Source organism: Rutidosis leptorrhynchoides, chromosome 11 (genome assembly GCF_046630445.1).
Source record: "Rutidosis leptorrhynchoides isolate AG116_Rl617_1_P2 chromosome 11, CSIRO_AGI_Rlap_v1, whole genome shotgun sequence".
In the NCBI taxonomy this organism is placed as follows: Eukaryota; Viridiplantae; Streptophyta; class Magnoliopsida; order Asterales; family Asteraceae; genus Rutidosis; species Rutidosis leptorrhynchoides.
Genome location: NC_092343.1, coordinates 313,557,770 through 313,629,858, shown reverse-complemented (window position 1 = coordinate 313,629,858; position 72,089 = coordinate 313,557,770). Strand labels below are relative to the sequence as shown.

Genomic DNA, 72,089 nt, shown 5'->3' with positions numbered 1-72,089 from the left:
CTATCTATATCGTATATATTTATATTTATATTTTAATTTTAATTTTAATTTTAATCCTAATAATAAGGGTATGTTAGCGAATGTTATAAGGGTGTAAGTCGAAATTCTGTCCGTGTAACGCTACGCTATTTTTAATCATTGTAAGTTATGTTCAACCTTTTTATATTAATGTCTCGTAGCTAAGTTATTATTATGCTTATTTAATCCGAAGTAATCATGATGTTGGGCTAATTACTAAAATTGGGTAATTGGGCTTTGTACCATAATTGGGGTTTGGACAAAAGAACGACACTTGTGGAAATTAGACTATGGGCTATTAATGGGTTTTATATTAACTAAACAATACCTTGTTAATTTAATATACAAACTTATAATTTGATGTATTTATATATAACCACATACGCTTGACTGGGTACGGTGGGCGGGATATCTATAAATACCAATAATTATTCATTTTACCGGATACGGAACTGGATTAATAGTTAATAAACTTGTTGAAACAGGGGTGAATTACATTCAAGGGTAATTGGTGTAATTATTAACAAAGTAGTAAAACCTTGGTTTACACGCAGTCGATAACCTGGTGTATTCATTAAACAAAGTATTAAAACCTTGTTACAATTCGAATCCCCAATTAGTTGGAATATTTGACTTCGGGAATAAGAATAATTTGACGAAGGCTTTCGCTCTTTATATTTATGACTGATGGACTATTATGGACAAATCCGTATGGACATATTAAATAATCCAGGACAAAGGACAATTAACCCATGGGCATAAAACTAAAATCAACACGTCAAACATCATGATTACGGAAGTTTAAATAAGCATAATTCTTTTATTTCATATTTAATTTCCTTTATTTTATATTTAATTGCACTTCTAATTATCGCATTTTTATTGTTATTGTATTTAATTGCACTTTTAATTATCGTACTTTTTAATTATCGCAAGTTTATTTTATCGCATTTTATTATTCGCAATTTCATTATCATTATTTACTTTATGCTTTAATTTAAGTCTTGTATTTATTTTTAATATTTTACATTTGGTTTTAACTGCGACTAAAGTTTTAAAATCGACAAACCGGTCATTAAACGGTAAAAACTCCCCTTTATAATAATAATATTACTTATATATATATATTTGTATTTTTATAAAAGTAAACTAATATAGCGTTAAGCTTTGTTTAAAAAGATTTCCTGTGGAACGAACCGGACTTACTAAAAACTACACTACTGTACGATTAGGTACACTGCCTATAAGTGTTGTAGCAAGGTTTAAGTATATCCATTCTATAAATAAATAAATATCTTGTGTAAAATTGTATCGTATTTAATAGTATTTTCTGTAAAAATATAAGCTATTTTATATACTACTCTGCTAAGACATCATATATACATATGTAAATTATGTATTGAAGAATACCAAATCTAAATTCTACAATTTATTTCATACCAAAAATTCTTTCCCTGATCATACAAGATGGATCCCTCAACCAGTTCGAGTTCCTCGGATTCCGACAGCTATGCCGATATGGATTTCCACATGAGCTCCGAAAGCAGCGTGACCGGAATGGATCAACCAATTAGCCATCATCTATTTTGGATGAATTGGGGATGAGTTCGTAATCTACTTAACCATTGGAGACAAGAAGAAGGTGATCCCTTTCATCCACCACATTGCCCTCTTGGCAATGAACCTGAAGCACTTACCGGCGAACCTGTCCGAAACACCATTTTCTCTCTCATTTCCAGAGTATCTCATCATGATTATATACTACACCAAATTCTAGATCTTATCTATCCGCTCGTCCGAACCGACAATCACCCCGGTGTAATAGAAGAAGTCAACGAGCTTCACGCTCGGGTAGTGGCTTTGGAGAATATGGTGCAAAGGTTACAAACACCAACAGCAGTACCAGCAGCATAACCAGTACCACCATCAACAACATCAACAGTACCATTACCACCACCAACAACAACCGCATCGCAAACCTCAACTTCACAATCTGTTCCACGAGCATCGACGTCATACGCCATGTAGATACCAAGGAATACCACAACGATGAAGTATTGATTCATAACTTCATTGGGGAAACATTCTACGACGATTATGTAATTTCTAAAGTTTAGAAATTATCTATCCTAGCCTTAACCATAAATCAAATGAGTTTAATTTAATATTAACTCATTAAATCTATATTACATCTGAAGAAATATACACATATATATTTCCATAAAGACTGTAATAAAATTCTTTTGTACAAAATATTAATTGTGAAATTTTTTTTTAACGGGTAGGTAATACCCGAGAGATATATAAATTCACAATTAATATGTTACATTCTTCGAATCTGATTCAGCAAATCATCCATTATACTCCCTACTTTCACAACAATATACATTCTTTTATAGAAATCAAAACAACCATACTCATTCAAAATCTAATTACATATTTTGATTTTGAAATCTCAGAATTCGATTCAAGATATAACCGAAATCATCACTTTTAGATTTCTACATCTTTCAAAACTATACTTTGACTTCAAAACTGTCCTAGAACCTCATTTCTATTCATGGAACTCACAAAAATATTTGTATCATTCAAAATCTTAGAACATCATATGTATATTAACAATTACAATATGTGTTCAAACACTTCGAAATTCTTAAAGACATGCGAGATGATGATCCAACCACACATTACCCACTGTCATGCACCTGAAAAGCTCTCGAAACCAAAGTTATAGTTTAATACGTATCCGTGTCAGATCCTTTGATATTTATTACCAAATATAATTTTTCAATCTCTTTTCAAAATAGACAGTTTTGTCATAGCTTCAACAAATCACCTTCATTTGTTTATACGAATAAACCTTATTATAACAATTACCCCTTCATCATTGTTAACGGGCAACCTTTCATATCTCGCCACATTAGCAGTAAACTTATCAACAACTTCATTAACCTTCGACTTAAGCCTCTCCGAAAAGCCACTATACTTATTCATTAAAACCCCATCATGTACTCACCTACATCCTGTAACAATAATTGTCACACCAACTACTGGGAATTAGCAATCAGTATTTTGAATTTCGCGACAGTTTTACGTCTAAAGTTATATGTATACATATAACGTCTATCTCCTAGACTTACATACTTCGAATGTGAATTTTCTGAAAAACATCCCAAACTATAAACTAGTTCTCCTAAATTGGAAAAATGCTGATGAAGCAGCAAAAACTATAAACGATTTTAACAGTCAAAAGTTTGATGATAAAGAATAGTATGGTGGTAAAGCTGAGAAAAAGAAAAGGTTTGAAACTGGAAAATGGATTGAGCAGACCATGAAGGAGGCTGTGGACAAATCACAAAGACTAAACCTGCCTTTAAAGGATCCAAATGATTCAGTATCTACTGAAATCGTTAGCAAACACCTTACTTCTTATTCTAAACCTTCACAGACAAATCTTCTTCATCATCCATCTATGTTAAGAATTCTAAGATATCATCGTATATTTTATTATAAATATCTTCGATATTCCTGAAGATATTTTCAAAACTATTCTTATCCGAAATCTTCTATCTATTCGCAATATCTGCGTTACAGCATAAAAAGAAACTGTGTTAGTTTCTAAATTCTGAAGAAAAAAAAAATTCGAATTTAAAATAAGAATGTTTTTGAAGTAGTGTTGGGAACTGAAGCATGAGTTAGTATAATATAATGACACTTGATCAATGTGATTATATTACAGTATGTCATACTGAGTTTCTAATGGAACGTGATGATTCACAAAACATACCGTCATCATGTACTATTTACACGACTCTTACATTCTACCCAATTTCCAAACATATTAAGAACATATCATCTTGATAGCTCTATATTTTCGGATATTCTGGTAATTTGCCAAATCAAGATCGTGCCATTACGATTTTCTTCTTGGAACATTAAATATGTTCATCCAAAAATTCATATCTACAAATTCTGGACCATTATCCGCTTGACTTAAGGTCGGGAAGAGAAAACGAAAACATGAAGCTCCAAAATATAATGGAGAATATAAAGCCCGATAACAACCCCGAAATTACAAACCTTGTATATCAATGCGTATAGCAATATAAAGACACGGGAGAATGAAAAACACAATAACCCCAAGGTAATGGTAGAAGAAAATAACTTCCTCCGGTGGTAGATGAAAAAGAAGAATGACAGATATGAAAGTTAAGAGTATATCAAGAATCAATACTGGATGAAGCATATTAACGAATGCTTTAAAGTATGAATTGGGGAGAAAGACTAGAAGGTGTGAGCTATGGAAATAAAGAAACGAAGGGGGTGGATTTATAGTAAAATATCAGACAGAGAAATCGAGACAGATTATTGCATTTAATCAAATAAGATCCTGATTTCCTTAATCGCCGAAGAACCAAATCTTATTGCAAAGATTTACTTTAAATTCCATGAATTCTGGAAATCAATCATAACTACGTCATCGGTTAAAATGAATATACGTTTACTCATTTCACTCTCTTGCGATAGCTTCACTTATACTCTTCGCGTAATCAAATTGTTTTATCTATATTACTCAATGATGATAAAACTCTATTTATCAACTCATATTCGTCATGAAAACATTTTTAAAGTTAGCCATGACGACCTCGATCAAATTTCGGGATGAAATTTCTTTAACGGGTAGGTACTGTGACGACACGGAAATTTTTGACCAAATTTAAACCTAACCTTTATATGTTTCCGACACGATAAGCAGAATTTGTAATGTTGAATCTCAAAAAGTTTGGAACTACATTCATATAATCAATTACCCTTTGACCGTGTTCGACGATTCACGAACAATTATGTGTATATAGATATGTATATATAATATATAATAACTGAAAACATTAACAAAGTATTTGATATATATGATACTTTACATGAACGTATTTGTTTCGATATATTTATCGACAGAATTAAGAGATAATATCAAATGATTGAATTATCAGATACATTATGATATGATTACGGGCCAATGTTATGAGGTCCACTGTGATTTAAGAAATCTATTCTTTTTGACAATATTCGGAAAATGGTAAAGTGATCTATAAGTAAGAACGTGGAGTGTAAATAACTTAGATGTTGGATATCGACAAGTTAAGTAACTCGACATTTTTCATTAAGATGATTTCATACGTTTATTAAACCTTTGGACTTTATCCCATGCTTCACCAACAGACTGTAATTTAAAAACTTGAAACCTATTATGAATATATATAATTCTACTTTTCTAAAATGTTTTATGATATAACGATTTAAATTAATATTAAATATATTTATACGCGTATTATACGTACATAGTTTTATACTTTCACTATACTTTAACTTTACATTTACTTTACTTTTACTTTACTTTAACTTTAATAATTCACTTTAATAATTCACTTTAATAATTCACTTTAATAATTCATACTTTAATAATTCACTTTAATAATTCATACTTTAATAATTCACTTTAATAATTCATACTTTAATAATTCACTTTAATAATTCATACTTTAATAATTCACTTTAATAATTTAAAAATCTATTATAAATAGAATTCAATAGGTTTCATTATTTCATAGAAACTTGAAAATATATTTCTCTAAACTCTCTCAATCGAATTACATATATATATTTACTTAGTATTATTTCAAGATATTATTAGTATACATAAAATACTACGACGTAGTTATATTTAGACGATTTCAAAATAAGTTTTCAAACGGGATAGAGCTAAGGAAATTATGGGTTATAGCTATGGAGGTTATGGGTATTGTTCGAGGGTATTGCTCTTGAGGTCAACCTAACGTTTATCATTTTCGTTGCGTCTACGTACTTTCCTGCAATATTGAATCACAATATTGATACGTGAGCATTCATATCTTATCTTTTATATATTAATAGTGTATCCCTGACTAGTGCTCGAGTATATATGATTATGCATGTTTGTATGCTTAGTTTCGTCGTTAAATAGTTTATGATAAATCACGAATTTGATACATATGCTACTGAGATAAGGTATATGATATGCATGTCGTTGAAAAGCTAAAGAAAAATTAATAACTTTTCATTTAGAAATCGTGTGGGCTCGATGAACGGATTAAAAGATATGATCAACTGAATTATTATTAATTTTAATATTATTATTAAAACGATTAATATAATTGTTATCAGTTGATGTTATTACTAAAATTATCTTTATTACTAAAAATTAATATTTTTATTGAAACTATCATTTTATTATTTTTATCATTATTATTATTATCAATATTATTTAATCAAATAAATATGCGTACAAAGATATTTTTACCACACGTAATATAATTACATTAATAATACATACCACTATATTTTTATGATATTAAGTGAATTTTATAAATTTTACTACTTGAGATATATAAAAGTATATTTTTATCATATATGAATTTAAATATAAATTTTTATTTATTAATAAATGACTTGTATTATTTAGTATAATAAGATCTGATAAATATATTTAAATATATAAAACGACTATATTTAAGTTATATAATAAACATGTATAGATTTTGGAAGTCATTTTGGGTCAAGTTGACTTTTGTTGACTTTTGCATATCTGTCTCGAGCATTAGGATTGTGATACACTACGACTTGACCTAAATTGTTAGACAGATATTGACCAACATATAAATATATATACTTAATATAGGTTCGTGAATTCGAGACAAACCCTGCACTTGTTCAGTGCCGTCATAAACATAATTGCTACGAAATACAGTATTGTGAGTTTCATTTGCTCCCTTTTTAATTGCTTTTGCAATATATATTTTTGGGCTGAGAATACATGCGTTGTTTTATAAATGTTTTACGAAATAGACACAAGTACTAAAACTAATTCTACGTGGGTTTAAACCAGAAATATACCCTTACTTTGTAACATTAAACTACTTGTCTATGTACGGTAGGCACGAATCCTAAAGATAGATCTATTGGGCCTGAGAAACCCCATCCTGACTATGGGATGCTTTAGTACTTCGAGGTTATATTAAACACACCTGATCTGGTGTACTTTAGAGGGTAAAACATGAAGGTTAAGGCTTGTTACCGGGTGCCTACAACTTATAGAATACTTTTATACACTTGCGAGTGTACATATATTTATAAACAGAAATCTTGTGGTCTATTACTATTACAGAAATGATTGATTATGATAAACTAATGAACTCACCAACCTTTTGGTTGACACTTTAAAGCATGTTTATTCTCAGGTATTAAAGAAATCTTCCGCTGTGCATTAGCTCATTTTAAGGATATTACTTGGAGTCATTCATGACATACTTTGAAAGACGTTGCATTCGAGTCATTGAGTTCATCAAGATTAATATTAAGTCAATTATAGTTGGATGTAATATGAAATGGTATGCATGCCGTCAATTTTAGATGTAAAGAAAGTTTGTCTTTTAAAAATGAATGCAATGTTTGTAAAATATATCATATAGAGGTCAAATACCTCGAGATGTAATTAACTATTGTGAATCGTTTATAATGTATATGAACGGGTCCTTTCAACCGTGATGAGCATCAAGCACCGAGAACCCACCAAAACACTTTTCTCACTGTTTTCTGGAACTGATCAGACCACCTGGGCTACTGGAAAGTAGATTTTCAGTTAGTTCGGTTCGATTAGATTATTTTCCATTTAGACCTCGTCTTAATCCGAGTTACGGTTTAGGATCTATGGCCTCCCGAAAGTCACTACACCCTATTAACTTTGTGCGGAAATTTCTGACCTACTCGCACTTAAACTGTCACTACGGTCAAAGAAGACGAGTTTGGTTCTGGAAATTGGTCAGTACCTTGGGGACTCATATACGGAGCCATGGCCACTGGTCTCACCTCATTTCAGTTTGTATAGAGGTCGTGGCGACTGAACGAAGTCAGCCCTTGTTTCAAACCCTAGTCTTGACTTGAAACTTACTTTACACTTTTTGTTTAATGATGAATGATGATGGTACTTAAGACCTAATTTACATACTTATAAACCTTTGGAAATTATTTACTGACTTAGTAACTTTTGACTTAGGTTGAGGACCTTCCGGACCAAACTACTTGCTTACTATTCCCGCGTATCGACTTTTACTACTTTCCACTGTGAGTTATAGCATCCCTTTTTACTTTAACTATTTTGGGAACTGAGAATACATGCTCATTTTACATTTTACATACTAGGAACGAGTACTTAAACTTTATATATGTGTGGGTTATACAATGGCATAAACTTTCCCCTTAGCTCGGTAACGTTTAGTCATTGGTCTTTGAACCGGTGAACGCGAATCTTTGATATGGATCCATAGGGTTTGACATCCCCACTCGGGCTAGTAGCGCTAGCATTTAATGGGTGTTTAATACTTCGTAAACTTACGCACTCGCCAAGTGTACTTTTAGGGGGTGTTATAAACGTTAAGTTAGTTACCAAGTGCCCACGGTTATACATATACCTTTCATACTGTTTTGAAATACTGAAATCTCGTTGCCTACCTTACATTACTGTTATACTTAAACTATAGCTCACCAACCTTTGTGTTGACGTTTTTAAGCATGTTTTTCTCAGGTGCTTAAGGTTTGATTGCTTCCGCTGTAGTTGCCATGCTTTATAGACTCCCGCTGCGCTTATTAGAGATATCTTCGCATGAAACGTTTAATTTGCATTCAAAGTTTATTACTTTTGAACAATGAATTTGTAATGACCTATGGGTCACGTACTATTATTATCGCCTTCTATTCGTAGAGGCACATTAACGTATGTTAAACATTTGACATTGGTTAAGACGTCACCTATATTCATGAATGCAAACTTATTTTGAAACCGCATATAGTATTTGACCTTGTAATGATCCTGTTGTTGATGATTCGTACACGATGGTTTTATACGGGGCATCACATTTGGTATCAGAGTATTGGTTGTAGGGAATTAGGTTGCATTAGTGAGTCTAGACCAAATCGAATAGGATTCACTAATTGGACTAATCTACAACTTGCTAGTTTACTTGTATCTGCGGAACTTGCTGCATGCTGCTGTTTACTTTTACTGCTATATGCCGTATGCTACTACATGATTTCACTACTGCATGATATTATCTGCTTTCGATTGCATGATACTTGTCGTTATTACCATGCTACTTACTGCTATAGATGATCTAGACTGTCGTAGTTACTTTGCCTAATACGTGCTTGCTTTATGAGTTACTGACATGGAAAAAGTTATTTTTCCTTGTTCAGATGTCGGATGTCCCGCCCGTTATCGTTTTGGAGAGCGACTCAGACTCATCTGCCACATCGCCTGCCATTGTTGCCGATTCATAGATCCCATCCTCTCTATCCTCCAGCGACTCTGGCGCTTCGTCCTCTGGAGCCAGTAGCCATGCACCCGACCCAGTGATCATCTCAGACGGACATGAGGATCCACCGGAGATTCCAGCTCCACTCATCCCAGGACCCTCGGAGCCACAGCACCATTCCGGTGGTGCTGTGATTCCTGGGGAATATGGGGACGTTCCGTTCCGTAATGAGCATAATCATTGGGCTAGATGCCTTCCTGATGGACGTGTTATGCCGATTCCACCCGGCCGATACCGAGTGGGGACTCACTGAACGAGTAGCCGCAGCTTTAGTGGAAATGAACCCCCAAGCCCCACCAGTTAACCAGCCCATTCGTAATGGGTGTACTTATAAGGAATTCCAAAGCTGTAAGCCCCACAACTTTAGTGGTACTGAGGGGCCAGTTGGTCTCACTAGGTGGTTTGAGAAATTAGAAATCTGTGTTCCGTGTAAGCAACTCCTCAGAGATGAACAAAACAACGTATGCCTCATGTACGCTGTCGGACTGCACACTAACCTGGTGGAACACACTTGCTCAAGCCAAGGGTATTGATGAGGCGTATGCTACCCCGTGGGAGGAATTTAAGGGGGCCATGATTAAAGAGTATTACCCCAGGATAGAGATACAGAAGATGGAAACTGAGTTTTGGGGACTGAAAGTGGTAGGAAATGATCTTGATGGTTACAACCGTAGGTATCTGGAATTAGCTCTAATGTGTCCCACAATGGTTACCTTGGAGTTTAAGCGAATGGAAAGGTACTTGTGGGGACTTCCTAAGACCATTAAGGGAAATGTACCTCTTCAAAGCCAGCTGATGTCCCGGAAGCAATGCGCATAGCGCACACCTTAATGAACCAAATTATCAACGATGAACCGAAAAAGGCAAAATCCGAATCGGGGGTTAGCAGTGAGAAGCGTAAGTGGGACAACAACAAGGGGAGAGTCTATGATCAAAACCCGACTAAGCGACATGAAGGTTTCAAGGGAAACAACCCCAACCCGAACACTAGCTCGAACTCTAACTACAAGGGTAGTCTGCCACAGTGCAAGAGATGCTACAAGCATCACACCGGGTACTGCAACGTGGTCTGCGAAAAACGTAAAAGGACTGGGCATATTGGCAAAGACTGCAAGATCACCACCCTGAATGTGAAGACAAACCCTACTGGACCGAGAAAGTGCTATGAATGCGGACAGACGGGCCACTTCAGAAATGAGTGTCCCAACAAGCGAAAGGACGGCGGACCACCACGTGGCAGAGCTTTCAACGTAAATGCAAGGGATGCCCGTGAGAACCCCGACTTGGTCACATGTATATTCACTATCAACAATCTATTAGCTTCTGTCCTATTTGATACTGGTGCCGATAGGAGTTATGTATGTAGACACTTTTGCTCTAAGATAAATTGGTCGTTAGTTCCTTTAAAGGAGAGTATGCTTGTAGAGGTAGCCAATGGAAAACTTGAGAAAGTTGACCAAATTAGCTGAGGAGCTATTATCAACATAGCTGGTGTGGATTTCGAGATTGACTTGATACCCATTAAGTTGGGAAGCTTTGATGTTATTGTTGGTATGGAATGGTTGACCAAGATAAGGGCTGACATTATCTGTGGAGATAAAGCTCTTCGTATACCACACGGAGACGGTGAGCCACTGATTATTTACGGAGAGAGATGTAGCTCGAGACTAAATCTCATTAGTTGCATGAAAGCGCAAAAGATCATGAAGAAATGACGTCTTGCTGTTTTAGCACATGTGAGAACATTAGAAACCGAGGTGAAGAGCGTGGATGACGTACGAATCGTGAACGAATTTTCCGATATCTTTCTGGAAGAATTGCCTGGATTACTGCCACTGAGAGCAGTAGAGTTTCAGATCGATTTAGTGCCAGGAGCTGCACCTGTAGCTCGCGCACCTTATCAACTCGCACCTTCCGAAATGCAAGAGTTGCAGAGCCAATTACAAGAACTGCTAGACCGTAGATTTATTTAACCAAGTTTCTCACCATGGGACGCACCTGTTTTATTTGTGAAGAAGAAGGACATATCATTTCGCATGTGTATCGACTACCGCGAACTCAACAAATTGACGATCAAGAATCGGTATCCTCTTCCCCGAATTGACGATCTTTTTGATCAACTACAAGGATCGAGCGTTTACTCTAAGATCGATTTGTGATCCGGTTATCACCAGTTGAGGGTGAAAGAGAGCGATGTGATGAAGACTGCATTCAGGACTCGTTATGGTCATTATGAGTTTCTCGTGATGCCATTCGGTTTAACCAATGCACCTGCCGTGTTTATGGATCTCATGAATCGTGTATGCAAGCCATACCTGGATAAGTTCGTTATCGTCTTCATAGATGATATCCTCATCTACTCCAAAAGTAAAGAAGAACATGAGCAACATCTTCGTCTAGTGTTGGAACTCTTGAGACAAGAGCAACTTTATGCAAAATTCTCCAAGTGTGAGTTTTGGTTGAAGGAAGTCCAATTTCTGGGTCATGTTGTGAGTGACCAGGGTATCAAGGTAGATCTCGCAAAGATCGAAGCTATCAGCAAGTGGGAAACCCCCACTACTCCAACTCATATCAGCCAATTTTTAGGCCTCGCCGGTTACTACCGAAGATTTATTGAAGGTTTCTCTCTGATTGCGCGTCCTTTGACCGCGCTGACTCACAAAGGGAAGAAGTTCATTTGGGAACCCGAACAGGAATCAGCATTTCAAACCTTAAAAAAGAAGTTAACCACCACACATATCTTATCACTTTCTGAAGGCAGTGACGATTTTGTCGTTTATTGTGATGCTTCGAAAAGTGGTTTTGGTTGTGTACTGATGCAACGAACAAAGGTTATCGCTTACGCCTCCCGACAACTGAAGATTCACGAGCGAAATTACACAACGCACGATCTCGAGCTTGGAGCCGTTGTCTTTGCATTAAAACTGTGGAGACACTATCTTTATGGAACAAAGAGCACTATTTTCACCGATCATAAAAGCCTCCAACACATCTTCGATCAGAAGCAACTAAATATGAGACAACGTCGATGGATCGAGACGCTGAACGACTATGATTGTGAACTTCGTTATCACCCTGGCAAGGCAAATGTTGTAGCGCTGACGCTTTGAGCCGAAAGGAGAGGATGGCACCTCTTCGTGTTCGGGCTCTGAACGTCACCATTCATTCGAACCTCAATAGCCAGATCCGAGTAGCCCAAGATGAGACTCTCAAGGAAGAGAATATATCTCACGAATACTTGAACATTCTCGTCTCTCGATTCGAAGTTAAGGAGACTGGACTCCGATGCTATGACGGAAGGATTTGGGTACCTCGTTATGGAGATCTGTGGAATCTTATATTAGATGAAGCCCACAAGTCGAGATATTCGATTCATCTAGGAGCCGGTAAAATGTACCACGATCTTAAGAAGGACGTTGCAACTTATGTTGGGAAGTGTTTGACTTGCTCGAAAGTCAATGCAACATCAGAGGCCTTCTGGGTTACTTCCACAACCGGAAATATCGCAATGGAAGTGGGAAAGGATAACAATGGATTTCATTACGAAGTTACCAAAGATGGTGGGCGGATACGATACCATCTGGGTTATTGTTGACCGTCTTACCAAATATGCACACTTTTTAGCCATGAAGGAAACGGATACGATGGAGAGACTCGCTCAACTATACATAAAATAGGTTGTATATCATCATGGTGTGCCTCTACATGCGTGACACCAACAAAGCCGCTACTGTTGCAGAACGCATCACATGTCAAAACAACACATCTTGCGGGAGCTGGAATTGGTCCCGACCACTTAGGGGTCGAGTACTTAATGAACTATCCGAACTAACCCACTTAATTTCTTCTTATGTATTTTTAGATAGGTTAGATTCTTGGCAATGGACACGTGACGCTTCCGGAATATTCACTACAAAAGCTCTTGCAACAATCATCGACAACTTAAAACTTGCTCAACCCACATCTAATGGAAAGACAAGTCTAAATAAAAGCCTACCTAAAAAAGTTAACATATTCATATGGAGGACAAATATTGTAACGACCCTGGATTTTTCCAACGTTTAATTATTAATAATTTATTATTAATGCTTGTGTTTTAATAAACGTGTTCTTTTACGTGTTACTTGTTACCGTATTTAACTTTTCATGGCCCGACTTGTCTTTGTGACACACGTACTTTTCATGAATAATATTTTAAATATTATTTACGTTCATGATTAATTATTATTAGTCATTTTTAATTAACTAATGCAAGTAGTTAATTACTTGGGCTTTGTTTATTTATTTGTTACTTACTTACACATGGGCTTTTGTTAATGTTTATAGACTTGGAAGCCCACTCTACACACTTAATGGACTAGTAAGCCCATCTTTTAAGCTAATGACTCATTAAGGTTAAGAACAAGATTAATTAAGTTAAGTATGAAGAGACTTGTGCAAGCATGCTAGAAACTCTTCCCCATACATCTAACTTTATCTATTCTAAGCTTTCACCTTTCTCCCACATTGGAAAGTTGAGTTTTGGCTTGCCCCTTTTGTCCTCTAAACCGTCGGCCAAGATTGAGGAGGGAGGGATTCAAAAAAAAAAAATTTATTACTTATTCACTAGTATTCATCATTCCACACACACACTTCTCTTTACACTTCTCTTTCTCTCACATTTTCTCTCATTTTTCTCTCAAATATTGTAAGTAACAAAACTTTTTCTTCTTCTTTTTCTTGTTCCAAAACCGCCATGTACATCATCATCATTTGCTTGTTTTGATTACTTGTTGTTGTTGTTGTTTGTTGTTGTTAAAGATCAAACTTTCTAGTTTGCATCTCCATGAATCTTGTTTTCTTCACTCTTTTGTTTGATGAAGAACCAAGAACAAGAACCTAAACTTGTTAGTTTATGGTTCTACATTTAAATGTTTTCAAGATTTAAAGTTCATAAGTTTCATAATCATACTTGTGTTCATGTTTTGTAGACTTAAATCCTAAGATCCAAACTTTAATTTGAATCTTCCTAAGTATGAAACAAACATGAACATAATAATTGTACTTTAGTTTAATTCTTTCTTTTGTAAGTACTTTAAAGTTGTGATGTAGTTAATTTGGTCAAGTATTACTAGTTAATCTTGATCTCATATTTCTTGAAACTAAAAGTTAACTTTGTAAGTTCAAGAACATAGAAGTATAACTTTCTAGTTATAACTTCATACACTTTTATTGGATCTAAGTTTCTATAGCTTATGGTCTTATAAATTTGTTGTAAACAAGAGCTTATAAGCTTATATACATGTTACAAGTTGAAAATCTAAGTTTCATAACTTATGGTTTCATTAAAGTGTAGATCCAAGTTTTGTAACTTAGGATCTAACTTAAGAACACTAGATCTAGACTTTCTAGTCTAGGATCATTAAGATCTAGCTAAGATCTAAGTTCTACAACTTAAGATCTTGATTATTTAGTTTACTTTCAAGTTTATAGCTTAACGTTACTTTTATAACTCATGTATGTATCGGATCTAAGATCTTGATGTAACTTTGGTTCATCAACCTACTTGCAACACTTAAATGATTTGTGCTACTTATCTTAGACTTACACTAGTGTTATCATGGTCAAAACTTGGTTAAGATGATGCAAACACATCAATGAGTTGTACACTTGAAGCTATACGCATCAAGGATGAGAACCGTGATGAGCATCAAGCACCGAGAACCCACCGGAACACATTTCTCACTATTTTCTGGAACTGATCAGACCACCTGGGCTACTAGAAAGTTGATTTTCAGTTATTTAGGTTCGAGTAGATGATTTTCCGTTTAGACCTCGTCTTAATCCAAGTTACGGTTTAGGATCTATGCCCTCCCGAAAGTCACTACACCCTATTAACGTTGTGCTGAAATTTCTGACCTACTCGCACTTAAACCGTCACTACGGTCAAACGAAGATGAGTTTGGTTCTGGAAATTGGTGAGTACCTAGGGGACTTATATACGGAGCCATGGCCACTGGTCTCACCTCATTTCAGTTTGTATAGAGGTCGTGGCGACTGAACGAAGTCAGCCCTTGTTTCAAACCCTAGTCTTGACTTGAAACTTACTTTACACTTTTTGTTTAATGATGAATGATGATGGTACTTAAGACCTAATTTACATACTTATAAACCTTTGAGAACGATTTACTGACTTAGTAATTTTTGACTTAGGTTGATGTGACAACCCGGAAATTTCCAACCAAATTTAAACTTTAATCTTTATATGTTTCCGACACGATAAGCAATATTTGTTAAGTTAAATTTCAAGAATTTTAAACTATGTTCATACATTCATTCAACCTCGACCAAGTTCCAACGATTCACGAACCATTAAACGAATATGATTATATATGTATATGTGTGTATATATATTATAACTTGAAACGTAAACAAAATATTAGATTAAATACTTTATATGATTGTATCTGTTTCAAAATGTTTATCAATGGAATTAGAAGATAAGATCAAATGATTGAATTATCAGATATATTGAATTATGATTACAAGTCTCTGTTGAAAGGCCCACGTTGATTTGAGAAATCTTTCCATTTTAACAATATTCGGAAAATGGTAAAGTGGTTTATAAATAAGAACAAATTGTCAATCATTGAGAACTAGACAAAGGATAGTGGAAGATTGAATCTCATAAAGACTCGATTGATCTATTTAGTTTCAAACGTACAAAAACGTTTTCAGTTTAAAAAGAACTTTATTATTAAAACGTATATAACTTTTATAAATATCTAGAACCACTTTTGACAACTCATTACTTAACTAGTATGATAAAGATAACGATATTTATATTTTATTTTATTAAATATATATAACGATTTAAATTAATATTATATATATTCATACGCGTATTATACGTACATAGTTTTATACTTTTACTATACTTAAACTTTACCTTTACTTTATTTTTACTTTACTTTAACTTTAATAATTTATACTTTAATAATTCATACTTTAATAATTCACTTTAATAATTCATACTTTAATAATTCACTTTAATAATTCATACTTTAATAATTCACTTTAATAATTCATACTTTAATAATTCACTTTAATAATTCATACTTTAATAATTCACTTTAATAATTCGTACTTTAATAATTCACTTTAATAATTCAAAAATCTATTATAAATAGAATTCAATAGGTTTCATTATTTCATAAAAACTTGAAAATATTTTTTTCTAAACTCTCTCAATCGATTTACATATATATATATTTACTCCGTATTATTTCAAGATATTATTAGTATACATAAAATATTACGACAGAGTGCTGTCCGAGTGATTTCGAAATTGTTTTTCGAGTGGGATAGGATTAAGGAAATTATGGGTTATAGCTATGGAGGTGATTGAGTATGGTTCATGGGTATGCTCGTGAGGTCAATATAGTGTTTATCATTTCCGTTGCATCTACGTACCTTTCCTGCAATATTGAATCTCAATATTGATACGTGAGTACTCATAATTTAACTTTTACATGCTAATAGTGTATCCCTGACTAGTGCTCGAGTATTTAGGATTATGCATGCTTGTACTTTTGATATTGCCCTTAAACAGGTTAGGTTGAATCTTGAATTAGTTACACTTGCGGTTGAGATAAGGTATAAGATATGCATGTCCTTGAAAAGCTAGCGAAAAATTAAGAACTTTTCCTTTAGATATCGAATGGTTTCGATGAACGGATTAGAAGTTATAATCAATTAAATTTTTGATATTTTTATTAAAAATGATTATTATTATCGTCGTTTTTATCGTCGTTCTAGTTTTATCTTATTATTATCATTATTATTATCTTTATCAATAAAAGGAATTTGTCATTAAAAATTGTTATTTTTTATTATTATTACTATCGTTATTATCGTTAAAGTTATAATTAGTATTATTATTATTATCCAATTATTATTATTATTATTATTATTATTATTATTATTATTATTATTATTATTATTATTATTATTGGTATTATTATTATTATTATCATTATTAATATATATATCATTATTTAAAAATGGTTATTGTTATTGTTATTATTATTATTACTATATTATCATTAAGATAATTATTAGTATTATCATTAATAATGTTATAGTAACTATCATTATTAATATTAGTGTAATTAAAACAAATATTTGTAACACCTAATTATTTTGATTACTATTATTATCATTATTATGAACACGATATAAAAGACAATTAAAAGCTATTAAACGAAACGATTAGGAAATAATGGGTAAGAGTATCATGATGAAATTAAAATATTATAACATATTGATTTAGATAAAATTATCGTTCTTATTATTTTTATCATTACTATTATTATTAAAAGTATCGTTAGTATTAAAACTATCATTTTAACAAAAATTATCATTTTAATAAAAATGTCATTGTTACTATAAAATATCATTATTATTATTATTATTTTAAATAGAATTATTATTTTAAAGATAATATTAAAAATTATCGTAAATATTAAAGTTATCATAATTAGAATTATCGTTTTATCATAATGTCATCTTAGTAATTATAAATATTGATATTTTTATAATAATAATTATTATTACAAAATAATACAACTTTTACTTATTATCATTATAGATATTATTTTATCAAATAAATATGTGATACAAACATATTTTATTACGTGTAATAACTTACTTTAATAATACCTATCATATTATCTTTATGATATTAAATGAACCCTATAAATTTTATTACTTAATATATATAAGTATATTTTATTATATAAATTTAATATAAAATTTTATTTATTAATAAATAAATTATATTATTTACTCTAATAAATCTTTTAAAAATATTTAAAAATATAAAACGACGATATTTAAACTATATATTAATCATGTATAGATTTTTGAAAATTATTTTGAGTCAAATTTACTTTTGTTGACTTTTGCATATTAGTCTCGAGCATTAGGATTGTGGTATACTATGACTTGACCTAATTTGTTAGACAAATATTGACCAACACATAAATATATATAATTAATTTAGGTTCGTGAATCCGAGGTCAACCTTGCACTTGTTCAATGACGTTATATATATTTTTACTACGAAATACAGTATGGTGAGTTTCATTTGCCTTTTTACCCTTTATATTTTTGGGACTGAGAATACATGCGCTTTTATAAATGTTTGACGAAATAGACACAAGTAATTGAAACTACATTCTATGGTTGAATTATCGAAATCGAATATGCCCCTTTTATTAAAGTCTGGTAATCTAAGAATTAGGGAACAGACACCCTAATTGACGCGAATCCTAAAGATAGATCTATTAGGCCTAACAAACCCCATCCAAAGTACAGGATGCTTTAGTACTTCGAAATTTATATCATGTCCGAAGGAGGATCCCGGAATGATTGGGGATATTCTTATATGTATCTAGTTAATGTCGGTTACCAGGTGTTCACCATATGAATGATTATTTTTGTCTCTATGCATGGGACGTATATTTATGAGAACTGGAAATGAAATTCTTGTGGTCTATTAAAATGATGGAAATAAATGATTATGATAAACTAATGAACTCACCAACCTTTTGGTTGACACTTTAAAGCATGTTTATTCTCAGGTGTTAAAGAAATCTTCCGCTGTGCATTTGCTCATTTTAAAGATATTACTTGGAGTCTTTCATAGCATATTTCGAAGAACGTTGCATTCGAGTCATTGAGTTCATCAAAGATTATTATTAAATCAATTTATAGTTGGATAGTGGATATTATGAAATGGTATGCATGCTTGACAATTTTCGATGTAAAGAAAGTTTGTCTTTTAAAAACGAATGCAGTGTTTGTAAAATGTATCATATAGAGGTCAAATACCTCGCAATGTAATCAACTATTGTGAATCGTTTATAATGTATATGAACGGGTCCTTTCAGTTGGTATCAGAGCGGTGGTCTTAGCGAACCAGGTCTGCATTAGTGTGTCTAACTAATAAGTCGATAGGATGCATTAGTGAGTCTGGACTTCGACCGTGTCTGCATGTCAAAAGTTTTGCTTATCATTTGGTGTCGAAAATTAACTACTTATCATCCTCAGGAAATTACCTGCTTATCATTTTTAGTCTAAGAAACGTTTTGCTGCATTGATTGCATGAATAGTGTATAGACAAAAATTCATATCTTAGCATATCTGCTAAATCATATCTTATCGTATCTGTTACTTTAAACTTTGCCTGACATATCCTGCAAAGTCCTCCGTAATCTGCAAAATCTTTTGATCTATATATATATATATATATATATATATATATATATATATATATATATATATATATATATATTCTATGTAATTAGAATACCATCCGTTAGCCAAAATCATTTCATATCGAAAAAAAAATCCTTTATTCAATCTTACGAAATGGAATTCGTCATCAGTTCAAGTCACTCAGATTTCGAAATGGAATCCCATTCAAGCTCCGAAAGCAGTGTGGCCGGAATAGATCAACCAATCAGTCATCACCTATTCTGGATGAATTGGGGATGGGTTCGTAGCCTCCTCAATCATTGGAGACAAGAAGAAGGTGATCCCTTCCATCCACCACATTGCCCTCTGGACGAAGAACCTGAAGCACTTACCGGCGAACCTGTTCGAAACACCATTTTCTCGCTCATTGCCAGAGTATCTCGTCACGATTATATATTACATCAAATTTTAGATTTTATTTATCCGCTCGTCCGAACCGACAATCACCCCGGTGTAATAGAAGAAGTCAACGAGCTTCGCGCTCGGGTAGTGGCTTTGGAGAATATGGTGCAGAGATTACAAACACCAGCAGCAGCATCAGCAGCATAACCAGTACCACCATCATCAACGCCAACAGTACCATTACCACCTCCAACCACAAACTCGTCGTAAACCTCAACTTCACAATCTGTCCCACGAGCATCAACGTCATACGCACCATAGATACCAAGGAGTACCAACAACAATAACTGACGAAGTATTAATTCATAACTTCATTGGAGAAACATTCCGCGGCGATTATGTAATCTCTAAAGTCTTAGAGATTATCTAATCTAGCCCTAACCATAAATCAGTTAAGCGAACCAAAATTATAGAAGGAAGAGTAGAAACCCTGACAAAAATGGTGTGTGATTAACAAGCTAAACTTGCTTTACCAACAGCATCAACAGTACCGTCAGCGTTACCAGCATCGTCAGTACAGTCAACATCCGAATCAACAACAACGATAACATCACAAACTCCGTCAGTTCAAGAATCACTGTGGATATCATTACAAATCAATAACGTGTATATTGTATCAACGAGTTATGAAGAATTAACTCATTCCCTCTGAAGAAATTATATATATATATATATATATATATATATATATATATATATATATATATATATATATATATATATATATATTATGAAATAAATCTTTCCGTGCTAAGCTATTGTGTGTGAATCTTAACTACTCTATTAATTCATATTACAAATATGCAATAATGTACGTCCTTCAGCCGCAACTTAACCAGCATTAACTACAATCTCTCTCGCAATTCAACAAATTCCAATTCATAATAAATCAAGTATATATTTGATTTTACACTTTCATCATCGATGTACCCGAAACTTTTCAGATAACATCATTCGTACTTTGCAAAATTCACAAGAATTCCACGAACCGAACATCATACATCAATAAATAACGAAGTATTGATTCATAATTTCAATGTCATTAAAGAAATACTACGTAAAAGTTATGTACTTTTTAAAGCCTTTAATAATTTATACTTTAATAATTCATACTTTAATAATTCACTTTAATAATTCATAATTTAATAATTCACTTTAATAATTCATACTTTAATAATTCACTTTAATAATTCATACTTTAATAATTCACTTTAATAATTCAAAAATCTATTATAAATAGAATTCAATAGGTTTCATTATTTCATAAAAACTTGAAAATATTTTTTTCTAAACTCTCTCAATCGATTTACATATATATATATTTACTCCGTATTATTTCAAGATATTATTAGTATACATAAAATATTACGACGGAGTGCTGTCCGAGTGATTTCGAAATTGTTTTTCGAGTGGGATAGGATTAAGGAAATTATGGGTTATAGCTATGGAGGTGATTGAGTATGGTTCATGGGTATGCTCATGAGGTCAATATAGTGTTTATCATTTTCGTTGCATCTACGTATCTTTCCTGCAATATTGAATCTCAATATTGATACGTGAGTACTCATAATTTAACTTTTACAAGCTAATAGTGTATCCCTGACTAGTGCTCGAGTATTTAGGATTATGCATGCTTGTACTTTTGATATTGCCCTTAAACAGGTTAAGTTGAATCTTGAATTAGTTACACTTGCAGTTGAGATAAGGTATAAGATATGCATGTCCTTGAAAAGCTAGCGAAAAATTAAGAACTTTTCCTTTAGATATCGAATGGTTTCGATGAACGTATTAGAAGTTATAATCAATTAAATTTTTGATATTTTTATTAAAAATGATTATTATTATCGTCGTTTTTATCGTCGTTCTAGTTTTATCTTATTATTATCATTATTATTATCTTTATCAATAAAAGGAATTTGTCATTAAAAATTGTTATTTTTTTTTATTATTACTATCGTTATTATCGTTAAAGTTATAATTAGTATTATTATTATTATTATTATTATTATTATTATTATTATTATTATTATTATTATTATTATTATCATTATTAATATATATATCATTATTTAAAAATGGTTATTGTTATTGTTATTATTATTATTACTATATTATCATTAAGATAATTATTAGTATTATCGTTAATAATGTTATAGTAACTATCATTATTAATATTAGTGTAATTAAAACAAATATTTGTAACACCTAATTATTTTGATTACTATTATTATAATTATTATGAACACGATATAAAAGACAATTAAAAGCTATTAAACGAAACGATTAGGAAATAATGGGTAAGAGTATCATGATGAAATTAAAATATTATAACATATTGATTTAGATAAAATTATCATTCTTATTATTTTTATCATTACTATTATTATTAAAAGTATCGTTAGTATTAAAACTATCATTTTAACAAAAATTATCATTTTAATAGAAATGTCATTGTTACTATAAAATATCATTATTATTATTATTTTAAATAGAATTATTATTTTAAAGATAATATTAAAAATTATCGTAAATATTAAAATTATCATAATTAGAATTATCGTTTTATCATAATGTCGTCTTAGTAATTATAAATATTGATATTTTTATAATAATTATTATTATTACAAAATAATACAACTTTTACTTATTATCATTATAGATATTATTTTATCAAATAAATATGTGATACAAACATATTTTATTACGTGTAATAACTTACTTTAATAATACCTATCATATTATCTTTATGATATTAAATGAACCCTATAAAATTTATTACTTAATATGTATAAAAGTATATTTTATTATATAAATTTAATATAAAATTTTATTTATTAATAAATAAATTATATTATTTACTCTAATAAATCTTTTAAAAATATTTAAAAATATAAAACGACGATATTTAAACTATATATTAATCATGTATAGATTTTTGGAAATTATTTTGAGTCAAATTTACTTTTGTTGACTTTTGCATATTAGTCTCGAGCATTAGGATTGTGGTACACTATGACTTGACCTAATTTGTTAGACAAATATTGACCAACACATAAATATATATAATTAATTTAGGTTCATGAATCCGAGGTCAACCTTGCACTTGTTCAATGACGTTATATATATTTTTACTACGAAATACAGTATGGTGAGTTTCATTTACCTTTTTACCCTTTATATTTTTGGGACTGAGAATACATGCGCTTTTATAAATGTTTGACGAAATAGACACAAGTAATTGAAACTACATTCTATGGTTGAATTATCGAAATCGAATATGCCCCTTTTATTAAAGTCTGGTAATCTAAGAATTAGGGAACAGACACCCTAATTGACGCGAATCCTAAAGATAGATCTATTGGGCCTAACAAACCCCATCCAAAGTACCGGATGCTTTAGTACCTCGAAATTTATATCATGTCCGAAGGAGGATCTCGGATTGATAGGGGATATTCTTATATGTATCTAGTTAATGTCGGTTACCAGGTGTTCACCATATGAATGATTATTTTTGTCTCTATGCATGGGACGTATATTTATGAGAACTGGAAATGAAATTCTTGTGGTCTATTAAAATGATGGAAATAAATAATTATGATAAACTAATGAACTCACCAACCTTTTGGTTGACACTTTAAAGCATGTTTATTCTCAGGTGTTAAAGAAATCTTCCGCTGTGCATTTGCCCATTTTAAAGATATTACTTGGAGTCTTTCATAGCATATTTCGAAGAACGTTGCATTCGAGTGATTGAGTTCATCAAAGATTATTATTAAATCAATTTATAGTTGGATAGTGGATATTATGAAATGGTATGCATGCCTGACAATTTTCGATGTAAAGAAAGTTTGTCTTTTAAAAACGAATGCAATGTTTGTAAAATGTATCATATAGAGGTCAAATACCTCGCAATGTAATCAACTATTGTGAATCGTTTATAATGTATATGAACGGGTCCTTTCAGTTGAGGACCTTCCGGACCAAACTACTTGCTTACTATTCCCGCGTATCGACTTTTACAACTTTCCACTGTGAGTTATAGCATCCCTTTTTACTTTAACTATTTTGGGAACTGAGAATACATGCGCATTTTACGTTTTACATACTAGGCACGAGTACTTAAACTTTATACATGTGTGGGTTATACAACGGCATAAACTTTCGCCTTAGCTTAGTAACGTTTAGTCATTGGTCTTTGAACCGGTGAACGCAAATCTTAGATATGGATCCATAGGGTTTGACATCCCCACTCGGGCTAGTAGCGCTAGCATTTAACGGGTGTTTAATACTTCGTAAACTTACGCACTCGCCAAGTGTACTTTTAGGGGGTGTTATAAACGTTAAGTTAGTTACCAAGTGCCCACGGTTATACATATACTTTTCATACTATTTTGAAATACTGAAATCTCGTGCCCTACCTTACATTACTGTTATACTTAAACTATAGCTCACCAACCTTTGTGTTGACATTTTTAAGCATGTTTTTCTCAGGTGCTTAAGGTTTGATTGCTTCCGCTGTAGTTGCCATGCTTTATCGACTCCCGCTACGCTTATTAGAGATGTCTACATGAAACCTTTAATTTGCATTCAAACTTTATTACTTTTGAACAATGAATTTGCAACAACCTATGGGTCACATACTATTATTATCGCCTTCTATTCGTAGAGGCACATTATCGTATGTTAAACATTTGACGTTAGTTAAGACGTCACCTATATTCATGAATGCAAACTTATTTTGAAACCGCATATAGTATTTGACCTTGTAATGATCCTGTTGTTGATGATTCGTATACGATGGTTTTGTACGGGGCATCACAAATATAGGTCGCATTCCAACAATATCCGAACTCGACAAACGTGGTGTTGATCTAGAGTCGATATTATGCCCCCTATGCAATGCACACATCGAAACAGTCGATCACATACTATTTCAATGTCCATTGACCTCAAACATTTAGACACTAGTTTTAAAATGGTGGAAACAACAACAACTTACCATCGCTAACAAGGAAGAAGCTCTCACTTCCATGCAACCTTTTACAAATAATTCACTTGGTTCCAATATTTAGCAAGCAACCAACTGGACTTGCACTTATCTAATATGGAAACATCAAAATCTAAAGGTTTTTAGTAAATAGGAATGGATCCCCGCCACTATCCTATATGAAATTCAAACCCAAAGTTTCGGATGGATATCCAAACGTTGCAAAAAATCATCTCTAGAATGGCACCAATGGTTGATCAATCCATCTTCATATGCTTGGTTATCTCATCTTAGAACGGGGGTCGGCTAAGTTGCTCCACTTTGAAATCGACACTCCTTTGTTGTGCCTTTATGTTTTGATGGTCTATTTTTGGTAATTCCGAGCTCGGGATTAATTAGGTAGTCATGGTCTAGTTTTGTTGACGCTTGACTGGCACTACTTTGCCAATACTTCCTAGCTTGTCTTCAAGTTCCAACGGGCACGTAATTCCAAAAGTAGTATATCCTCACATCCTTGTATTTTATTCATATTATGTTCTACATGTATAGTCGAGATAGGTACAACTTGTAATTAATTGTTATATTAATAAAAATTTTCTTGCTTTTCAAAAAAAAAAAAAAAAACAATACTAGACTTATGTAAATGGATAGTGACATAAATTTATATCACTTGTACATAAAGTATAAATTTGAAGGAAGAATAGTTAATACACCATTATGATAATTTTATTGTATTTGGTGAAAATAAGATGAATAGTGAGTCACACTTCGCAACGCGAAAAATTTACAACGAAAGTATCACCGTAGCTCAAAGAATACCGACGATAATAACTACAGTGAAACTTTGGTATGCAACAAAGAATCAAAATAAATTTGCCAAAAGTAAACTTATAAATAAACAACAAAACGCCATAACAATGATGATAACGGCATAAAGGGGGCGAGTCTACATAGTGTTCCGTGAGGTCACGAGTCACCGCTAGTTTGAAAATTATCAGTAGAAAATACCATGTAAATTGTTTAGAATACCACTAAATTTAACTGGAGGACCCCATATTTGTTTTCGAATTTATAGTTTTTCCTTTAAAATGTATTGGACATCACTATATTAAACTACTCAGACCCAATATATTTCCGAACATGTAGTTTTTTTTAAAAGTAAACAATAACTAAATAACATTAAAATATAATTAGTACTGAAAAAAATTTCAGAACCCCATTGAATTTGCATCGTAGAATCGCCACTGCATGAAGGAAATATGGATAAGAGTTAAGACAATAAAATAAGTAGAAGACGACTCTCCATTACGCCATTAGAAACATGGCCGACTACCTTTAGGTTCAATGGGAATCGATGGTTCACCGAATGGCAAACATTTATCAACTGCACCAAAAATAAACGGCGTTGACGATGACAGCAAAAATTAATTCAATATTTCAAAAGGAAACAATGGACTCCTATCATTTACACCAATAAATGTTTGGATACCTATCATCCATGGTTTGCCTAATTTTATTAGTACTAAGTTGTACGTAACCGCACAAGTTAGGAATTTATCCCTTTTAATCTACCACTAACAGGTAAAGACAGACAGAATATATATATAACACAGCACGTGATATGACATAAAGGTATAACACACATACCATGCTTGGTCCAACATACCATGCTTGGTCCAAATGCAGACATTCGACTGGTATGATTAGCCATCAGTTGCAAGTAGGCCACACCATTAGAATGAGATTGCAGCATTATCTGTAAATTAAAAAAAGTTTGTTGGTTTTGTTTTTGATAGAAAAATTGATATGGTTATTTTGTGAAGGATGTTATCCCACATCGGTGGAAGGAAGAAGTTGGAGGTGAGTGACTTGGTTATAAAAGGAGGTCATGGGCATCATTCCAACTTGCACCAATCAATACACTTTAAGTATTTGATTATTTATTTATTTCTTACCCTTGTTTGAGAGTTGTATTAGTTAAATACTTTGGAGAGTGTAGTTGGCTTAAGAGAGTTGTCTATGTCATTGTAACAATTTTTGATATAGTGTATTTCTCTCTTTGGGGGCCCGTGGCTTTTCTCCTGTTTTGGAGTTTCCACGTTAAATTTTTGTGTTGTGGATTGTTCTAATTTCTTTACTGTTTTTCATTAGGCGTTTGTTGGAAATTAGTGAGGCCGTAATTTCCCAACAACTGGTATCAGAGCGTCAGGTTTGGCGGGGGGTCTCGGTTATAGGAGTCGGAGTATGCTCTATGGTTGCCACGGGAGTAGATCGCCCACATCAGAAACAAGTTCTATTGATCGTATTGGTATCTGGTTTATATATTTTCTGATTCGGAGTAAGTGGTGTTAAGAATTTGTAGTGGACCGGGTGTTGGATTTTCCAATTTAACGGATCCTGTGCGCCACTCCACTACATCTGTCGGCCAGTCGAAACGTGGGCAAAATCAGAGAAAGTGTTGTTCTTAGGATACGGATATGATGTCGAAGTTCAGTCCAATGAGGTTTGATGTAGAGAAATTTGATGGGAGAATCAATTTTGGCTTGTAGCAGGTTCAAGTCAAGGACGTGTTGATTCAGTCCGGTTTACACAAGGCATTGAAAGGTAAACTCACCTTTGTTTCCGGCAGTGATTCTAGCTGTAAGTTATATGAAGAAGAATGGAATGATATGGATTTGAGGGCGGCAAGTGCAATTCGTGTTTGTCTTGCAAAGAACGTGCTTGCAAATGTGCACGGGTTATCAACGACTAAGGAACTTTGGGATAAGTTGGAGCAGTTGTACCAGGGCAAGGGCATCTCAAACCGGTTGTGTCTTAAGAAACAGTTTCATACTTTGCGTATGGATGGGGGTTCAAAGATTTCAGATCATCTGAGCATTCTGAATAGTATTGTATCAGAACTGGAGGCTATTGGAGTTAAAGTGGAAGATGAAGATAAAGCTTTGAGGCTGATATTATTTTTGTCATCGTCCTATGAGCACATGAAACCTATTTTGATGTATGGGAAGGAAACTTTAAAGTTTGAAGACGTTACTGGCAAGATCCTATCCGGGGAGAAAAGACTGGAAGGTAACGTGGTCTCGTCATCAGAAAGTACGGTACTGTTGTGTTTGGATAAGCGGAAAATAAACTCCGGGAAGAATCTGGTATGCTGGAAGTGCGAAAAGACTGGACATGTAAGGGTTAATTGTCCGGGTGGAGCTAATTCGGCAAATGGCTCCAAAGGCGCTAATGATGTCTCCGTTGTTACGGAGAGTGACGAATTTCTCTGAAGTCACGTCATCCTTATGGTGTGTCCGCGCCACCATAGAAAGGGATGTTCGTTAGCGGTTCCACAATTGCACATGAGCATTGGTTTGGCGTTGATGCAAGGTGTGTGGTGGAAACTGATGTTGTAGCTGATGAAACTTCCAGGGAAAGCCAAACGGGGAAGTTGCACCATAAAAGTTCAGCTGGTTATACAACATGTGCCGAGGTAAAATGCTTGAAATGTGATATTCTAAGTGCTATACTCTTTATGGTGGAGTATGATAACTCATTTTTAGAGTTATGATTGTCTGTGAAGACAATGATTGTCGGGTCTTGACAATATTCGATGAGGATGCAAGTTTTGTCTCTTGGGAGATAATGTCAATGGCATGAAGATGAGGATCTTGAAGTTGTCGTCGAGGAAGCGTCTGTGTCGGTTATTCTTAAGTATGATTATCTTTTTCTATCAAAAAGGTGGAGATTTGTTGGTTTTGTTTTTGATAGAAAAATTGATATGCTTACTTTGTGAAGGATGTTATCCCACATCGGTGGGACGAAGAAGTTGGAGGTGGGTGACTTGGTTATAAAAGGAGGTCATGAGCATCATTCCAACTTGCATCAATCGATACACTTTAAGTATTTGATTATTTCTTTCTTTCTTACCCTTGTTTGAGAGTTTTATTAGTTAAATACTTTGGAGTGTGTAGTTGGCTTAAGAGAGTTGTCTATTGTAACAATTTGTGATATAGTGTATTTCTCTCTTTGGGGGCCCGTGGTTTTTCTCCTGTTTTGGAGTTTCCACGTTAAATTCTTGTGTTGTGGATTGTTCTAATTTCTTTACTGTTTTTCATTGGGCGTTTGTTGGGAATTAGTGAGGCCGTAATTTTCCAACAAGTTGGCTTCAAACATCAAAGTAATTGCAATTAAACTTTATTACTCGTTATTTTTTTCATGAAGTTGCAATTAAAAGTTAGCGATTTTTTTTTGGCGAAAAATACATATTGTGACAACCCGGAAATTTCCGACCAAATTTAAACTTTATCTTTATATTATTCCAACACGATAAGCAAAGTTTGTTAAGTTGAATCTCAAAAATTTTAAACTGTGTTCATACATTCATTTAACCCCGACCAAATTCCGACGATTCACGAACATTTACGTGTATATAGATATGTATATATAATGTATAGTTATATTAATTGAAAACGTTAGCAAAGTATTAGATGTATGATACTTTACAGGAACGTATTTGTTTCAATATATTTATCAACGGAAGTATAAGATAATATCAAAAAATTGAACTATCAGATTCATTATGATGTGATTACGGGTCTCAGTAGTGAGGTCCACTTTGATTTAGGAAACCTTTCCTTTTTAACGGTATTCGTCAATAATGGTAAAGTGATCTTCGGGTAAGGACAAAGTGTCAAGTAGCGAGAGCTAGACAGATGGGTGGAAATTCCTGTTGATTTCCAATACATGTCTTACAATAATTGTCTCGTGACTTTTGATAAGATAAACTATTTAACTTTCATATTATTTAATATAATAGTAAAATTGGGGAATATAGATAACTTAGAAAATGAATATCGATAAGTTAAGTAAATTGACGTTTTACTTTAAAATGATTTTATACGTTTATCTAATCTTCGGACTTTATCTTACGCTTCACCAGCAAACGGTAATTAAAAAACTTGAAAACCTGTTATGAATTATATACGATCTTACTTTTCTAAAACATTTTATGATATAACGATTTCCATTATTTTAACCTTTTAACAAAATGATTTTTAAATATATATTAGTTTTGAAAAACAAAAGTTATCATATTTATTAGATTTTATACTAAAACGTTTTCAGACTAGAAAGAACCTTACTATCAAAACGTTTTATAAGATACTTTGTTAAATGAATTTTTAAGAACTTAATTAAAGCTTTATATTATAAATTACAAATATATATATATATATATATATATATATATATATATATATATATATATATATATATATATATATATATATATATATATATATATATATATATATTTATATATATATATATATATATTTATATATATATATATATATATATATATATATATATATATATATATATATATATATATATATATATATATATATGTATATATATATATATATTTATATATATATATAGTGTTTCAAAAATGTAAACGTAATATGATATAATATTTTCTATCATTTAAATGATTATAAATGAACTTTGAAATATAATTACTTTTGAAAAACTAAAATATAATATTACTAAATAAATATTTCGATCCTATATAATATGTACAAATTATAATGAGAATATATATATATATATATATATATATATATATATATATATATATATATATATATATTACAAAGTGATTAAATATAATACAAAACATTTTGATTAATATTATCATATGTATTTATATAACGAAACATCGATTTATAGAAGCAAACGACCAAAACACTCGAGCGAACAAGTTATATTTCAGGTGATATAGTTTATTAATAATTTAAGTCTATATTTTGACAAGGGTACGAGTCACGAAACGTAAAGTACTATTTTTCTAAGCGTACAAAAATGCATTCGAGAAACCGGAATAGGGACGTAAGTCGAGCGTAAATGTATAAGTCATCGGAATTAAAATTACAATTCAACTCGGTACATGAATTTAATATAATATTTATATATATAATTATTTAGATTAAATATATATATAATTATAATTAAACTATCGGCAGAATGAAAACAAAATGTATTGGGTGCGTACCAGCTGGCCATGCGATCGCATGGCAAATGGGCATGGTACCCATGCGAACGCATGGGGATCACTCAGCAACCATCTATAAAATGCTCGACTTCTGGCTCGGATTACTTGCACTCTTAATCTCTATCTCTCTCACGATATATATATATATATATATATATATATATATATATATATATATATATATATATATATATATATATATATATATATATATATATATATATTATTAATATTATTATTATTACTTTTATTATAGTATTATTATTAACTAGTAGTATAGTATTATTATTATTAACTAGTAGTATACATAAAATACTACGACAAGGTCATGAGCGAGCTATTTCAATATGGTTTTTCGAGTGGAATAGAGCTAAGGAAATTATGGGTTATAGCTATGGAGGTTATGGGTATGGTTCGGGGGTATTGCTCGTGAGGTCAAACTAGTGTTTAGCATCTCCGATGCGTCTACGTACTTTCCTGCAATATTGAATCACAATATTGATACGTGAGCATTCATATCTTATCTTTTATATATTAATAGCGTATCCCTGACTAGTGCTCGAGTATATATGATTATGCATGCTTGAATGTTTATTTTCGTCGTTAAATAGTTTATGATAAATATCGAGTTCGATACATATGCAACTAATATAAGTATATGATATACATGTCGTTGAAAAGCTGACGAAAAATTAATAACTTTTCATTTAGAAAGCGTATGATTTCGATGAATGGCTTAAAAGATATAGTCAACTGAATTATCATTAATTTTGGTATTATTATTAAAAATGATTATTATTATTACGATCGTCGTTATCGTTATCGTTATCGTTATCGTCGTTATTATCGTCACTATTATTATTATCTAATAATTAATATTAATATTATTATCATTATCGTTATTAATATAAGTATTATCATTAAAAATTGTTATTGTTATTATTATTACTATCGTTATTATCATTAAGGTTATTATTATTATTATTATTATTATTATTATTATTATTATTATTATTATTAAAATTATTAATATTTATATCAAAACTATCATTTTATTATTTTTATTGTTATTATTATTAGTAAAAGTATCATTAATATTAAAACTATCATTTTTATTAAAATTATCATTTTAATAGAAATATCATTGCTATTATAAAATATCATTATTATTATCATTTTAGTATTATTATTATTAAAAATTATCATTTTGAATAGAATTATTATTTTTATAAAATATTATTGTTATTACAGTTAATAATAAAAAGTATCTTTATTATTAAAATTATCATGATTAGAATAATCATTTTATTATAATTAATATCATCATTAGTAAATAATATTGTTATTATTATTATTAGTAGAATAATAATAATAATTATTATTATTACAAAATAATACAACTTTTACTCAGTATTATTATTATCAATATTATTTTATCAAATAAATATGTGATACAAAGATATTTTTACCACACGTAATATAGTTACATTAATAATACATACCACTATATTTTTATGATATTGAGTGAACTTTAAAAATTTTATTACTTAAGATATATAAAAGTATATTTTTATCATATATATAATTTTTAAAAATTTTTATTTATTAATAAAGGACTTGTAGTATTTACTCTAATAAAATCTGATAAATATATTTAAATATATAAAACGACTATTTAAGTTATATAATAAACATGTATTGATTTTTAAAGTCATTTTGGTCAGATTGACTTTTGTTGACTTTTGCATGATAATCTCGAGCATTAGGATTGTGATACACTATGACTTGACCTAAATTATTAGACAGATATTGACCAACATATAAATATATATATATATATATATATATATATATATATATATATATATATATATATATATATATATATATATATATATATATATATATATATACTTAATATAAGTACGTGAATCCGAGGCTAACCCTGCACTTGTTCAGTGCCGTCATTTGCATAATTGCTACAAAATACAGTATTTTGTGAGTTTCATTTGCTCCCTCTTTAAATGCTTTTCCAATATATATTTTTGGGACTGAGAATACATGCGCTGCTTTTACAAATGTTTGACGAAATAGACACAAGTACTTAAAAACATTCTACGATTGAATTGGTGTTTATTATAATTGACACCAAGATATGAGTACACCGGATATCACCCCTTTTTGCTGGTAATCTAACAATTAGTGTTTACTATAATTGCCACTAATTGACGCGAATCCTAAAGATAGATCTATGGGCCTTGACAAGCCCCAGTCAGAGAATTTGAACTGCTTTAGTACTTCGATTTTAGTATACAACCACCAGCTTTAAAAGGAATGACCTGTTTGTGAGGTGTACACAACCGTCATTTTTAAAAGAGTGGCCTGTTTGTATGCTGTTTGCATGCAGTTTGCGAAATGCCTGTATGCGGGAGATATTCTAGATGCATTTTGTTAATGTCGATTACCAGGTGTCAATTTCGTATGAATGATTTTTACAGCAATGAGCAGACCTGCACAGATTGTTTCCGAAATATGAGTATCTTGTGGTCTATTATATTATTGAAAATGATTGTTATGATAAACTAATGAACTCACCAACCTTTTGGTTGACACTTGAAAGCATGTTTATTCTCAGGTATTAAAGAAATCTTCCGCTGTGCATTTGCTCATTTTAAAGATCTTACTTGGAGTCATTCATGGCATATTTCAAAAGACGTTGCATTTTGAGTCGTTGGGTTTAACAAAGATTATTATTAAGACATTTATAATTTGGATATATTATGAAATAGTATGCATTCCTGTCAACTTTCGATGAAATGAAAGTTTGTCTTTTAAAAACGAATGCAATGTTTGTAAAATGTATCATATAGAGGTCAGAACCTCGCAATATAATCAACTATTATGAATCGTTTATAATCGATATGAACGGGTCCTTTCACATATTATATTATATATAAAAAGAAATAGATCCGAAGATCTAGCAGTGTTACAATTGGTACAGAATTTCCAACGGAATCTACAAAATACATGGCGCGTTCATCAAGAACCGCAATTGAACGAAAGGCCACATAACAAAATGTGACCTATACAATTGAGAACATACACTACAAACATCAATCTAATACAACCAATAAAATTGAAACGTAACCAACTGCCAGAGAACCTAAATCCCACAAAGCTTCCAAAGCTTACAAAGTAATCTCTTATGTTGGTGACTGAGAACTCTAAACAATGAGACACAAACACACACACACACATATGTACATATATATATATATATATATATATATATATATATATATATATATATATATATATATATATATATATATATATATATATATATATATATATATATATATAGGGTGAGGATCCTTAGAGAACCAAAGGTAGTAGAGAACCAGCGGACTCATCTGGACTCACCTTCAGACTAACCTTCAATCTGTGTGCAAATTGAGTCAATCTGCGTGCAGATTGAGTCAATTTGCATGCAAATTGAGCTTCTTTTATGTGCAGATTGATCGAACGGATGGAATCAACATATGACATTTAATCTGTTGCAGGTTGATCTTCAATCTGAATGCAGAATGACCTTCAATCTGCAATAAATTGAAACTTTTTTTTAATTTAACTCTGCATCATCTTAAAAAATACACGAAATGATTAAAGAAAACATGTTATTATCGATTGAACTCAATATGTGTACAGATTGAACTCAAATCTGTGTACAACAGATTGAGTTCATCTACAAAATTCACCTACTTAATCGAATGTGCAAATTCTTAAATTAATCGAATTAATGTTTGAAATTGATGTTACCTTGTTCCATTAGCAGCAACTAGAAGATTTTGTGAAGGATTCAAGGTCTGAAAACATCTGAATCGTAAAAATCAAAGTTGCAGTTCATCTTCATCATTCGTCACTGTTCATCATGAAATTGAGGAATTCGGTGATGATTTGGAGTATAATCCTTTAAGGAAGTTGATAATCGCAGCTTAGGATATTATTTTAATCGATTTTAACTTTCAATTTTATTGAATTTGATGTTTGGTAAAATCAGATCGTGTTTCCTTGGGTTCTCTCCTATGGAGAGTTCTTCCAAGATCCTTTCACTATATATATATATATATATATATATATATATATATATATATATATATATATATATATATATATATATATATATATATATATGTGTGTGTGTGTGTGTGTGTGTGTGTTTGTGTGTGTATTATTTTTTGGTTTTATGGAAAACGAGAAAATATATTGCAGAAACTATATTAGACAATAAACGTCGATGTTTTGTGATGGATGTGATTTTTTGAGAGACTGATTGTGACTGTGAGTTGGCAAGTTGTGGGAAATAGACAATTATAGTGGAAAACTTGTGCGTGTGTGGGGGTGGGGGGAGGGTTTATAAAATGTTGTGTATGATGAAGTAAAAAAATATTGGAAATGGACTTAAAATTTAGTGAAAAGTGTTGGGAACAAAAAAACAAAATATCAATAACATTACACTAAAAAACAACATGAAATAATCTCATTTTTCATTCACCAACGCCCCCCAAAATTTCACCACAAACATGCCCAGCTACATGCATTTTAGATGTTTTGGAGTGGAACGTGAGAGTGGTAGTGGATAAAACGCCTCACTACCAATGATCTTAGTAAATGATTTTGAACTTTTTTATGGTGAAATTAAAAATCATAAAAAAATATAGTTATCATTTAATTTAGTCAAACTTTGTTCTGATTATTCACAACAACAGCAATACTCAATTTCAAGAATGTAAGATACGGGAGAGGTGAGAAGTAAATTAAAAAGGAAGTCATTTTTCCGTTAAATGACAAAGCCACAGTTTAGTTACCGGTGGCACACATGCCACTAGTGGATTTCTTCAAATTTTTAGGAATGTTAGATTCATTAAGTGTTGTGATCATATATAAATTACATGAAATCTGTATGTGATTCAAATGCTTAAATGATTCATTTAGTTATTAGACCCAACTATTAACTACTCTATAATGATTAATTCAGTCATTTTAAATTACATTTTATGTATTGTTCAAACGTAAAATATTCAAATGTATGACTTGCTTATTTGCAAATTTCAAATCTATATTGTATATAAATATTAATGGTGACTTGCTTATTTGCAAATTTCTTTTGTGTACATATTATGATTTTCTTCATTTTTGATGTATTAACGAAATTGCCAATCACGTGTGTAAATTAGGGAAATCGTAATACTGTAGTCTTTGAAAATTGTGTCAAAACCATGTATTGAAAGCCTAACCAAATTAGTCCCGAAAACAGCCCGAAAAGATTCTGAAAATAGCCTCGAAAATGTCCGGACACAACGCGTTTTTGGGCTACAAGCACAACAGATCCTGTCAGATCTCTATGCATGCTCGAGTGGTAATAATACTAGGATGGGTGACCTCCTAGGAAGTCCTCGTGTGGTCACCATGAAAAAGCTATGTGCCTGTGGGAAAAGCGAACAATGTTGTGGTCACGGTAAGGAGGGATGTTACAGATAATATTAGAGCATAGGTATTAGAGCATAGCCTCTCGCACTGTGACAGACACTCGGCTCGTGCATCTCCTGACGTATAGATCTTGGGTATCAATTTGTTTCGGCTTGACGAGGACGTCAGTATTCTAAGTGGGGGAGTTTATAATAACCCGTCCCACATTTGATAGAATTTGTAAGTTTGAGTCCCTTATAAGGTACCTCTCATCCTTACAAGACACAACGCGTTTTGGGGCTACAAGCACATCATATCCCGTCAGAACTCTTCAGTTAAGTGTGTGCTCGAGCGAAGTAGTACTAGGATGGGTGACCTCCTAGGAACACGTCGTGTGTTCACCAAGAACAATTCGTGCGTCTGTGGGCTAAGCGGACAATATTGTGGTTGTGGTGAGGCGGGATGTTACAGAATTAGACATTGGACTTTTGATTATGTATGCTGACATATTATTTAAATAATTATGCTCGTTACATGTATATAATATTAAATTGTTCATGAATAAAACGCAAATTTATTAATTACTATTCACACGAATGACAGACTCTTTCATACGATATAGTTAAGTTCGTCTAATTTTGTGTCAGACTTGACATTCGCACGAAAGTGTGAGACCTTTGTACGAACGTCTGACACTCGCACGAAGGACAATAGTTAACAGACTATAAATAAAGGTTACAAGTTTCATTCACATGTTAGCCATTTTACACAAACCCAAGTCATATTCACTTTATGTTTTTCGTCTTAAATCATTTCATTATGAATATTAACTCTAGAAATTGTTCTAATCCATTCATAGTTGAGTAGGTTTGATTATACGGTCTCGAAACGTAAAGTTTATTTGATTAATAGTTTGTTCTAGTGAATTTCGCGCATTAGATCATCTATAAGTGTGTTTCCATGATCATAGTTAAACAACAAATACAAACACAAAGGTTTTAAATTTTGTTAGATTTTCGGGTGTTGAAAACGCTGACAACATGGCGTATAATTTATCTTCAATCCAGTTTAATAATCAACGTTTGAATGTTTTTGTGGCTAAATATCAAAAGAAGGGTCAGAATTTGAAATCCAACAATTCCCCTCCTATATCTGTTAATGTTACAGATACTACTAAACTCAAAAAAACCCAGGATCCAATTCGTGAGTCTGTTTCTGGTTCTTATGCAAGTGTGTTGAAAGGTGATTCTGCTTCTTCTAAACCAGTTTATATGGATAACTGTAAAATCACTTTGGTCGATTCTGATTTGTCTCAAGTTCCTAACTCTCTCGAAATTGATTTGGTAAAGGTTAGGGATGTTGGTACTCTTAATTGCATTCATAGAATTTGTAAAGAAGAAGGTTATGATGTTTTTAAAGTGGATTATGTGGGAGGATTATGGGCTTCTATTCATTTTAAAAGTGTTGAAGTGTGTTCTGCCTTCAAGATTAATTCAAATCTTAAGGGGATATTTGCTTCTATCAACCCATATTCAATGAACTTTGTCACCGATGAACGCTTAATATGGATTGAAATTCACGGGTTACCTTCGGTTGCTTGGAATTCTGGGGCGTTTAAGAAATCTGCAAATGCGGTTGGTCGTTTTCTTTTCTTTGATCTTAGTAGTAAAGTGCCTAAATGTATTGGTCGATGTGACTACCCGGAAAATTTCGACTTATTTTAAGTCAAATCTTAACATGATTTAATACTTTCGATACGATAAGCAAAGACTGTTATCCTGAGTCTCAAAATTTTTGAACTGTTTTCATACATTCATTCAACTTCGACTATTTTCGACGATTCACGAACAATTATTTGTAAATAGATATGTATATATAAATAATTAAATATAAATAATTATATATACATTTAATCTGTTATATTATTATCAATATTACTAATATTATTGATATCATTATTAATATCATTATTATTATAATTAGTAGAAAAATTATGAATTTAGTTATTATTATGATTATTACTATTAATATTATTATTATTTTTATAATTATAATTACCATTATCATTAAAAATTAATATAGTTATTAATATTAATATAAAAATAATACAATTTATAATTATTATTATCATTAATAATATTATTATTATCATTATTATTACCTTTATTATTATTAACAATATTATCAAATTATTATTATTAATAATATATTTTGAATTAGTTATTAATATATTTATTAATATATTTAATAATAATATCAAATAAAAAAAGTCAAAAACAATGTACTGATTTTATAAATCTGCTTTTTATATTTTTATTATTATTTTTTTCCTTCTTCTGCGTGCTACTATGTCGACACAAATACATATTATAACAAACAAGCAGCTCATTGTTGTTGACAAAGTGAATCGAAGTTACATTAAGATTAACAGCTCCTATCTGATTGAAATAAAACAGAAATTCAAGAAATAAAAGTCGATACCTCTGTTCTTGGTCCATTATTACAAAAGCTAGTCTTCGATTTGTATTTCAAAATCTAATAATGCAGTGTTGTTAGGAATCCTCTAGTGAATCTTTCTGTAAAATTTCAGCTCCCAATTCCTAAAATCGAGTACGAATTTCTGAGTCAAAGTTTTTAAATTTAAAAGTCAAACAATTGTTCTTGAACAAATTCGAAGTTTCTGTAATGATTTAAGTTAAATTGAGGATTTAGGAAGTTTCTAGGAAGGATTTTAAACTTAATTCATGTAGAAATTTTCATCTAAAACGGTCTCAATGTCAAAATCAAATTCCATGTTCTTCATTTTTTTCGCGATACAGCATCCTTTTTTTTTTCTTTTCTCGTTTACTGATTAATCCCAATCACCACATATAATCATTTCTGCTTCGTTTGAATAAACCTAAAACCAAATCATAAACTCTTTATTAAAATGGTTTTTGATTCTGTCAATTGTGCTGTGAAGAAGATGAAACAGAAAGTCGAGTTAAATAGATTAATAGGAAAATAAAAACAAATAAATAGATTAGCTCAGCTGGTTTGGGCGAGTGTCGGGTTAACGAAAGGTCAGGGTTTCAAGCCCGGCTTGATGCATTTTTTTAAAGGCTTATTTGAGGTAGTTTTCTTTTTAAAACTATTATTATTATTATTATTATTATTATTATTATTATTATTATTATTATTATTATTATTATTATTATTATTATTATTATTATTATTATTATTATTATTATTATTATTATTATTATTATTATTATTAAACTAATACTAATATTGATATTATAATTATAATTATAATTATTATTATTAATATCATTGTTACTAATATGATTAAAATTATGAATGTTAAAATAAATAGGATTATGATTATGATCATGAATATAGTTAAAGTAATTACAACCGAGAAGTATAACTATAAGTACGTTTATGAGTAACAGGAATATAAATATAATTAAGTTATGATTAAATAAAATTGTCATCTTTATTAAAATTATCATTTTTATTAAAAATAACATTTTTATTAAAATTATCATTAATATTATTATCATTATTATTAATATTAGTATTATCATTATTATTAATTTTATCATTACTAATATTATTTTAGTATTATTATAATTACTATTTTAACAAACAAATGATATGTATATATAAAAATATATTTAATACATATAACATAACAAAATTGATATTTTTATCTATAAAATGAATATATGAAACATATATGTTATTAATATAAAAATGGCATAACTAATAAATTTATATAACTAATATATATATAAATTTGTTCGATTACAATTATATGTGTTAATATATATAATTGATATATGTTCGTCAATCCGAGGTCAACTCTGCACTTGTTCAGTGCCATCATACACATATTTACTACGAAATATCGTATTGTGAGTTTTCATAGCTCCCTTTTTATATATATTTTTGGGCTCAGAATACATGCGCAACTTTTATAACTGTCTTACGTTTATACACAAGTACTCAATTATTATTTATGTTGAATACGTGCTTTGTCATGCTAAATCCCTGCCGTAATATCGTTAATTGCTTTGTATACCGCAAACTTAATTATTGTGAATAACGCTATTGAGAGTAACGTATTTGTCCATTTGACCGTTGGTCATTGGATACATAATAATGATTCAACGACACTGACAGTACAAGGTGTCACGGGGTAACTTTTGTTTAGTCGCGATATTACAAACAACAGCAACACTTTTAGATTGATATTTCTATATCAATCAACTTTAAACTAAATCTTGTTGTCTAATACTAATACAGAAATCATGATTTATGATAAACCTATGAACTCATCAACCGTTTGGTTGACACTTTTTAGCATGTTTATTCTCAGGTATTACAAATTGCTTTCGCTGTGCATTTGCTAATTGAAAACAACATTACAACGAGTCATTTATGGATAAGTTGAAAGACTTTGTATTCAAAATCATCACTGTGCATCATCTAGATGTCAATACCTCGCAATGGGACCAGATGTTAACGTACCGCGTCAATGGCGATTTTGGCGGGGTTGTCACAGTCGAGCATGTATTGCTACCAAGTCCCGTAATTTCATTTCGAAAAGAATTACTGTTATTGTTCATGGAGTGGAATATGAAGTTGGTGTAAATGAAGTTGGTTCATGGTCTATCAACATAGATCCACTTTGTCCAGAAGATAAGGATTTTGTTGAATTTGATGATGATGAATTGCCTTCAGATGACGACTCTATTAATGATGATGATGACGAAACTATCGATGACACCATCAAATCTATTAATGATTTGGCAAAGGAAGATACGGAGGTTTGTGTTGATTTGTCCAAGGAGTATATTGATGACAAAATGGAATTTCAGTCTTCTGTTGGTCAAGATGATTTGGTAAGGCGAAAATCTATCGATAATTCTGACATCTTCAAAGGCGATAAGGTATCTACTTATCATTCCATTCAAGGTTTTATTTCCACTGGAAAAAAACTTGGATACGATGTTTCTGATTGTGAAAGGGCTTTCAATAACCTTTCACATACTCTTGGTGTTCTTAAAGTTGATCAATGAATTTACTTTCTATCGATATTCGGGGGTCGAAAAGGAGGAGAAAACTAGTCTGGTTAAAAGAGTTATGTTATTCTAATTGCATTCAATTTTGTGGTATTCAAGAAACAAAGATGCCTAAGCTTGAACTTCATCGTCTTAAGACTCTTTGGGGTAATTACTCTTTTGATTATGCTATATCTATTTCAAGAGGTTTTTCAGGTGGTTTGATTTCCATTTGGGATCCTAATAGTTTCGTTAAAAGTAGTTTATGGTGTCATGCTAACTACATTATTGAGAAGGGTAAGTGGATCATGTCAGGTTTGGAGTGTTATATGATTAATGTGTATGCACCTCAAAATTTCAATGACAAATCAATTCTATGGGGTAGATTACTTGATTTTATGAATTCCAACCCGGGTTGTTATATAGTGTTTGGTGATTTTAATTCAGTGAGACATGAAGATGAAAGATTTGGTTCAGAATATTTTCCACATGATGCATCTATTTTTAATAATTTCATTGAAGATGCAGGGCTAATTGATCTTCCATTATGTGGAAGGAATTTTACATGGATGAACAAGTTTGACACCAAGATGTCTCGTTTAGATCGGATCTTTATTACACAACATGTTGCTGATGTACATTCTGATCTTAAACTAAAACCATTATGTAGAAGATGGTCTGATCATTTACCTCTTCTTCTTGTTGAAGATCATGCTGATTATGGGCCAATACCTTTTAAATATTTTAACTCATGGACACATAGAGAAACGTTTACAGATTTCATTACATGCGAATGGAATCAGATGGAGGCTGTCTTACAATTTCATTCTAAACTCAAACTTTTGAAGTCCAAATTAAAGATTTGGATTATAGAAAAAAGGACTGTTGAATCTCATAGAAAGTATATTACTCAGCAAAAACTAGATGAGATTGAATTTAGAATGGATAATGGCACTGTTTCAGAAGATGATAGAAGTGAAAGAACTAATCTTTTTAAGGAGTTGGAATCGTTGCAAATTATTGAAGAATCGGATTTTTTTCAAAAGTCTCGAATAAAATGGGATATGGAAGGTGATAAAAACTCAAAATTCTTCCATCGAATCCTTAAGAAGAAAAGATTCAAACATGCCATTCAAGGAATTTTCATCGATGGTATTTGGGTTAGTAATCTCACCTTTGTAAAGAAAGCTTTTTTTGATTACTTTAAACTCAAGTTTGAGCATACTTCTGCCTTTCGATCTATTAGTTCACAATAACTTGATTATGAACACTAAACTCTCAATAAACAATAGATACAAATTATATGAACAAAATTGAGAGAACACGAATGATATATAATATGAAAGACAAAGTAATCGTGCTTGAGAGATACAAAATACAATGAACATCGTACCCCTATTTATACAAGGTTAAACCAAATCTCCAAGATTTGGTTTCCAAAACTACTTGACTAAAAGATAGGAAAAGATAAACTAAAACTTATTAATATTCTAAACAAATCAGTGTTTATCTTCTAGAGATAATATCAAATCAAAACGTGATCTTCTAAATATTTATCCAGATCTCCAGAATTCCCATAGCTTCTTTACCAAGTAATTAAACCGTTCACACAAACAGATTCTGCAACTTGCATCTCCAGACTCTAACTTCCAGACTCTAACTTCCTGTAAAACATTTTGACTCATCAGATCTTATTCCAACAATCTCCCCCTATCTGATGATGTCAAAAACTACCCTTTCTACTTCTTCAGTTTTGCAAGCTCTTTTTCGATCAACCTACATTTGCTCTTCATTGACTTAATGCTCTTCAACATAAACAACTTACCTTCCAAATGTTTCAACAATTTAACCCGAAAAGGATGATTCTGTTCATTCGTACACCTAGTCAACAGTCCAAGCAACAAGTTAATGTCAGCACCTTCAAACTGCTCTACTCTAATCAGCATCCTTTGGTTTCTAGTCGTTTTAATCATCAGAGCATCTAGATATTCAACATAACATTCATCAATGAACTGCAAATGTTCTGGAACAGAGTATCTACCAACATGTCCTCTAAATCTTCTCTCTTTCATCTCCAAATTGAACATACTACAGAAAACTTCATAGTCCTTCGAGCTAATAAAACCTTCTTCAAACACAAGATGAACTAAATTACAAACTTTCTTAAACACTTCATCAACAATTTCCTTATCTCCCTCACATCTTTGAATACAAACAGCCAACCCTCTCCATTCACAAAAACCAAGTCTCAAAATATGACTCACTTTCACCTTTATTCTTCTATCAGACAAATGGGTCATGGTTAATAACAAATTCACCTCAGTTTCAATCTTCACAATCTCAACACTGACAACATCTCCTTCATACCTTTTAAACCTAAACCTTTTATTCATCAAAGACCTCAGCCTCTCTTGAGCAGCAGCAATATCAAGAACACTTTCTTAACCACCAACTATGATTTGAGTACCACTTTCACCAACATCGGTTTGAACACCAGATTGATCAACACTAGCACCACACTCTTCAACATTCATTTGTACATCCTCACCTGTGTCAACACCATCACCTGTACCCATTTGACTTACATTTGCAACCACAACTTGAACATTTTCAACATTTTCTTGAGAAACTGCGTGATCACCATCATCTCTAACTTGATCACCATCATCTCTAACAACAATCTCATCTTCAACCATTGGAACAACTTCAGCATCAACAACTTCAGTTTCGATAACCTCAGCTTCAGTTTCAGTTCTTTCATTATCATTATTCTCCCCCTCAACCTGTAACTCCCCCTCAATATGAGCCCTTTTGGAAGACTCACCATCACCACCTGCAGCTAGCCTCTTTCGTTTCTCCCCCTTTTTGACATCATCTTGAGAGAGAGCAGATAAGAATCTCCAAATTTCAGCTTGATCATCCTTAATAGACTTGATATCTGAGGCAAAACCAGCAAAACACTCTTTAATTTCTTCAACACCCTGCATCTTAGCCTCCAAACTGCTCAATCGATCACCAAAACCTGCAATATCACCAGAACCCTGTACAATCCCAACCAACCTCCTAACCTCCAACACCTCATTACTTGAAACCAAATTATTATTAAAGTTAGAATGAAGTTTATTAATTTGTGACTGCACACCCTGAAGCTTGTCATCAAACTCCTGAGCCATAGAAGTCAAAGCTTGAGAAAAGCCAACCTCTGTGACTGGTGCCTCAGTCTGCAATGTAGAACCAGTTGGGATTAATAAAGGTTGTATGTCCTCAACACTTACCTGTTGTGAAGTAGAGTGATCCTTGGACAAAGAAGTTATTGAGACTTGTACTTCATCCTGTGATCTGAATGAAGCATTGGCAGCCTGTGCAAGAATGTGTAAGGATTGGACATTTGGAGAGTGGAGTGGCAGACTGATGTCTGAGGTAAGTTTAGCCATAGATTGGTCTTGAGTTTGGTTTGATAAGTCCAGGATTGGGACTTGATTTAAGTTATCTGAGGGGGTTAATTCAGTAACTGTAATGAGGTTATCCAAGCTCACTATCCTAGATGGTTTAGGCTGGGTTAAAGTACTCCCCTCACCAACCTCTAGCAGAGGTGATGGAGTTGCACTTGCAGCACCTTGCCTAATAGATGTTTGATGTGCATCTATGGGTGCTGGAACAACTAGGTTTGCAGACATGTGAATATTCTCAGTATGAGCTGGTGAGCTCACAAGGTTGTTTAATGAAGAATTTTGTTCTTGAGCAGTGGGAGAAGGTGGGTTTGAATTGAGTGGGATTTCCTCATCCATCCCTTCTGCCTGCTCTGTTTGTGTAACATCATGGGGTGGAGTATACCGTTAATTCCAATGATACCAAAAAGGCTCTCGTTATTGGTTTTAGCCCCAATAAGGCTCTAGTGTGCGGTTCATCCGCGGGTTACAAGCTTGTGTATTCAAAGTTGTTCCCTGTTTCGAAACAACCACACGTCGAGTAAAATTACCGAGCCAACTAAACCCGGTGTCGGTGTAGGGCGGAAAAGATACTCGAGAATGGCAATTTGTACAATTCAATTCAATTCAATTCTTGGGTAACAACTTTGACTCTGATTGCTCAGAATCTGCAGGTTGGTCTGCACAGCCAAGATTGACCCAATGCATCATAACAGAAAGTTATCAAAAAGATTGACACAATCATTATCAAATTAATACTCCTGACAAAAAATTTTAAAAAGTTACCATTAACTCCCTTTATTAATACCAAATTTGACCCTTTTATTTTAGGAAATAGAATAAAAAAAAATTAGCCTAAAAACGAAATTTAAAAAAAAACTTTATTTGACGAAAGAAGGAAACAAATTTATACACAAAAATACACTTGAGTAAACTTTCCCAGACTCTGAACAATATTACGTCACCCAGACTCTAAGAAAATAATTCAGACTCAAGAAATTTCATTACTGGACAACATTTCAGCTGATGGATTTAACATTCCAAGTTGTCCAAGAAGATAAAAATGCCTTTCTTCAGGAAGTGCTTTAGTGAAAATATCTGCCAATTGATCTTTTGTGCCAATATGTTTTAACACCACTTTGCCTTTCTCAACACAATCTCTTATAAAATGATGCCTGATCTCTATATGCTTAGTCCTGGAATGAAACACTGGATTTTCAGTAATCGCAATAGCACTTTCATTATCACACATGATTGGAGTTTTGGTTAATGATAATCCAAAATCCAATAACTGATGTTGCATCCAAAGCAATTGAGCACAACAACTCCCTGCAGCTACATATTCAGCTTCTGCTGTTGAAGTAGCAACTGAATTCTGCTTTTTACTTGACCAGCTCACCAATTTGCCACCTAACAATTGACAACCACCAGATGTGCTTTTTCTGTCTAACTTACAACCTGCATAGTCTGCATCTGTATAACCAATTAGATCAAACCCTGAGTCTTTAGCATACCAAAGACCCAGGTTAGGAGTACCTTTCAGGTATCTAAAAATTCTTTTCACAGCCTTATAATGAGACTCTTTAGGATCTGACTGATAACGTGCACACATACACGTAGCAAACATTATATCAGGTCTACTAGCAGTTAAGTATAACAAAGATCCAATCATACCTCTATAGGTTGATTGACAAGTTGGTTTTCCAGATTCATCTTTATCAAGCTTTTCAGAAATACTCATTGGGGTTCTTAAAGTGGAACAATTTTTAAAACCAAACTTAGTAAGCATATCAGAAACATAATTACTTTGGTTAATAAAAATACCCTCTTGACTTTGCTTAATTTGAAGCCCAAGAAAATAGTTTAGAGTACACAAATTACTCATCCTATATTCTTTTGACATTATATCTGAAAACCATTTTCTCAAAGTTGGATTAGTAGACCCAAAAATAATGTCATCAACATAAATTTGAACCAGTAACACATCACCTTTCTCCTTTTTGATGAATAGAGTCTTGTCAATAGCTCCTCTAGAAAATTTCTTTTCTAAAAGAAATGTTGACAGAGTATCATACCAGGCTCTGGGAGCTTGTTTCAGACCATACAAAGCTTTCTTCAACCTGTAAACATGCTTTGGAAACTTCTTATTTTTGAAACCAGGAGGTTGTTTCACATACACCTCTTCTTGCAAAATACCATTCAGAAAAGCACTCTTCACATCCATTTGAAACACCACAAAGTCTTTATCTGAGGCATAAGCTAGAAACAATCTGATTGCTTCAATTCTAGCAACAGGAGCAAATGTCTCATCATAATCTATACCTTCTTCTTGTCTATACCCTTGAGCCACCAACCTTGCTTTGTTTCTAACCACAATACCATCTTTATCAACCTTGTTTCTATAAACCCACTTAGTGCCAATTGCAGTTTTACCTTCAGGTTTTGGAACCAATTCCCACACATCATTTCTTTCAAACTCTGTCAATTCTTCAGTCATAGCTTCAACCCAATCATTATCTGACAATGCTTCATCTACTTCTTTGGGTTCAATGAGTGAAAGAAAATTTGAGAAGAAACAATAATTAGCAATTGCAAAATCAGACACAGGTGTCTGAGATGAAGAACCAGTTTTAGGTAAACCAGTAGGATCTATAACATAATCTTCAAGATGCTTTGGAATAACAATATTTCTAGAAGATTTTCTAATAGGAACAACAGGATTCACAGTAGTATTGGAGGGTTGATCATCTTCATGAATAACAATTGGCTCATCTTCTTGTTGAACTTCTTCAGTGAGAGCATTATCTGCAGAATGTTTCAGTCCAGACAAATTAAATTCATCTGTCTCAGACTCTGAATCTAGAGTCTGAGTACTGTTACCAGAAATTAAATTTGACAATTCACCAAGTGCAGAATGCTCAGAACTAGAGGATTGATCCATTTCAATGGGACTTTCATCAAAGGAAACATTAATGGATTCTTCAATCTTCATCCTCCTCTTATTATACACTCTATATGCTTTAGACACAGAAGAATAACCAATAAACACACCTTCATCAGATTTTGGCCTCATCTTTTCAAGCTGATCCCTTTGATTCAAAATATAGCACTTACATCCAAATACATGAAAGTAATGAATAGTAGGCACCTTTTTATGATACAATTCATAGGGAGTTTTGCCATGTCTCTTCACAATTAATGACCTGTTTTGAGTATAACAAGCTGTATTGACAGCTTCTGCCCAGAATCTGAGTGCAACATTTGATTGACATAACATGGTTCTGGCTGCCTCAATAAGTGTTCTATTTCTTCTCTCAGCAACTCCATTCTGTTGTGGAGTTCTAACAGCTGAGAAATTTTGACCAATTCCAGATTCTTCACAAAATTCAATTAAAGTAACATTCTTGAACTCAGTGCCATGGTCACTTCTCAATTGTTTAACATGAACACCTTTTTGAACCTGCTCTTTCTTGATTAAATTAATGATTTCTTCAGGAGCATCACTCTTTGCAGCTAAAAAGATAACCCAGGTAAACCTTGAATACTCATCAACAACAACCAAAGTGTATCTTTTCCCACCTAGACTACTAGTGTTCATTGGACCAAAAAGATCCATATGAAGCATATGAAGTGGATCACTAATAGTAGCTAGGGATTTTGAGGGAAACTTTGTTTTGGTTTGTTTACCCATAATGCAAGCAGAACAAGGTTTATCTTTCTTGAAAGGTTGCTGAGGCAAACCTCTAACAAGCTTCTTTTTGGAAAGCTCATTAATATTTTTAAAATTCAGATGAGATAGCCTTTTATGCCAAAGCCAATTAAGTTCTGGAACAGACTGAGAATACAAGCATGTTTCAATTTCAGAATCAACAGAATCCAAATCCAGCATATACACATTTTGAAATCTCCAGGCAACAAGAGTTGGTCTTCCTTTAGGATCATAAATAATTCCAGCTTTCTTTCTTATTCTGATCTCACAATCTTCATCAGCAATTTGACTCACACTTAGCAGATTATGCTTTAACCCTTCAACTAAAGCAACTTTCTTGAATGACACACTTCCAGCAATAACAGTACCATAACCAATAGTTTTTGCAACAGAATTATCACCATATCTCACAGAAGGACCCTTTTCTTCTACAAACCCTACAAGATGCTCTTTGCATCCAGTCATGTGTCTTGAGCAACCACTGTCTAAATACCACTTATTACCCTGCTACACAAGACACAAGCAAAAGAAAAATGATTAAATCTTAGGGGGAACCCACTTTGCAGTGGGTTCAGATGGAGTGTATTTAACTCTCCATACAAAAGCTTTGTTACCAATCCAGATCAACTTATCCATCACTGTTTTCAAAACACCTTTATTTTCACAAACTTTAGGTTTCCATACCTTTTTGAAATTTTCAGGAAAACAAGATGATTTTGAGAATTTTTCTTGACCCTTTAATCTTTCACTAAGCTTTGAAATTCTCCTTTTCAGTTTTTTAATAGTCTTAGCCTGTTTTGACTTTGACTTTCTTTTAGTTGACCATTTAGGATCTGGACAAGTGACACTATCAGAAGATGATTCAGTATCACTTATGCTACTTGATTCTTGGGTGTCAGATTCTAGGTCAGAACATACACTTTCACTTTTAGAGACTAAACTGTTAGAGTCTGAAGGTTTCAATAGTTCAGACTCTGATGGATTTCTACAGTCTAAAATTATAGTCTCTGAAGGTTTAACAGGTTCTAATGATTTTACAAACTCAGTTGATCTTACAAAAGCATTAGTTAAAATTTTTCTCTCACCATCAAATTTTATAAAAGTATTTGGTAAAATGTCAGGCTTAAATATAATAGGATCAACTTCCACATTATTATCTAATGTGTAGTTTTCACCAAGTATAGCTTTGACATCATTTGGTACTTGCTTAGCAATAGCATCAGAATTCTTTTTGGAAGAAACACACCAAGATTTGCAAATATTTTCATAATGGTTTGCCTTTTTAATTGATCTTCCTAATTCAGTATTTAACCGTTTAGTTTCTTCTGAATATGCCATTTTGTATGTGTCAAGTTCTACCTCACATTCTTTTAATACTTTAATTTCAGCATCTTTATCTTTGATGGTGTTCTTAAGCTCAATGATCTGTGTTCTTAACCTGTCACTATCTTCTAAGCACCAATTGAAATCAAGCAACAAATACTGAAACATTCTCACTTTTTCATTATTAAGATAGTTTACAAAGTTTTGTACCTTATAGGCAGAACCTTTGTTACAAGTAGAGTCTTTATCCATCTTCTCAATAGCTTTCAAATCTTCCTCAAACTTGCTAGACTCACTATCCTTTTCAATTATAGCCATCAGACACTTATCCTCTTCATCATCAGATGATGAATCTTCATCTTCCCATGCTTCTGTGTACAATGCTTTCTCCTGTTCTTTATTCTTCAACTTTTCTGCTTCACCTTTCATCTTCTTGTACTTGAGTTTATACTTTCTTGCTTTGTCAACAGGTTTGTTGAAACTTGAACCTCCTTCACTCTTGGACCAGCAATCAGCAGCTATATGACCTACCTTGCCACACTTGAAACATTTAGCTTTCTTTGGATCAAAAGAACTCTTGCCTTTACCCTTCTTAAAACCAAACTTCTTCTGCTCAATCCTTTGAGTCAAAAGAGCCACTTGACTTTCCAGATCCTGAATCTCCTCATTTACATCAGAATCACTATCATCAGAGGTCTCATCACATTCAGAATCAACCCTACTAGAGTAACTAGAGAACAATTGCTTGTTCTTCTTAGTAGTAGCTATCAATGCAGCTTCTGGATCTTTAACAACTCTCTTAGCATTGATCTTGTTCTTCAACTGTGATTCTTCAAAGTTTGACAATATGCCAAACAACTCACTTAGTTCATAAGTGTCTATCTTTTCACTGATTACCATTGATGTAATCACAGATTCAAAGTTTGAAGGTAACAGTTCAATGAACTTTTGACACAACACTTGTTGTGTTTTCTCTACACCAACACTTTCAAGATCATTAATCAGAACCTGGAATCTTGAATGAAGATCACTCAATGATTCTTTAGGCTGAGCAGCAAAATTTTCATAACACCTTATCAGATTCTTTTTCTTCTGAGTCTTAACAACTGTGACACCTTCATAGTCATTAAGCAAGAGATCCCACATAGCTTTTGCAGTTTTAGCATGACTGATCTTCCTGAGAATTGGAACAGTAACACCATTACCTATAATACTTCTTATCTTGCTATCAAGCTTGAACTTTATGGCTTCTGCTTCTGTCCACTTATCTCTTGGTTTTTCACGAAGATAAGCAGGTTGAGCAGAAGCAGTACTTGTAGCAGGAACAGCTTCAACCATTGTACCAGGTATAATAGGTCCTACTGTAAGGACTTGTTCAGCATCTTCATGAATCGAACCAAGAAACCATAGAACTTTTAGTTTCCAGGTTGCAAAGTCTGTGCCATCGAAAATTGGCACTCCTTTACCAGCCATAACTGGAGTTGGGATGGTACTGGAGGACATCTTTGAACAATATATGGATCGTTTTAAGATTACCGAATTGGATTTACACCAAACCTGCTCTGATACCAGTTATTAGTTCACAATAACTTGATTATGAACACTAAACTCTCAATAAACAATAGATACAAATTATATGAACAAAATTGAGAGAACACGAATGATATATAATATGAAAGACAAAGTAATCGTGCTTGAGAGATACAAAATACAATGAACATCGTACCCCTATTTATACAAGGTTAAACCAAATCTCCAAGATTTGGTTTCCAAAACTACTTGACTAAAAGATAGGAAAAGATAAACTAAAACTTATTAATATTCTAAACAAATCAGTGTTTATCTTCTAGAGATAATATCAAATCAAAACGTGATCTTCTAAATATTTATCCAGATCTCCAGAATTCCCATAGCTTCTTTACCAAGTAATTAAACCGTTCACACAAACAGATTCTGCAACTTGCATCTCCAGACTCTAACTTCCAGACTCTAACTTCCTGTAAAACATTTTGACTCATCAGATCTTATTCCAACACGATCCTTTACTCCCCTTGTTCCTGATTATAAGTTATCTGTGGAGGAATCATCCTCTATTGAACGAGAGGTTAATGAGGAGGAAATTAGGAGAGCAATATGTGATTGTGGTAACGACAAATCTCCAGGTCCCGATGGATTAAGTTTTGGTTTTATTAAACAATATTGGGAGCTTCTTAAATCGGATATTTGTACAGAAGTTAAAGCTATATTCATGAATGCTGAATTTCCTAGAGGAGCAAATAGTTCTTTTATGACACTTATTCCCAAAATCAAAAATCCAAAACACGTTTGTGATTTTCGTCCGATTTCTCTCATTGGTATTCTTTACAAAATTATCTCAAAAATTCTCGCTATTCGGTTAATTTTGGTCATTGATAAGGTGGTGGGTAAAGAACAATCCGCATTCATTGCCGGGAGACAGATTCTTGATGGTCCATTGATCTTGAGTGAAGTTATCTCTTGGTATAATTGAACTCATAGTCAACTTATGATTTTCAAGGTAGATTTTGATAAGGCTTATGACACGGTGCGTTAGGATTATTTAGACCATCTTCTTGATCTATTTGGATTTGGATCTAAATGGAGAGACTGGATTCGGATGTGTTTGATTTCCTCTAGATCTTCCATTTTGGTGAATGGGAGTCCAACTAATGAGTTTTCCTTTAAACAAGGTCTTCGACAGGGTGATCCAGTGAGTCCTTTTTTATTCATTTTAATCATGGAAGGGCTGAATTTAATGTTGAAGAAAGAGATAGACAATGGGAGAATTAAAGGAGTTGAAGTTGGTGACTTACGTATCAAATTATCACATCTCTTTTTTGCTGACGATGTAATCGTTATTGCGGATTGGAGTGAAGCAAATTTGACTCAGTTAATGTGCATTTTCCATGAATTCTACAATATGTCTGGACTGAAGATCAATTGTAATAAATCTAACATCTATGGCATTGGTGTTGATTCAAGTGAGGTTACTCGTATTGCAAATGAAAATGGATGTGTTGCGGCTTCTCTTCCATTTAAATATTTGGGTATACCTATTGGTTTGAATATGTCTCCTATCACTAACTGGAATAGTTGGATCGATCGATTTAAAAAGAGATTAGCAATGTGGAAAGTGAAACTTATTTCAAGTGGTGGGAGACTCACTTTGATTAAATCGGTACTAGGGAGCCTTGGAATTTACTTTTTATCTATTTTTAAGTGTCCGGAGCATGTGTTAAACGTTATTGAAATGCTTCGTTCGTCATTTTTTTGGGGTAGTAGTGGTGCAGATCGAAAAATTCACTGGATTAAATGGCCGACTGTATTATCTTCATTCGATAAAGGAGGTCTTGGTGTGGGTAGTATTAAAGCTTTTAATTTAAGTCTCCTCTATAAATTGCGTTGGCATTTTTTACATAACCCAAATGATCTTTGGGTTCAAGTGATCACCTCTGTTCATGGATCAGATTCTGTTCTCTTTCCTTCAAAGTGCAAAGGGAGTGGATTTTGGCCACAAATTGCATCTTCTTTTGTATACTTGGATAGTAGGCAAATTGTTCCATTTCATTCTATATGTAAAAAAATAGGTGATGGTAGTTCGGTTCTTTTTTTGAAGGACTGTTGGCACGATGGAGGTCCTCTTATGAGACGTTTCAATCGACTTTATCACCTTGAACAGAATAAGGATTGTACTCTTACGGAAAGATGGGTCAATGGTTCATGGCAATGGAATTGGAGTCGTGAAAACATTGGTGCTAGGAATTTGGCAATTCTTCAAAATATGATTGATAACATTGGTCATATTAACCTATCTTCAACAATAGATTCATGGACTTGTTCTATATCATCAAATGGGTTATTTTCAGTTAATTCAACTCAAAAATTCATTGAGGCGGCTATTCTCCCTTCTCTTACGCCAAGTACCAATTGGGTTAATTTTATCCCTCGAAAGGTGAATATATTTTTGTGGCGTTTAATCTTGGATAGATTTCCGAATCGAGTTAATTTATCTATACGCAGTGTTGATATATCGTCGGGGAATTGTGCTATTTGTTCATTGCACATGGAAACTTTGGAACATTTATTTTACTCATGCGAATTTGCTTCATCATTATGGAGGCTTATTCGTATTTGGATTAATAATGTTATGCCTATTTGCAACTCTTGGAGTGAGTGGAAGGACTGGTATGATGATTATGTTACGGATGTTCGGAGTAAGATGAAGTTATACGTTATTGCTTCGGCTTGCTTATGGATGATATGGCGGTTAATGACGTTGTCTTTAATGCTGCTCAACTAAGGAAAAACTCGATATTTGATCAAATTCGTACTTTTTCTTATATGTGGTTAAAGTATAAAGGAAAAAAAGTAATATTTCTTGGAACAATTGGCTTGTTAACCCTTTGTAACTCTTTTATTTCCTCTTCTAATAGCTTGCTAGAGAGGCTATTTTGAATAAATGTTGACGTTCAAAAAAAAAAAAAAAAAAATTTTAAATCCCTACAAACTTAGCATCCTAAAATCGAAAGAAATACAAATACAACAATAATACCCAATCTCACGTGTAGCATATTCTATATTCAGGCAATCAATTAATTAATATACACATATTACATATTACACAATACAAAATTTGTAACAATATCGATTAAAACAAATAACCTATAAGTTAATAGTAACTCCTCTAGCTGCACCATTTTCCGGCATCGTCTCTGCTGCTCCGAATATCGACCCATGTCGGGTTGGATCATATTTCTCACCATCACCCCACAATGCATATGCTTCTTCTCCATGAACAGCATCATCACCAATCATCAACTCGTGATCAGGCATTCGTAACGGAATAAATACTTGAATGAACAGAAGAATAATGGTTGTTGATATAAGGTTCCATCCGATCACAAATAAGGCGGCTACTATTTGTTTTAGAAATTGTGTTCCTCCATTTTTACCATAAAATGCACCTCTTGAACCAGTTACAGGCAAAACTATGCTGCATAGGGTTGGTTCGGCTAGTAGACCCGTTAACAATCCTCCCAATAGACCAGCTACGGCGTGCGTGTGAAACACACCCAACGTGTCGTCAACCTAATTAAAGAGTTCCTCTCTTATTGTTAGACCAATGTCCTTTGATGTTATTAATTTTAATTGATAATTTAAATATCTAGATCTTCATTAGTCTTTGAATATTATTTTGAAAACCTTAAAATTACAACAACAACAAAAAAAAAAAAGGTGTTTCAAAGTTTCAAAATATGCAATGTTTGGGAATTACGAGAAATCAACAATTGAGATCGAATGAATAATGTAAGAAAAAATGAAAACAAAGAGATGATGGAAGGGTAGATTAGTACCTTTTGAAGCCAAAATGATTTTTTGTGGAGGATCATCATGGTGAACCATGGAATGCTACCGGAAAGTATTCCCATCACAATCGCCGCCCATGATTGGACCACCCCTGCATTTCAAAACCCAAATTACAGTAAACTATGTGCTTATTTTCACAACTATATACACCAATTATAGTATTCTATTTATCTCATTATAAGTGTTCACTTTACTACATAATCATAATCAATCAGGAAAGACTTAAGTGAGTATAGATAAAATTTAATCGGAGAAAATTTTAGTTAAGATTTTCGGTTGGATTTTGGATCGTGTTGGTAAATTGTTTTTTTTCAACCATACTTTTCTTTATAAAATCCATTATTATATCCGACTACTCTGATTAATCACAAACATGTCTATGATCAAGTGACTTTGTTATCAAGTAAAAATGGATGCATCAAACAAACCTGCTCCGGGTGTAATACAGACGAGACCTGTCATCATGCCTTGAACAGCTCCAATAACAGACGGTTTTCCAAAAAAAACCACATCAAGAGTGGTCCATACTAGAAGACTTGTAGCCGCACAAATATTTGTGTTTAATACGGCTACAGATGCCGCAATGTTGGCTGCATACGGTGCTCCTCCGTTAAATCCAGACCATCCCATCCATAGTAATCCTGCCCCGGCAAGCATCAACAATATATTGTTTGGAGGAAACCTTTCCCTATCGCCTTTTAATCTCGGTCCAACCTTTATTAATATATATTCATACGTAAAGTGCATAAGTATAATAGAATTCTGTGATTAATATTATTGACTATAATTTGTAAGCTTGATCATTGGCCATTAAAACAGTTCGAAACAGAATAAGGTTTTCCCTGTTCAAGTTTACCCCGTAAAGGAATTTCTTTTTACTTAAATGAACATGTGAGTAGTCTCGTATATATACTTGTCAATTGTTTGAACAAATGGCTCTTTAAATAAAGTTTTACAAGTGTACAAGTTTTCTCATTGCTAGGTTACATTAGTTTGAACTAAACTTTAGCAAGCATATATATATATATATATATATATATATATATATATATATATATATATATCAACAATAAATAATATTCAATCTCACGAATGTGAAGTGTATAAGAGCTAGCTTTACCTGTTAAACGGGTCAAGTTGAGTCTTTGGGTTACGAGTCAAAACAGTTTTGATTAGAAATGAGTCATGGATCAAACGGGTCAATTTTTCTAAATGGATCCAAATGGGTCAGATTGGGTCGAAATGGGTCAGATTGGGTCGAAATGGGTCCAAGCGGGTCATATATACTAAAAAATTGAGATGTTGTTAAATTAAAACGTACCCAATAAGCTGCAGTAAAACCGGCAATCCCAGATGATAGATGAATTACATAACCACCTGAATAATCAATAACACCCCAATGATACAAAAAACCGCCACCCCACAAACTAAACGCACCAACGGTGTACGAAAAAACCAACCACAATGGAACAAAAGCCATCCAAGCCCTAATATTCATCCTACCAAGAACAGAACCAGCAAGCAAAATCATAGTAATAGCTGCAAAAGTGAACTGAAAGTACACAAGTGTAGCCATCGGATAAAACGGTTCATTTTTTGGACTTTCAACACTACCATTTTTGTAATAATGAGTGCTTTTCGGCACCTCGGCTTGTCGTATAAGGTATTTCTGACCCAACGCTAGTCCACCTTTTCCCCAAAAAGGCAACAACTCGTCACCGAAAGCCATACGGTAGCAGAGTAGGACCCAACATATGAGAACGGCTGCAAATGCATAAAGGGCCATGAACGCTGAGTTAACTGCCCATTTCTTTTTGACAATGGACGCGTACAGGATCACCAGTCCGGGCATGCTTTGAAGCCCGACTAGTGTAGATGCTGTCATTTGCCATGCGTTATCCCCTTTGTTTAGCCATTCGGGGACACCCGGTAGGTGTGGTTCGTATGCCCGCATTGTTGTTGGTCTAAAGAATTTTTATTAATAAATTATGGTGACAATTGTGCGTGTTTTATACTTAAAAATGTTCCTGTTAATGTTAGTTGACTTGAACGACTACAAAAGTCCAAAAGTCTTTGGAGGCTAGTGGGGTTCTTTTTCGTTTTTCAAACTTTGAGGCAGCTATGTTCACTTCTTCGTTGAAGTGGATTATGGATACCTATACAATTAGTTGATTGTGTTTATTTTAGTATTTTTCCGTGCTGAAAATGAAAAAATTTATTAAAGTTCGTGCTCCAACGTTGAAACATTTGCAACAGATTTACTACTGTACCGCTGCAACAAATCTAAACACGATTATAAAAATGGTCAACCATTAAACAGCGGTAAAAAAAAAGTTAAAACGCTCAAAAACTTTGAAATGGTCGAGACATGATACAGATGTTGACAAATGTTGGCTTTTTGTATATTTTAAGAATAAACATTTCCAATATAATTATTTCAAACGCAACGTTAGTTAAACACAATGTATTTCTTTTAATTTTATATGTTTATGTTTGAATATTTAAATAAATAGTCAACGTTGGTCGTCATCCGTCTCGATGACGTCTTGACTATTGCGACGCTCCAATGTTCTATTCTCTTGTAGTAGTGTTCTTCATTATATTCTATTCTTTTACTCTATCGTTGTGATCGTTTATGTAAAAAAAATACTCACAACTAATTAGTTGATTAGTAAATGTGATGTGAGTTAAAAGTTACCATCCATGAAATGAATATATCGAGTGACAATCGTCCGCGTTTAAAGTTAGTTGACTTTAACCCCTCCAAAGTTCTAGAAGTTCAAGTGTCTTTGGTATTTGAGGCTGCGCTCTTTTAGATTATTGGCACACCTTTGATATTTCAACTTCTTTTCTTATTTATATTGTTCAATTAATAATTATAGATTAAAATGTTTCTTCCGCATCATGTCCACATTAATGTTCGTGCTTTCATTACATGAGGACTACTTCCACATTGTAGCGACAAACCATGGACCGACTTAAGACTTTTTGCTCAAGGTAACTATTCTTGCAAGATTAAACTGAATTTTTTTATTCTTTTGAAATAGTGGTTTTTTAAGTACTTTACAGAAATAGTTATTTTTTATTTGTTTTTAACTTTGTAATCGTATGGAAACCGGCATTTGAATATCGGTTTGGTCTCCGTCATCAGAAACTGACGTTTTAAATGTCAGTTTTTCCTACGTGTGCCCTACTTTTTGCTGATTGTACTGAAACCGGCATTTCAAACGCCAGTTTCAATACTTTTCTGGATTCCAACAATTTTAAGTCTATTATTGATGCAAAGATGCCCTATTGCTGAACCATTGATGCAAGACTGCAACCCTATCATCCTAGTGCATTATTGCAATTAGTTTTAGTTTGAATTTGTAGATATTTGTTTTATTTGTAGAGTTCATATTTTTGTTAATCATAACACCAAAACTCATTTAATTTCTAAAAGCATTCAACATTTGTTCAATAAGTTAATCTTCAAAAACACTAAAGATACTTGACTCACTTTAATGGCTGAATTTCGTGGATTTATGCGTCATTTGTTTAGAGTCGTGGAATTGCATTTCGAAATGGTTGGCAAAGTGGTGATGATCCATCACTTAAAGCCATGTTTCAACTATACCAAAAACATAATTGATGGTGGTAGTGGTGATGGTGATCGACGGCAGCAACAAGGGAGGGATGGAGCAAAAAGTCGACTAAAAAAAATATGGGGAAGAGTTTCTATTAGTTGCTTGTTAAATATAATTAGTTAGGGCCTAACCTTAAACACCACACTAGTGCAAATAAGTCCAAATTAGAAAATAAGGGGGAATGGGGGAGGGGTTGGCCGAATGGCCCAAGTGGGGGGTTCCCGGGCTCTCGTTTTGCAATTCCATGTAATCGTTGTCCGTTTTAAGTTTCGTTTAGTCGTACCGAAGGCCCGGAACGCTAACCCGATCGTTAAACGCAACCAATCGCTTAATTTATTAAAAACCCAATAAATTAAATATTTTAAAAAGTTAATAATTAATCAAATTAATTATTAAAATAAACCCGAGCGTTTCGTCGCTCAAAAAGCTATTATCAAAATCGTATCGTTTTTATCGTATTTCATTATCCGAAATTTTTATTTGAATTAATATCAACCCATATTAATTATTGTAACCCTCCGAAGATCAAGTATGCATTTATTACACATAAACACATAAAAGTTAAATAATCGCCGTTAAATAAACTAACGGAAGGTTAACGGAAGTAACGAAAAAATCAGGGTTGTTACAACACGCCATGGACCAACATATATTTAAGATAGACTTATGTGTCCACATGATATTACATCTAGATTGCATTACACGATCATAACTGTCCAACATTACTTTGCTTTTGCAATACTTACAGAGCACTCAAGGTAAGTCTACAGTCTCATTTACACTTTTACTTTTGGGATGAGATACGTGCTACTTTCAAACTGTTTTACAAGTTAGAGACGAGTACTAAACTTTATACATATGAGTTCTATTCAGGACTCCCTTAGCTTGAATACGATAGTTACTTATGTCAGCGCGAATCATAAGGACAGATGTGTTAGGTTTGACAGCCTCACTGCTACATATTGTGGTGCTTATTACTTCGTAAACTGTAGAATTGAACAAGTTTATACTTAGATGGGGGTAAAGGAAATCGCGTTGTGTTATACTACTCATTGTGTTAAACTTTGTATTCAAGTGCTCATTGGAATGTATATACTTTTACAATGTATTATACGAAATCTCGTGCTCTAATACTGAATACTTAAACATGTAGATTCACTCAGCATTACTGTTGACCAGTTTTGCATGTTTTATCTCAGGTCCTTTGTAGCGACCCGACCAAATCGTCATTGACGGCGCCGACTACTTAGGTCCCATTGTGTGGTCGTAAGTCTTTAAAATGACGTTTGACCAAAATATGTCGCCTTCATTTCTTAAATAAAGATTGTTCCCAAGTTTACAATAATTGTTCAACCAAAAGTTTCGTTACAAAGTTACAAGTACAAATGAAATCTAGGCGACACAGTTTTAAATAAAGTCAATAGACGCTCCATGTATGCACATATACCCGACATCCAAAGCAAGTATCAAATAATGAGCAGAAGCATGTTTCACATATCGTTCAAAGACCTGAGAAAAACATAGAAATCTGTCAATAAAAACGATGGTGAAATCATAGGTTTAAGTAAATAAGTGAGTAAAAGTAAGTCGAACCATAAGATTTGCAACATTGATGAAATAGTAGTACATTCTAAAAGTTAATATTCACGAGCACCCAATTATCAAGGCTTAACATTCCGTCCGTTGAACCCCATTAATTGAAATGTCCCGTTCTTATTGATTAAAAACGTTCCATATTAATTGATTTCGTTGCGAGGTTTTGACCTCTATATGAGACGTTTTTCAACGACTTCATTCATTTTTAAAACAAACCATAACCTTTATTTCATAAATAAAGGTTTAAAAAACTTTACGTAGATTATCAAATAATGATAATCTAAAATATCATGTTTACACACGACCATTACATAATGGTTTACAATACAAATATGTTACATCGAAATCAGTTTCTTGAATGCAGTTTTTACACAATATCATACAAACATGGACTCCAAATCTTGTCCTTATTTTAGTATGCAACAGCGGAAGCTCTTAATATTCACCTGAGAATAAACATGCTTTAAACGTCAACAAAAATGTTGGTGAGTTATAGGTTTAACCTATATATATCAAATCGTAACAATAGACCACAAGATTTCATATTTCAATACACATCCCATACATAGAGATAAAAATCATTCATATGGTGAACACCTGGTAACCGACATTAACAAGATGCATATATAAGAATATCCCCATCATTCCGGGACACCCTTCGGATATGATATAAATTTCGAAGTACTAAAGCATCCGGTACTTTGGATGGGGTTTGTTAGGCCCAATAGATCTATCTTTAGGATTCGCGTCAATTAGGGTGTCTGTTCCCTAATTCTTAGATTACCAAACTTAATAAAAAGGGGCATATTCGATTTCGATAATTCAACCATAGAATGTAGTTTCACGTACTTGTGTCTATTTTGTAAATCATTTATAAAACCTGCATGTATTCTCATCCCAAAAATATTAGATTTTAAAAGTGGGACTATAACTCACTTTCACAGATTTTTTACTTCGTCGAGAAGTAAGACTTGGCCACTGTTGATTCACGAACCTATAACAATATATACATATATATTAAAGTATGTTCAAAATATATTTACAACACTTTTGATGTTTTAAGTTTATTAAGTCAGCTGTCCTCGTTAGTAACCTACAACTAGTTGTCCACAGTTAGATGTACAGAAATAAATCAATAAATATTATCTTGAATCAATCCACGACCCAGTGTATACGTATCTCAGTATTGATCACAACTCAAACTATATATATTTTGGAATCAACCTCAACCCTGTATAGCTAACTCCAACATTCACATATAGAGTGTCTATGGTTGTTCCGAAATATATATAGATGTGTCGACATGATAGGTCGAAACATTGTATACGTGTCTATGGTATCTCAAGATTACATAATATACAATACAAGTTGATTAAGTTATGGTTGGAATAGATTTGTTACCAATTTTCACATAGCTAAAATGAGAAAAATTATCCAATCTTGTTTTACCCATAACTTCTTCATTTTGAATCCGTTTTGAGTGAATCAAATTGCTATGGTTTCATATTGAACTCTATTTTATGAATCTAAATAGAAAAAGTATAGGTTTATAGTCAGAAAAATAAGTTACAAGTCGTTTTTGTAAAGGTAGTCATTTCAGTCGAAAGAACGACGTCTAGATGACCATTTTAGAAAACATACTTCCACTTTGAGTTTAACCATAATTTTTGGATATAGTTTCATGTTCATAATAAAAATCATTTTCTCAGAATAACAACTTTTAAATCAAAGTTTATCATAGTTTTTAATTAACTAGCCCAAAACAGCCCGCGGTGTTACTACGACGGCGTAAATCCGGTTTTACGGTGTTTTTCGTGTTTTCAGGTTTTAAATCATTAAGTTAGCATATCATATAGATATAGAACATGTGTTTAGTTAATTTTAAAAGTCAATTTAGAAGGATTAACTTTTGTTTGCCAACAAGTTTAGAATTAACTAAACTATGTTCTAGTGATTACGAGTTTAAACCTTCGAATAAGATAGTTTTATATATATGAATCGAATGATGTTATGAACATAATTACTACCTCAAGTTTAGTAGGTAAACCTACTGGAAGTGACAAGAAATGATCTAGCTTCAAAGGATCTTGGATGGCTTGAAAGTTCTTGAAGTAGGATCATGACACAAAAACAAGTTCAAGTAAAATTTTTACTCGAATTAAGATAGTTTATAGTTATAGAAATTGAATCAAAGTTTGAATATGAATATTACCTTGAATAAGAAAGATAACCTACTGTATATAACAAAGGTTTCTTGATCTTAGATGATTACTTGGAATGGATTAGAAAGCTTGGAAGTAAATTAGTAAACTTGAAGGGATTTTTGAAGTGTTCTTGAAGTGTTCTTCCTATGATGATTATAGCTTGATTCTTGAAGTGATTTTTGATGAAGATGATGATTAACTACTGAAAAAATACATTCATAATAGTGTGTGTGTGTGTGTGTTGAGAGAGAATTAGAAAGAGAATTGGAAGTGAAATGGAGTGAATGATGAGTGGTAATTGGTGAGTGGTGAGTGGGGTTAAAAGGAGTTCTAGTTAGTTGACTAGCTCATGGTAGAAGTTAAAATTGATTAGTCATACATGACATAATCAATAGTGGAATCCCATGCTAGTTCCTATTGGTATATACCCATAGTAAGTACGTATTGAAGCTGTGTATAATACGGGTAAGAATACGACTAGAATTCTTGATGAAAGAAAAGAATGGGAAAGTAACTGTAACCATTTTCGTTAAGTATGAGTGTTTTGATATATGTCTTGAAGTCTTCCAAAAGTATTTTAATACATCTAAATACACTACATGTATATACATTTTAACTGAGTCGTTAAGTCATCGTTAGTCGTTACATGTAAGTGTTGTTTTGAAACCTTTAAGTTAACGATCTCAATTAATGTTGTTAACCCATTGTTTATTATATCTAATGAGATGTTAAATTATTATATTATCATGATATTATGATATATTAATATATCTTAATATGATATATATACATTTAAATGTCGTTACAACGATAATCGTTACATATATGTCTCGTTTCGAAATCCTTAAGTTAGTAGTCTTGTTTATATGTATATAACTCATTGTTAATATACTTATGGAGATACTTACTTATCATAATCTCATGTTAACCATATGTATATCCATATATATATCGTCATGTCGTTTTTACAAGTTTTAACGTTCGTGAATCGCCGGTCAACTTGGGTGGTCAATTGTCTATATGAAACATATTTCAATTAATCAAGTCTTAACAAGTTTGATTGCTTAACATGTTGGAAACATTTAATCATGTAAATATCAATATCAATTAATATATATAAACATGGAAAAGTTCGGGTCACTACAGTACCTACCCGTTAAATAAATTTCGTCCCGAAATTTTAAGCTGTTGAAGGTGTTGACGAATCTTCTGGAAATAGATGCGGGTATTTCTTCTTCATCTGATCTTCACGCTCCCAGGTGAACTCGGGTCCTCTACGAGAATTCCATCGAACCTTAACAATTGGTATCTTGTTTTGCTTAAGTCTTTTAACCTCACGATCCATTATTTCGACGGGTTCTTCGATGAATTGAAGTTTTTCGTTGATTTGGATTTCATCTAACGGAATAGTGAGATCTTCTTTAGCAAAACATTTCTTCAAATTTGAGACGTGGAAAGTGTTATGTACAGCCGCGAGTTGTTGAGGTAACTCAAGTCGGTAAGCTACAGGTCCGACACGATCAATAATCTTGAATGGTCCAATATACCTTGGATTTAATTTCCCTCGTTTACCAAATCGAACAACGCCTTTCCAAGGTGCAACTTTAAGCATGACCATCTCTCCAATTTCAAATTCTATATCTTTTCTTTTAATGTCAGCGTAGCTCTTTTGTCGACTTTGGGCGGTTTTCAACCGTTGTTGAATTTGGATGATCTTCTCGGTAGTTTCTTGTATAATCTCCGGACCCGTAATCTGTCTATCCCCCACTTCACTCCAACAAATCAGAGACCTGCACTTTCTACCATAAAGTGCTTCAAACGGCGCCATCTCAATGCTTGAATGGTAGCTGTTGTTGTAGGAAAATTCTGCTAACGGTAGATGTCGATCCCAACTGTTTCTGAAATCAATAACACATGCTCGTAGCATGTCTTCAAGCGTTTGTATCGTCCTTTCGCTCTGCCCATCAGTTTGTGGATGATAGGAACTACTCATGTCTAGACGAGTTCCTAATGCTTGCTGTAATGTCTGCCAGAATCTTGAAATAAATCTGCCATCCCTATCAGAGATAATAGAGATTGGTATTCCATGTCTGGAGACGACTTCCTTCAAATACAGTCGTGCTAACTTCTCCATCTTGTCATCTTCTCTTATTGGCAGGAAGTGTGCTGATTTGGTGAGACGATCAACTATTACCCAAATAGTATCAAAACCACTTGCAGTCCTTGGCAATTTAGTGATGAAATCCATGGTAATGTTTTCCCATTTCCATTCTGGGATTTCGGGTTGTTGAAGTAGACCTGATGGTTTCTGATGCTCAGCTTTAACCTTAGAACACGTCAAACATTCTCCTACGTATTTAGCAACATCGGCTTTCATACCCGGCCACCAAAAATGTTTCTTGAGATCCTTGTACATCTTCCCCGTTCCAGGATGTATTGAGTATCTGGTTTTATGAGCTTCTCTAAGTACCATTTCTCTCATATCTCCAAATTTTGGTACCCAAATCCTTTCAGCCCTATACCGGGTTCCGTCTTCCCGAATATTAAGATGCTGCTCCGATCCTTTGGGTATTTCATCCTTTAAATTTCCTTCTTTTAAAACTCCTTGTTGCGCCTCCTTTATTTGAGTAGTAAGGTTATTATGAATCATTATATTAATAGATTTTACTCGAATGGTTTCTCTGTCCTTCCTGCTCAAGGCATCGGCTACCACATTTGCCTTCCCCGGGTGGTAACGAATCTCAAAGTCGTAATCATTCAACAATTCAATCCACCTACGCTACCTCATATTCAGTTGTTTCTGATTAAATATGTGTTGAAGACTTTTGTGGTCGGAATATATAATACTTTTAACCCCATATAAGTAGTGCCTCCAAGTCTTTAATGCAAAAACAACCGCGCCTAATTCCAAATCATGCGTCGTATAATTTTGCTCGTGAATCTTCAATTTTCTAGACGCATAAGCAATCACCTTCGTTCGTTGCATTAATACACAACCGAGACCTTGCTTTGATGCGTCACAATAAATCACAAAATCATCATTCCCTTCAGGCAATGACAATATAGGTGCCGTAGTTAGCTTTTTCTTCAATAACTGAAACGCTTTCTCTTGTTCATCCTTCCATTCAAATTTCTTCCCTTTATGCGTTAATGCAGTCAAGGGTTTTGCTATTCTGGAAAAGTCTTGGATGAACCTTCTGTAGTAACCAGCTAGTCCTAAAAACTGGCGTATATGTTTTGGAGTTTTAGGGGTTTCCCACTTTTCAACAGTTTCTATCTTTGCCGGATCCACCTTAATACCTTTTTTGTTCACTATGTGACCGAGGAATTGAACTTCTTCCAACCAAAATGCACACTTTGAAAATTTAGCGTACAATTCTTCCTTCCTCAATACTTCTAACACCTTTCTCAAATGTTCACCGTGTTCTTGGTCATTCTTTGAGTAAATAAGTATGTCATCAATGAAAACAATGACAAACTTGTCAAGGTATGGTCCACACACTCGGTTCATAAGGTCCATGAACACAGCTGGTGCATTAGTTAAACCAAATGGCATGACCATAAACTCGTAATGATCGTAACGTGTTCTGAAAGCAGTCTTTGGAATATCATCTTCTTTCACCCGCATTTGATGATACCCGGAACGTAAGTCAATCTTTGAATAAAAAGACGAGCCTTGTAGTTGATCAAATAAGTCGTCGATTCTCGGTAGTGGGTAGCGGTTCTTGATGGTAAGTTTGTTCAACTCTCGGTAGTCGATACACAACCTGAATGTACCATCTTTCTTCTTGACAAACAAAACAGGAGCTCCCCACGGTGATGTACTTGGTCGAATGAAACCATGCTCTAAAAGTTCTTGTAATTGGCTTTGCAGTTCTTTCATCTCGCTGGGTGAGAGTCTGTAAGGAGCACGAGCTATTGGTGCAGCTCCTGGTACAAGATCTATTTGAAATTCAACGGATCGATGTGGGGGTAATCCCGGTAATTCTTTCGGAAATACATCGGGAAATTCTTTTTCAATGGGAACATCATTGATGCTCTTTTCTTCAGTTTGTACTTTCTCGACGTGTGCTAGAACAGCATGGCAACCTTTTCTTATTAGTTTTTGTGCCTTCAAATTACTAATAAGATGTAGCTTCGTGTTGCCCTTTTCTCCGTACACCATTAAGGGTTTTCCTTTTTCTCGTATAATGCGAATTGCATTTTTGTAACAAACGATCTCTGCTTTCACTTCTTTCAACCAGTCCATACCAATTATCACATCAAAACTCCCTAAATCTACTGGTATCAAATCAATCTTAAATGTTTCGCTAACTAGTTTAATTTCTCGATTCTGACATATATTATCTGCTGAAATTAATTTACCATTTGCTAATTCGAGTAAAAATTTACTATCCAAAGGCGTCAATGGACAACTTAATTTAGCACAAAAATCTCTACTCATATAGCTTCTATCCGCACCCGAATCAAATAAAACGTAAGCAGATTTATTGTCAATAAGAAACGTACCCGTAACAAGCTCCGGGTCTTCCTGTGCCTCTGCCGCATTAATATTGAAAACTCTTTCACGGCCTTGTCCATTCGTGTTCTCCTGGTTCGGGCAATTTCTAATAATGTGGCCCGGTTTTCCACATTTATAACAAACTACATTGGCATAACTTGCTCCGACACTACTTGCTCCGCCATTACTCGTTTCGACACCATTTGTTCCTTTCGTTCTATTAACCCCTGGTCCGTAGACCTCACACTTCGCCGCGCTATGACCATTTCTTTTACACTTGTTGCAAAATTTGGTGCAGAACCCCGAGTGATACTTTTCACACCTTTGGCATAGCTGCTTCTGATTGTTGTTGTTGTTGTTGCGGTTATTATTGTTGTTGGGATGATTGTTGTAGTTGTTGTTGTTGTTGTTGTTGGCCCGTTTGTTGTAGTTGCGATTGATGCTGCGATTGTTGGGATAATTGTTGCGATTATTGTTGTAATTGCTGTTGTTGTTGTATTGGTGATTCTTATCACCGTTTTCCTCCCACTTTCTTTTGACTTGCTTCACATTGGCCTCTTCAGCAGTCTGTTCTTTAATTCTTTCTTCAATCTGGTTCACTAGTTTGTGAGCCATTCTACATGCCTGTTGTATGGAGGCGGGCTCGTGTGAACTTATATCTTCTTGGATTCTTTCCGGTAATCCTTTCACAAATGCGTCGATCTTCTCTTCCTCATCTTCGAATGCTCCCGGACACAATAGGCACAATTCTGTGAATCGTCTTTCATACGTGGTAATATCAAATCCTTGGGTTCGTAACCCTCTAAGTTCTGTCTTGAGCTTATTGACCTCGGTTCTGGGACGGTACTTCTCGTTCATCAAGTGCTTGAATGCTGACCACGGTAGTGCGTACGCATCGTCTTGTCCCACTTGCTCTAGATAGGTATTCCACCATGTTAACGCAGAACCTGTGAAGGTATGCGTAGCTAACTTCACTTTGTCCTCTTCAGTACACTTACTTATGGCAAACACCGATTCGACCTTCTCGGTCCACCGTTTCAATCCGATTGGTCCTTCGGTTCCATCAAATTCTAAAGGTTTGCAGGCAGTGAATTCTTTGTAGGTGCATCCTACACGATTTCCTGTACTGCTAGATCCAAGGTTATTGTTGGTATGTAGCGCAGCCTGTACTGCGGCTATGTTTGAAGCTAGAAAAGTACGGAATTCCTCTTCATTCATATTCACGGTGTGTCGAGTAGTCGGTGCCATTTCCTTCAAAATAGTCAAATGGAACAAGTTAATCATACAGAATATTAAGAGTAGTTAATAGTATTTCGTAGCATAATATGAACTCATTTATAAAAGCTTTTTCTTCATATTAGCATTTTATAAGTTTAAATTCGGGTAGTACCTACCCATTAAGTTCATACTTAGTAGCTAATATACAATTCAACTACTACAATTCTATATGAAAAACTGATTATAATAATATTTCGCGTTCAAACTTTTACACAATATTTTACAAACTTACAATACCGCTTATTTTACATATAGCATGAAATATAGCACACAATAAATTAGATACAAGATGGTTGTGAAGATAATTCTAGCTAGTACACAAGTCGTTCAGCAAAGGCAATAAAGATACGTAATTCATACGTCCAGAAACAAGTCATGCATTCTGGTTTTACTAGGATTACTTCCCATCCTTGGTCTTGTGGAACATAACCGTTATGGCCGTTGATAAGACAGCGTGTTGTAACATCATCAAAGGGACGAGGGTTATGTAATGTCCAACAGTCCCGTAACAATCTAAAAACCTCATTTCTTACCCCCAATTACCGACTCCGTCACTTGTGGAAACGTTTTGTTTAATAGTTGTAGCCCGATGTTCTTGTTCTCACTTTGGTGAGAAGCGAACATTACTAATCCGTAAGCATAACATGCTTCTTTATGTTGCATGTTAGCCGCTTTTTCTAAATCACGAAGTCCAATATTCGGATATATTGAGTCAAAGTAATTTCTTAACCCATTGCGTAAAATAGCATTTGGGTTCCCCGCAATATATGCGTCAAAGTAAACACATCGTAACTTATGGATTTCCCAATGTGATATCCCCCATCTTTCAAACGAAAGCCTTTTATAAACCAAGGCTTTCTTGGAACGTTCTTCGAATGTCTTACAAACTGATCTCGCCTTAAATAGTTGTGTCGAAGAATTCTGACCGACTCTAGACAAGATTTCATCAATCATGTCTCCGGGTAGGTCTCTTAAAATATTGGGTTGTCTATCCATTTTGTGTTTTTATACTGTAAAATAGACAAGAGTTAGATTCATAAAAAAAAATACTTATTAATACAAGCAATTTTTACATATATCATAAAGCATAAGCACACTATATTACACCACACGAATACAACTATCTTATTCCGACTCGCTTGTTTCTTCTTCTTCGGTTTTGGTTTGCTTTGCCAAGTTTCTAGGGATATATGATGTTCCCCTAATACGAGCCGTCGTTTTCCACATTGGTTTAGAAAAACCTGGTGGTTTAGAGGTTCCCGGGTCATTGTTACAACTTAAGGACTTCGGGGGTTGACGATACATATAAAGTTCATCGGGGTTGGAATTAGATTTCTCTATTTTTATGCCCTTTCCCTTATTATTTTCTTTTGCCTTTTTAAATTCAGTTGGGGTAATTTCTATAACATCATCGGAATTCTCGTCGGAATCCGATTCATCGGAGAATTGGTAATCCTCCCAAAATTTTGCTTCCTTGGCGGAAACACCATTGACCATAATTAACCTTGGTCGGTTGGTTGAGGATTTTCTTTTACTTAACCGTTTTATTATTTTCCCCACCGGTTCTATTTCTTCATCCGGTTCCGATTCTTCTTTCGGTTCCGATTCTTCTTCCGGTTCCGTCTCTTCTTCCGGTTCCTCTTCGGGAACTTGTGAATCAGTCCACGAATCATTCCAATTTACATTTGAATCTTCATTATTATTAGGTGAGTCAATGGGACTTGTTCTAGAGGTAGACATCTATCACATAATATCAAACGTGTTAAGAGATTAATATATCACATAATATTCACATGTTAAAAATATATAGTTTCCAACAAAATTTGTTAAGCAATCATTTTTCAAGTAAACACGGTCGAAGTCCAGACTCACTAATGCATCCTAACAAACTCGATAAGACACACTAATGCAAAATTCTGGTTCTCTAAGACCAACGCTCGGATACCAACTGAAATGTCCCGTTCTTATTGATTAAAAACGATCCATATTAATTGATTTCGTTGCGAGGTTTTGACCTCTATATGAGACGTTTTTCAAAGACTGCATTCATTTTTAAAACAAACCATAACCTTTATTTCATAAATAAAGGTTTAAAAAACTTTACGTAGATTATCAAATAATGATAATCTAAAATATCCTGTTTACACACGACCATTACATAATGGTTTACAATACAAATATGTTACATCGAAATCAGTTTCTTGAATGCAGTTTTTACACAATATCATACAAACATGGACTCTAAATCTTGTCCTTATTTTAGTATGCAACAGCGGAAGCTCTTAATATTCACCTGAGAATAAACATGCTTTAAACATCAACAAAAATGTTGGTGAGTTATAGGTTTAACCTATATATATCAAATCGTAACAATAGACCACAAGATTTCATATTTCAATACACATCCCATACATAGAGATAAAAATCATTCATATGGTGAACACCTGGTAACCGACATTAACAAGATGCATATATAAGAATATCCCCATCATTCCGGGACACCCTTCGGATATGATATAAATTTCGAAGTACTAAAGCATCCGGTACTTTGGATGGGGTTTGTTAGGCCCAATAGATCTATCTTTAGGATTCGCGTCAATTAGGGTGTCTGTTCCCTAATTCTTAGATTACCAGACTTAATAAAAAGGGGCATATTCGATTTCGATAATTCAAACATAGAATGTAGTTTCACGTACTTGTGTCTATTTTGTAAATTATTTATAAAACCTGCATGTATTCTCATCCCAAAAATATTAGATTTTAAAAGTAGGACTATAACTCACTTTCACAGATTTTTTACTTCGTCGAGAAGTAAGACTTGGCCACTGTTGATTCACGAACCTATAACAATATATACATATATATTAAAGTATGTTCAAAATATATTTACAATACTTTTGATGTTTTAAGTTTATTAAGTCAGCTGTCCTCGTTAGTAACCTACAACTAGTTGTCCACAGTTAGATGTACAGAAATAAATCGATAAATATTATCTTGAATCAATCCACGACCCAGTGTATACGTATCTCAGTATTGATCACAACTCAAACTATATATATTTTGGAATCAACCTCAACCCTGTATAGCTAACTCCAACATTCACATATAGAGTGTCTATGGTTGTTCCGAAATATATATAGATGTGTCGACATGATAGGTCGAAACATTGTAGACGTGTCTATGGTATCTCAAGATTACATAATATACAATACAAGTTGATTAAGTTATGGTTGGAATAGATTTGTTACCAATTTTCACGTAGCTAAAATGAGAAAAATTATCCAATCTTGTTTTACCCATAACTTCTTTATTTTAAATCCGTTTTGAGTGAATCAAATTGCTATGGTTTCATATTGAACTATATTTTATGAA

At 33.1% G+C, this 72,089-nt stretch overlaps 2 protein-coding genes across 2 annotated transcripts; one reads left to right on the top strand and one right to left on the bottom strand.

Moving 5' to 3' along the window:
- The first annotated feature begins 41,795 nt into the window (after nucleotides 1–41,795).
- LOC139875667 (uncharacterized) lies at nucleotides 41,796–42,923 on the top strand. The gene has a single exon (XM_071862983.1). The coding sequence runs from the start codon at nucleotides 41,796–41,798 to the stop codon at nucleotides 42,921–42,923; it is 1,128 nt and encodes a 375-aa protein (XP_071719084.1).
- Nucleotides 42,924–54,708: 11,785 nt separating this feature from the next.
- Nucleotides 54,709–57,469, bottom strand: LOC139876523 (ammonium transporter 2). Its single transcript, XM_071863859.1, has 4 exons — nucleotides 56,834–57,469; nucleotides 55,941–56,226; nucleotides 55,500–55,603; nucleotides 54,709–55,233 (listed from the first exon to the last, which is right to left on the bottom strand). Exons 1-4 carry the CDS (start codon nucleotides 57,464–57,466, stop codon nucleotides 54,808–54,810), a joined length of 1,449 nt encoding a protein of 482 aa, XP_071719960.1. The 5' UTR covers nucleotides 57,467–57,469; the 3' UTR covers nucleotides 54,709–54,807.
- Between the last annotated feature and the right edge of the window lie 14,620 nt (nucleotides 57,470–72,089).

Excerpts from the sequence above, each read along its gene's own strand:
- LOC139875667 (XM_071862983.1), top strand. The coding sequence starts at position 41,796 with ATGCCTAAGCTTGAACTTCATCGTCTTAAGACTCTTTGGGGTAATTAC.
- LOC139876523 (XM_071863859.1), bottom strand. The coding sequence starts at position 57,466 with ATGCGGGCATACGAACCACACCTACCGGGTGTCCCCGAATGGCTAAAC. Across the intron at positions 56,227-56,833 it reads GTTTTACTGCAGCTTATTGG|GTTGGACCGAGATTAAAAGG; the intron begins GTACGTTTTAAT and ends ATATTAATAAAG. Across the intron at positions 55,234-55,499 it reads AATCATTTTGGCTTCAAAAG|GTTGACGACACGTTGGGTGT; the intron begins GTACTAATCTAC and ends CTCTTTAATTAG.